This window comes from Pseudopodoces humilis, chromosome 4 (assembly GCF_049639895.1).
Source record: "Pseudopodoces humilis isolate 2021_Gansu_Grassland_sample_001 chromosome 4, ASM4963989v1, whole genome shotgun sequence".
NCBI lineage: Eukaryota > Metazoa > Chordata > Aves > Passeriformes > Paridae > Pseudopodoces > Pseudopodoces humilis.
This window is the reverse complement of record NC_142203.1, coordinates 59,984,571-60,056,659: the sequence shown is the minus strand read 5'-3', so window position 1 is coordinate 60,056,659 and position 72,089 is coordinate 59,984,571. Positions and strand designations below refer to the sequence as shown.

Genomic DNA, 72,089 nt, shown 5'->3' with positions numbered 1-72,089 from the left:
AAACTACTGACAAGTTCTTTTGGTATTTTTCCTTGCTACAGCTAGTGTTCTACACTATACCACTGAAATCAATACAGTGAGATACCACTTGACTTCCAGGAAGAGAGCTTTCAGCAGTAGTAGATAATTGTCTTGAAGTGACATGTTTTAAAACAGAGGCCTTGACAACATTGTGCTTCAAGTGTTCTGCTTGAACTGTTAGAAAACACAAAAGGCTGGAGCGTGTTGCTACAAGTAAAGACTGTGGAATTCACAGGGAAGTACCTTCTCATCACTAACACTGAAGCTAAGTTAGTGTTATATAACCCCTCACTGACTGCTGCCTTATAGTTAAATTGCTATTCAGAGCAAGTAAAGATATACATGGTAAAATATATTCAGTCCTAAGTACTTCACTGATAGTATCATCAAAATGAATGCTTTTGTGAGAAAGAGTAACAACTTTGTATTATGAAGGAATGAAGACCTCAGAATAAAAGCAATTGGAAAAGCAGAAAAAAAATTTAACATGCCTGGTATATTTTTGTGTAAATTCGGAACTAAGAGATGCAGAAACAAAGGCAGGATTTTTTACATGAAATTCTGTAGAACATAAAGTATACAGCAGAATGAAAGAGAACAAAGGAGAACATTGGCTTTTGGTAATAGTTTCTAATTGCTGAGACTATATATATATATAGTATAGCTTCCATCAGCTACAAGACTAATTTATGTCTGGAGTGAAGAAGTACCTAGGAAACTTATGGATTCACAAAAAAATTCAAAGAAACAGTAAGGATTTGTATTAGCCAATTCATGTGGCAACTTCACCTATGGAACAAAATACAGGTAAAGATCTTCGCCCCAAGTGTTTCACTGCCTTTGAGGATCTACTTTGTATTTTACATTTCTGGTCTCATTGATCTATCTTCTCTTCTTCAGCTACCCTACCATTTATTTACCATTCTTTACCATTTGTTAAGCGTTCTTTCTTGCTTTTATCTCCTTTTCTTCTTTTTGATCTTTGCCATTGCCAAACTCAAATTCATGTATTTTCCTGGTTTTTTCTGCCCTCTCTAGCATTACCCGTTGTATTTACAAGTTTTCCAGCATCAGTCTGTCAAAATAATTCCTTTTAAGAGTTATTTTAGGAGAGGGTAAATTGCCTAAAAATACTTTTGTGCTCAATTTATACTATCACTCAGCTATATAACAAGTCAAATTCTGCCAAAAATCTGAAGTGACAGAGTTCATTTTCCTCTTGTCTCACCAATATGGCATAACAAGTGCTTTGCACTCAGAATTTAGCAAACAAAAATGATGGTGGCCATGCATAATCAAGTCTAATTTGTTAGTATTTAAACTCCCCTCTAGTGCCAACAGCACTGAAAGCTTGCTTTAAGAGATAAGCCAGAGGCATATGAATCCTAGCCTGAGAACATCTCCTTCACTGATCTGTGAAGCATTCTTTTTAGAGCCAAGTCCGCAATGTAGAAATTGTCATTGTTCCTTGAAATTCTGTAAAACTTTAACTTTCAAGAACAGAGCTTGGTATGTTTTGTGATTTCTCTTTGGTTTTGTTATCTCACTAACATTTCTCAGACTGAAGTAGGAGCACATTGTCTTGCTGGTATATAAAAGTATGGAAAAAATGTAGATCTTCCCCAGAATCAGAGATCCTAAAAGATAAAGAAAAGATAAAAGAATATGGTAGAAAAACATTAGTAGTAAGAAATGTAACATACACACCAAACTGCATAAATGTAGACTAGTGCTCCCTCATTCTTTACTTTATGATTGTCTACTCATTTCTTTTTTACTTTCCTGTCTCTTTCCTTTTGCCCTTCCTTTCTACTGTAATTGGAGCCACTTACCATACATTCTGTAGGGGTTTACTTAAACGTGTTTTGTCTATAGTTAACTAAGCAGTGGGAGAATCCTCTTGGAGAGTTCTACATACTATACACACTCAAGATCAGGTTCAAGTCACAATCATCCTTATCAGTATATCCTGAGAGATATAAACTTTCCATATTTCAGTGCCTTTTCTGAAGAGATCCTTTATGAAACTACTTCCTAGTATTTCCTCCAAAGTTATAGTTCATTACATATTACTTGAATTTTATTATATGACTGACTGTGCAATCAATATCAACTTAAATAATAATTCATTCACCAATCAGGAGAGGCATTACAATTTTTACTATCCTGATAATTTGTATATGGTCCTTAACCACGTGAACAAACGTATTTCAGAAATGCGTATAAATTCATATATCATTCATTATTGCCTGATAAACTTGATTCAACAGGAGTTGTTAATAAATTACTTCTAATGCATTGGATATGTTGAAAATTTCTCAGAGTATGTTGATATTATTCTCCTAGCTTCTTCTTGTCAGCTTTATACTATAAATTGCATGCATGTCAACATGTAACATGTTGGTATAGAAAATATATGTAACTCCTTTTAAACTAAATTTTTGAAAAACAGTAGTGTGGAGTTGGATCATCTCATCTTTGGATGTGCTGAGTGTACATCCAGTTCCCTCGTAAACTGATAAGTGTGTAATACAAGCTTTGAGAGAATGGTAGAAGCTCATCACCTGCAGAGTTTGCTTTCTAAATTATTTACTAAATTATTTTACAATTCTATGCTAATCAATAACTTATCACTAAAGATCAGGCTATTAGCCCATATGCTGTCCAATGCATTTACTACCTACAGAATTACTGGAATTTATTCAACATGTCTTCTTTTTTTTTTTTTTAGTGGTACATTTATGCATACCTTATTACAAGTTTAAATGTGCATCACTGATAATATACCTATTTTATACAGGCTTAGGTGACCATTAATGCCTGGAAATACAGTAATACATTCACAATAACTGATCATCTCCTCTGGAGTGATTCCATGTTTAATGTAAAGATGAATTCCATATGTCATTTTGAAAAAAGCTGCCCTATAATGTCTTAATGTTACCCTTCCTAGTTCTGGGAAAGCTTTTCAAATGTTGTCTAAGCTATGGTCTAAAGCTGCTTTGCAAATTTTTGACAGGTCATGGTTTTGTAAAACACTTGGTGCTCTCGGGAATGACCTGGTAGTTGCTGTCTCTCTGACCTCCTGCAGTGTTTTAAGTGTCAGGCTGTTCTTTTCCTACCTTGTCTCCTTTAAGTCTTGTCCCACTACATTTCTTTTCCCTGACTTTTGCATTTTATTTTGAATTTATTTTGTGTTGTCCAGAGCATGTCTCACCATCCAGAGGCAAATTTGGTTAGGTAGATTGGTATGGTACAATTCATACAGCCTGTGATTGGTGGGGGAACCTTGCTACTGATAGAAGTACTAGGAGCAGGTACAGACAGGGGAGAAAAGGAATCTCTGAACAACAAGGTGCTATTCTCAGTGCCTGAGTTAAAAATTTATGGTGGCTGTATTCAACACTGGTGAGGCCACACCTGGAGTGCTGTGTCCAGTTCTGGGCCCTGACTGCAGGAAAGACACTGAGGGGCTGGAGTGAGTCCAGAGAAGGGCAGGGGAGCTGGGGCAGGGTCTGGAGCACAAGTGCTGTGAGGAGCAGCTGAGGGAGCTGGGGGTGTTTAGTGTGGAGAAAAGGAGGCTCAGGGGTGACCTTATCACTCTCCACAACTGCCTGAAAGGAAGCTGTGGCCAGGTGGGGGTCAGCCTCTTCTCCCAAGCAACTAGTGACAGGATGAGAAGACATGTCATCAAGCCGTGCCAAGGTTCAGACTGGACATCAGGAGGAAGATTTTCACGGAAAGGGTTATTAAATACTGGTATGTCTGCCCAGGAAGATGGTGGACTCACCATTCCCAGGAGCATTCAAGAAATGACTGGAAATGGCACCTAGTGCTTGTGACACTTAGTGATGGTTGGTTAAAGATTGGACTTGATGATCTTAGAGGTATTTTCCAACCTAAATGATTCGGTTATTCTGTGAAACTAGTATCTCGCATACAGATGAGCTATTGACGGTATAGTGGTAGGATCTTGTCCCCTGGGAAGCAGCAGTTCCTGGCTTCTGTCAAGTTCCTTCCAGCAAGTTCAACCACTGAGTTAGAAAAGAAAAACACGATCTGACATATAATCCTTGACAAATTGCTGACCCTTGTATCTGAGGGATGAGAGGAGACTATTATCTGTGTTCACACAATTCTTTTCTCTGTAAGCAGCAATTCTTTGTCCTCAGCCTTAAGGAAAAAAGTCTGAATTGAAGACAGAAAGTTCAGTCTTATTTCTGTGTCTAAGAAGTCCCTTTTACAGATGATTGAACTCAGCCATGTCTGGAGTGAATGTAACAATTGTTTAAAAATGTGAAGTCTTAAATTATATCCAGCTGATTCTGTAGGGGAATTTTGCAGGCAGGAAGAAGTTAATTATTCAAAGCTGGCTCCAGATCAGGATTAGGTTTATTGGCTCACACACTGTAAACTTGATAGTTCTAATATGGTAATTGACATATTTTTCTTTTATCATTTGTGAGCATGTGCAATGCGGTAAGAAAGTGTTTTCCCAGACAGCTCAAGAAACAACTTTTAACCTGTTTGATATTCAATTACACTTTTCTTGAGAAAAGGAATGTAAGCTAAAATCATATTCCAATATTTACTGAAAAAAAAATCCAAGTAGAAGCTTTTCACGTCATAGTTTAGAATTCCTTGGTTTTGCTTTTTTCCCCTCAAAATGGTCAGGGTCAAAATAACCAGTATGCTTTCAGTGTTCTCATTTGTAGTAATGTGATGTTATCTTGGTGGTATGATTATCCTGAAGAATCACAGCTAGATTTTTGTCATATTAAGGGCTGGAAGATTTGGTTCCTGAACCATGAAGTGAAACTTACTGATGAAAATCTAGACCAGCATGGATGACAATACTTGTGTCAATTTCTTTATGAAATGAAGCTACAGCGTAATGGTGTAATGCTTGACTGACCTACAGCTTGAAAGGAAGGGAAGTACAGTGAATCCACTTCCTATTTGAGTCAAACCCTAGTTCTGAAAAAAGAATCACTGATAATAACAACAAAGAAAAGAGCCAAAATCTGTCAAGGTGAAAAGGGGGAAAACAGTAACAAGATTATTGAAGAGATACAGAGGACATTGTGCCTCTGTCAATGATATTGGGGTACTGCATAAATTTTAGCTACTGTAAGAAAAAGGAAATTTATCTTTTATTGTTTACCTTACACAAATAATCTTTCAAATTAACTGCTTTAAGTAATAGATTTCTTTAAGCTCCACCAAGTTTCAACCTCTAACCTTCTCTATTTCTTATGCCAGGACCTCTGAACCAGGGGCTTCTGTTGTTTTTTCACTACATTGGTACAATAGGCATATAACTCACTCTTCTGTGAAACCAAACAAATTTCTCTAATTATCATGAATATGTTATATTACCTAGCTCTCTTCTTTGGATTCTTACTGTTAGTATTTGCTGACTTTTCAAAGGTATATTATGTGACCATTTTAGGTATAGTGAGCATTGTGTTGTCTAATGTAGGTATAGGAAATATGGGCTTCTTAGCCCATCTAATAACACCAGGAGGAGTTTGCATAATCTTATCGTCTTAGTCTAATGTTGGTTGTGAGTACTAGAGTCAAACCCAGCACCATTACCCTCAAGCACATGTTTGTTAAACCTTTTCCTAGCAGCCTGTATTTCCTTGACAATAGTCAAGGAAGCAAGACCTTGCATTTAAATAAAGTGTTTGAATTTGTGAGCCAGTCTGTATAAATTTACCGACTCCAGACCTTTCAGAATCTGTAAAATTTTAATTTTTTTGGGACATCTATTATTTTGCTAAGCCTGATCATCAAGCAAAGCCCTTTGTGTTTGCCATTAACCAATATTAGCCATCTGGCATCTATCTGTAGATTTAGTTTCCCAAACCGTAATTTCTTTCCAGTGCTAAGTCTAGGCAGATGACCAGGGGCCTCCATTGGCGTCTCCCTTTCTGTTATTTTTAAAAATTACTTCCAGTATTTCTGCCCAGTACTTAGCACCCTTGTTTACTTTAGAGTATTTCCAGCAGATGGGGAAGAGTTTTCCTCACATTCAGCACATTTCCAAATATTTTTTTTTTTTTTTTTTTTTTTTTTTTAGAGCTGTAATGGGACAATATACTATTGGAATAATATGTTTCAAGAGGGTTTTCTTTCATGGCTGCACTTCTTGATGACCATAGAGATCTCTTAGATGCCACTGTTCATCTTGCTTTGTGTTGCTTTGACTATGGCATAAAAGCAGAAGCATAGTCTGTGAAATGAATCTGCTCTAAAGAAGTACTCCAGATCTTCTCCCCTGCTTTTTACAGCTCATATTCTTGCTAACTGTGGCTGACAATTGCAACTGAGAAAACAAACAGCTGCTTCAGATTACAGGAAGAGCAAAATAATCCTCAATTCCAAGATAAGAATTGTTAAAAAAAGTGAAAAAAACCTCACTGCAATATTATCTGTAGTTTTTCTCCTGGTTTGGAAGAGTGCTATATTTGCATGCTAGGGAGGCTTATAGAAGCTTTGAGTTATAAAGACAAAGACGACACTTTTGGTAGTGCTTTTTGCCTGTGACATGGCTTCTCCAGCCTCTGTTCAATATACAGGGTTTATATTCTAAATACTTGGTCAATACAGCTACAAGACTGGAAAGCACACACTCTATAAACACTTAGCAGTATTGGGAAACCAGTGAATCTTAGGTGAAGTTATGCTGGTGTTGTTTATTTTTAAGGGTAATGAGGATGTTGCTTTGTTCCACCTTTGTAACGTATTGTCAGAAAGAAGAAAAGCTCATGCTTTCCACTTGTATGTTTTGTGGCTCACTCAAGTTTTACCTAGGTAGTATTCTCAGCAGACAGACTACTACATTTCCACTGAAACAATTCAATTCCAAGCCCAGGAAATACAGATAAGAAATGAAATAGAAACATTGATCTAAACTTTGTGGTTACATAATTATTGGTAACAAGAAGTCTGCCTTCCCATTTTATTCATCTATGGGTTCATCAAAATCAGGCCTTAAATCAGTTTTGAATGGACTGAAATCAGTGTAGCTTAGAAAGCTGTCATAGAGGTTTCTGAAACTTTACAATCTTCTCTTAAGAAAGGCTGTGGGCCTCCTTGTGATAGGAGTCTCTGTATGAATAAAAAAATTATTATGTAGGACACAGAAGAGACTCAAAAAACATTGGTGTGAAAATTCCAGGGAAGGTTTATGGGAGTAGGTTACAGTTTCTAAACTATCCAGGCTGGAACACAAGCAGGAGTTGTTGCACAGTGTATTCTGGAAGAGTGGGCGTAGAAAGTCATGTAGTGCTCAACAAGCTCATGATTTCACAGGTGAATTCCCCCTTCAAGACATGCTCATAGCCTGTAGCTCCTGGTATCTTGTCTGCTTTTCTGGTTTGAAATGGGAGGAGTGAATTTCCATGTATAAAAGTACTTTTGTCTACAATTCACCTCAAATAGTTGTTGATCAGCTGCTACACTTTCTAGCTGGCCTTAAGCCTCAAACCCTATGACAGAGAAACTTTTTTGTCTAAAGCACTAATATATGTATTTGTGATTTAAAAAAATATAAACATATTAACTACATTGGAAATATTGTTCAAACAAATTGGACTTCCTTTTAAAGAACCCAAGAAATATTTGGGGAGAAAGATTTTTTTTAAAAATTTTTTTTTCTGTTTTCACTTTCTGTATTAAATCATTCAAAGCAAGCTGATTACAGCACATCCTCTTTACTTCTTGTAATGTTCTTCTCTAAGAGAAACACTCATATAAACATTGCAGCAAATGGGTCTAACATATATTTCATTTTTCTCTTCACCTCAGGACTGTAAATGAGCCTAAAAAAAGATTGTAAAATTCTAAAAAATGTTTTAAATTACTAACAAAACATGAAGAATTTATACACAATATATCTGAGGCTCTTCTGACATGAGACATAAAGGGTTCTGAAAGTCCTGCTGCACTTATCTACTAGAATATTTTACAGTGCAATTGCATCTCAGAGCTCTATAAACATTATTTTAGAATTGACTGGAACATCTGAACCTAAGTCACTGCTTGATTCTGACTGGACCCATGTTCCTCTACAATCATTTTACACTAGCGTATGCAAGAATTCCAACAGCTGTACTTTTCAACTGGCCTTGCAATCTCCCATTTTAGACAATATGTTTACATGTCTGGCTTCTAAAAACAGTAACAGGAATGAGGTGAAGGGTGAGAGATGCCTTGCAGGAAGACTAAAGAGCACTCTCTAAAAGATTCTTCAAAAAAATGAAGCTAAAAGAGCATGTATTTCTTAGTTTACATAGATTGCTGATATGTTTGAAGGAGCATGGGCTGTTACTATTAATTTAGAAATAATTAATAGTTAGAGAAAGCCTAAGGAATCATGCATATATAATCATTATGCTTTATCCACTGCTAAAATGCAACCCCTCTTAGGGTGAAACAGTGACTGCTCAATATGGCTTGTCAGCACTACAAGGATTCTATCTGTCAGATAACGAAAGTGACTGGTATTAATGGATGACTTGAGAATACCAGTTTTCAAGTTTTCAATAATTAACTGCAAATGGGCATCATGCATGGCTGAATCAAGAAACCAACTAAGATGCTTTTGCTATATCACCTTGACCAAAATAGTTTCATTTTCCCCTTCTGTGTAGCCTGCTTATTGCAGTTATAAATTTGGGGATTACAGATGTCTATTTCTTGTAACATATTTGCAAAATAAGAAGCACAATGATGTTTATATTTTCACTGGAATGTCTAGGTGCTACTTCGATATGAGGGAATAAATTACAAACAGTTAAATAAGTAGTCACATCTTATGTACAGAAGATGCACTTTAGTGTAATTGGAGTCTAATGGAACCAAAATGAATGGCAAAAGATTTGCCTGCAGCTTGGGAGAGGATGGATGCAGTCTGAGACAATGCTGGCTTCTGCCACAAGCTGTATTTCCAGTTATGCTGACTGCAAAGTGAAAGAATATTTTGCAAAATGGAATTGGCCTTTTTTGTTCTGTATACACCAACCACATGAGCCACACCCTAAATGGTTGCTCTTTTATAAATCACGGTACAGATTACTATCATGTGCCCTGCTGCTCTGTGACATTGGGCTCTTTCATGAACATATTTATTGCTTACTTTCCTATACTCCTGTTAGACACTATTAAAGTGCTCACTGGTGAGATCTTAATTTAAACTGGATAAGTATTTCCAGAAAGTCAAAACTGTTAGCATAGTCCTGGCATTTTATGGCATAGGTATATGATGCTAAACAGGTTGAGTGTATATAGAAAACACTCCTGAGGTGGTGTGTGAGCCAGCTATGTTGCTGCTGGCCAGTATGAACAGGTGGTATGAAAGCCAGTGTATGATCACAGCAGAAAGTGGCCAGGAATCCGCCAGGAAGTCTCTGTAAGAGAGTTAGGATGACCGTGGGAAGAGAAACAATAAGCTCCTCTGGCTCTGCCTGGAAAGAAGGTTCCCATTTTTGAATACAGAAACAGAAACTTGATTCTAGTGCTTGTTTCTTTGTATGTAGGAAGCATAACCCTGCTATTGAAAAATAATCAGACCAAGTTAGAGACCATGCTTCTTACCTCTCATGTATCTTATTCAGATTTATTTGCTAGTCAATAGGATCCATGCAATAGTTGCTCTCACAACTATTGTGAATACTTCCCTGAAAATTCTTATTTTAACTCAAATCACATTTGGAAACAGGGCATCATGTGGTTGTTCCTCAGTTCCTTCCTTCCCCATTGAAAGAGCTTTCCAGCGTGCTTTGGTATGGACACCTGGGACTTAGAGCTCAACACACTGAGTTCCATTTCATTGCTCTGCTGCTCTATTCTGTTGAATTAAGCCTTACAATTTCCTCTTTGCAGAGGTTGGGGTAGGAAGTGTTCGGGTTTTAAATCTTACCAATCCATTGAGAACACCACTAAAATAAGTGAATGTGATATACCATTTTTATAAAGAAACTTTTTTTTTTCAGAGTACACAGCAGAAATTAACTGGTGATCTGAGACAGCCATTTGTGTTTTCCAAGAACTTCAACAGTCAGCTGACACTCTTTTACCATTTGTCCTTTACAGACAAAACTACACACTCTGGGAGACCTGCCCTGAAAGGAAGATTGGGTAATCATTTTAAAAATGACAAATTGAAAGTTTTAGTCCAAAAAATATAATGCCTGAACAAATGCATGTATTATAGTGAGGTGATACACGATACTGCAACTAATTGCAGGAGCTTGATGTTGTGACAGGGTTGTTTTACTGAGTTCATGTTATAATTTTCAATAGTACATCACTATTACTCTGTGGTGTTGGCATTGAGGGCTTACTACTCCTTCATCCTAAAATGTAAATAACAGCTGGAGGATCAGTGTTGCAGATTTCAAATGTTGCCCATAAACAGAAGAAAATAATAATCCCCTGAAAAATTCATACTCTTGTAGAAATCCACATGGTTGTCTAATCAAAAATGACATAGAATCACAGAATTGTTTAGGTTGTAAAGGACCCCTAAGATCATTGAGTCCAGTTGTTAACCCAGAGCTGCCAAGTCCACCACTAAACCATGTAATGAAGTATAACATCAAGGTTTTCTTTTAAACATCCTCAGGGATGGTGACCAGCCACTTCCCTGGGCAGTCTTGACAGCTCTTCCCATGAAGAAAAGCATGCAACATTAATCTCCCCTGGTGCAACTTGAAGTTCTTTGCTCTTGTCCAATTGCTTGTTACTTTGGAGAAAAGGCTGACCCCCACCTGCCACACTCTCAAGCAGTTGTGGAGAGTGATAAGGTGACCCCTGAGCCTCCTTTTCTCCACACTAAACACCCCCAGCTCCCTCAGCTGCTCCTCACAGCACTTGTGCTCCAGACCCTGCCCCAGCTCCCCTGCCCTTCTCTGGACTCACTCCAGCCCCTCAGTGTCTTTCCTGCAGTCAGGGCCCAGAACTGGACACAGCACTCCAGGTGTGGCCTCACCAGTGCCCAGGACAGGGGGACAATCCCTGCCCTGCTCCTGCTGGCCACACTATTGCTGAGCCAGGCCAGGATGCCATTGGCCTTCTTGGCCACCTGGGCACAGCCTGGCTCATGTTCAGCTGTGTCACCAGTACCCCCAGGTCCTTTTCCACTGGGCAGCTTTCTTCCCCCAGCCATTTTTCCCCCAGCCTGGGACTTTTGTGACCCAAGGGCACTTGGCCTTGTTGAACCTCACACTGTTTGCATTGGCCTCTTGATCCATCCTGTCCAGAACCCTCTGCAAGCCTTCCTGCCCTCCAGCATTCACACTCGGTGAATCAACTTGGCTACCAATGTAATATTGCTATTTAGTTAAATAATACAATGAGGCTATCCATAGCAACCAACAGGACCTCCCCACACCCCCAAACTGTTGTGTGGAATGCAGAATTTATCACACTTTTCCAGATTATAATGTTGCAGAAATGCATGCGAATTGATGCTTTGACAGAGTTTAGAAGATGGGCCAGGAGGCAACTAAAGTTTCTACTGGTATGAGAGCGTACTGGAAGAAAATAATAAACAAGTGATATCTAGTGCAGAGACAAAAGTTCATGTTTTAAATTAGGATCGTTTAAGTCATCACTTGAAGCAATTCATACTTGTTAGTTTGAACTGTCCCAATAGTTTAGATTAGCCCAACATTTGCATTAGTAAACTTGTATTATGGAGTTATGCATTTGAATGTTATATATGAATGTTAAACAAGGGACTCAGCTAATGTAGGTTTTATTTTCATATCATTTAGTTGGCACAGTAACACAAGAAAATTTTCAGACCAGTCTGTTGCCTAAAGCAGAGAGTGCCAATAAGAACTGAAATCCTATAGCTTTCCAATGGCCTCTGTGGTTTGAATTGATGATTTTGCTTCAACTCAAAGAAGCCAGCTGTAAGCACTGGCCTTTTTAATCTTAAAGACGAGTTAAAGAACAAATCAACTTGTGATTTAGATTTCACTGTGAGAGTTTTTATTTTGGTACAAATGGAGAGCATGACAGCCTCATCATGCTCTTATCACCTTTGCTATAGTGAACCTGTAAATAAAGCTGTGCATTCTCAAGTGCTGTTCACCCAGCATCTTTTTTGGGTGACAATGATGGGCTGAGATATTTACCAAAGGGTGCTGCCCAAGAGAGGTTGGGCTAACCATAAGTACCATGTCTGGTGTCCCTTCATGGGCGGTACTACAAGGCAGCAGCATTTTAATTTGGATTAGCTAGGAAATGTGAAACAAAACCATCTATTGTGATGAGTGTTATGTGATGGGTTCAGTTAGAGTTCACAAAACCTGTTAAGAGAGCAGCTGGAGTGCGCTTTTAGTGGATTAGTTTGTTGAATGTCTTTTCTGTAGTTTGGGAGGGCAGAGTGGTACTGTGACTCCAAAACCTCTGCCTATTCTCTTCCATCATCTAAGAAGGTTATGGAGAAGAGAGGACAAGGAGGATCAAGGGGACAAAGAACTTGTCTTGCTGTACCTTTCCTCATCCAGTGAGTGATCACACAGAGCAATTGCCAAGAGAAGGTTCCACTTAATTTTTCTGAGGATACAGTCTGTTTCCCGTCTGTTCCTACTGCTCTTAAGTTGTGATTCTGGGCTAAGATTCCCGGTGTCCTGAGTGAACTGTCCATAGCTATGGGTAATGTCGCTTTCCTGTCTGCTAGTGACAGCACTGTGACTACTACATATTACTCAGTGGAACCCTTGCAGCTGAGCTGGCCAAGGTGGCTTTTGGTCAAGAATAAGTGTAGGCCAGTGGCCAGGCTCTGCTGTCAGATTCTGACTCTCTGCACTGTACCCTGAGAAGAATAATTTATTGTCTTTATTTCAGCCCTTAAATTGTCTCTTGCATTCCTCCACTTGATTGCTATAAATGCAGAACACTCAAAGCAAGTTAAGGAGGGAATACATAAGCCACGTTTTGGAAGTTTAACACCTGAGCACTGAAGTTAGTTCCCACTAGCCACAGTTCTAGGAAGCCATTATTGGAAATTTCATGTCTAATCTTTCTACCTTAGTTTCTTCAAATGTGACACTGGGCTAATACTATTTAATAAAGTACTGGGAAGTTTGCAGTCATGGAATGATAATGTTTTTGTTAAGTGATAAATTTCATTAGAACATATAAATATATCCTGCAGTTGGCTACAAGATATCTATGGATTTTAGTAAACTGTTGCTATCCTCACATAAAATCTGTGAGGAAAATAAATCCTCTGTGAAAGCAGACTATCTGCCTGTCTGCCACCTTACCAGAAAACACCAGAAGCATGCAAAAACTGGTACTTGTTTTTTTTTTATTTGCATAAAGAACTTACCCTGATTCCTGCCAGTTTGAGTGTTCTTTTTACCTTTGTCTGAGATGTGCTGATCTAACATTTACAAAAATAACATAGAAAACTAGTGTCAATAGATCTGACAGTAAAATGAAATCTTTGTGAAAAAGAATTTGGAAAAGTATTTATTTCTGTTGTGTGTGACAATTGCCTCAGTTAAGAGGGCAGTGTCTGAATTAAGAAGTGCTACTCCAGTAAAGGAGTAATATTGCTGACAGTCCGGACATATTGATTTTTGCATTTCTGAAATTAAGTACTATGAGGTCTGCATTGGGAACAGTATAGGAGAGGCTTTAGCTGTGCTTTTAAAGTGCCTATAAATGCAGCATTTGTTTAACTGTACAGTAGGGTATGCATGCAGTAGTGAAAACAATAAAATCCTGATGAAAATTTATCTGGCATAAAAACCCCCAACAGAACAGAAGGCAAAAGAAAGACAGTAAGGACACAAATTGCTCTTCTTGGCCTATGTCATTAAGAAGTCATTATGTGGAAATTACCTTGTGTATTAATTATAATTAACCCCTTAGTGGACATAATTTTATGTTTCATGATGAAACCTAAGCAGTGACAAATCAGAGGCAGTTTTCCCAAGACATGTCTTGGAATCTACCAAAAAAATAAGGTGACAAATTAATTTACAGTCAAAACAATATTTTCAAAATATTCAGCTGAGGGAGAAAAACTACAGAGACAACAACAAACTTCAGTGGTTTCTGTCTGTAGTTTCTAGGACATAATGGAAAAATGTCTCAAATCAACAATGTGAGGAAAATCTTTATAACATCACAACATAGTGAACTGTGGAAAAAACACTAGACACTCTAACAGCAGAGGTCATAGCATAAAAATATTTTTAGAGTTTCAAGTGTTAGAATTTTCAAAAGCATCCTACTCCTTTCTGATAAACTCCCTACACAGGACGTCCCTTTGGATCAATGGCTGGAGAGTGAATGAACCTTTTAGAAGCTCCAAACCTCTAGTTTTAAAAAACTTACATCTCTAGGGTGCTAGGATTGGACAGATGAGGTGGCAGCGCCTCTCATTGGTTTCACAGAATTAATTAACGATTTGGTTTATCTGTTCTTGCTAATAAATCACTGCTTGCTTCTAAGAGTCTACTGCAAGAATCACTTCAGAAATACTACAAGTTTGGTGAATTTTAGAAACCAAAAATGCAGTCTTTACAAATGTATTGTATAACCAGAGTTTCTGGTCAGACCTTATATTTTTTTCCTTCCTCAGATTATATTTACTCTCAACTTCTTATATGAAAGATACAACTGTTGTTATTTTCACATAAGATACAATTATTTAAGTGCAGCCAACAATTCATGCACTGTAGGAAGGTCTTCCTGCACAGCCTTCAGTGTGTATGCAAAGCTACTTTCAGCTCATCAGGCAAGCTGAAAGTACAGCTGAAGTTTGTGGCACTGTGTGTGAGAAAAGCATCTGCTTCCTGATGTAATCATGATAGGAAAGGCTGTGACTGTGGATCTTTTGTAGTGGTGATGATGGCTACAGGGACACATTTGAGAGCTGGACCAAGCCTTTTCTTAGTGCATTAGAGTGTTCAGACAGTTTCAGTCTGCTCCTGTGTGACACAAGGAATTCTGCCACATTCTTCTTCCAAAGGATGGAATTCCACACGCTTAGCATAGAAACTTGTGCAAAGGTGCAGGAAGGCACACGTGTGTAGAGTCAAATAATACTCTTAGACAAGTATGAACATACCCTGACTCTGCAGGTTCTTTTAGTGTTTGCAGAACTACAGAAAGTCACACCACTATGCCAAGTACCCTAAAGAATCACAGTGACACGGGAATGGAGACTTCATTACAGAAGGCTGTGCAATGTAAGTGAGCAGAGATGCTGAACCAGATGACCCACTGTGGCCCCTTCTACCTTGACCATTCAGTGATTCTGTGATCGTGTGACCTTACTAAGCTCAGTAACAGCTGCATCAGGCAGGCCCCTGTCAGTGTTGGCTATCTGTGAGGAAAAGTTGGACTTCAGGATCCTGACAGGCATGGGGTTAATTTTTTATTTCTGTGTTAACTGCTTTACATCAAGTACTCCTCTGTGCCCTTGGTCTCAGGTGGCTCTGAGGCTGGGCACTGGACAAGCTGGTCTAAACTGTCTCTGTTATAATGGTGAGTTTTTACACAAATAAGGCCAGCACAGAAAAAAATCTCCGAATCTAAGGAATTTCCTATGATTCTCTGAATCCTCAGAAAACCCTGTGAAAAAAATGAGAAAAAAAATACACCTTTAAAATACATAGGTAAACAATGTGTACTTGTAATATTTCTCCTAAATCATTATGAAGGTGCCAATGCAGAGGAAGAGGTGTGATGAGCCATGATGACATTAAGATTATGTGAGCTCTTAAAGCTGTCTTACGATTGTTTGAAAAGTTTATATGCTTTTATATCCCAAAGTGATAGCTATGGTGCTTCTGGTGTTTTGCAGTGGAAAAATATATGGATTGTGCAGACAATCCTTTGGTGATGGTAGTAGAATGCAGTCTATTGAGTGGTGAGGGGACAGAGATCTCCACCTTTCACAGTGGTAGAAGTGCTTTATTAGGACTGAATTTCAGAAGCAATAACTTGCTCTGTAGGTATTTAAACAAGAAAATTAGCCTGCTCCTCAGATATTCTGCTCAGCAGTAGAAAAGCCTTTGAAAGACTGTCATAATAGTAGGTGATCCTTTGTTTTACATGTGCATGTTTTTCCCTGTTTTCAGTAATGGACTAAGGCTAATCACCTGCAGTTTACTGGAAGAGTGGACCAGTCCATTCAGTATCAATGTATGAGCAAATGGTCCACTGGAATAAAGACTGCTTTTAAAATAATTTTGAAATTATATTCATAGGAATGGTATAAGGGATGTGGAGCTTATGCTGGTGAGGAGACACACTGTGTTTTGTTCAGAAAATATATCCTTTGTTTATATATGTTTTCTCAGCTCCCTGTGCCAAGCTGAACTCCCCAGACACCTGAATACTTCACACTCTATGAATAAATTCTCAACTAGTGTCAGAGAAGAATGTGCCAGGATTATTCAATCACTAGGCAGAGGGGAAAAAAAAATCTCTGTCATGACCTACCAACCAGACATTTCTTGGCAATTGCTAATCAACAGTGTTAGCCTTTTATTGTCTCCTGCCATTATCTTCCAGGAAAGGTCTGAGCAAGAGGTCAGAGTAGCTTAAGTAGGTATTTGTTCATTTGTTATCTTTCATGCAGTGTGCTGGAGTCAACAGTCTGCTCTCCATTGAAGGTGAAATACTTCACCTTAATTTGTTATGTTCCTTTACTGTAGAATTTGGCAACCACACTCAAAAGATAAGAATACTTTATGGTAGGAATGTTTCTGAGAATAATTTTTAAAGCTTTCTATGAGCATTAATTTTTGAAAGATCTATATTTGGTAAATCACAAACTGCTTTCTTATTGGCAGTCTACAGAAGAAACACATTAGAAAAATGACCTGGATCTTAACTCAAATTACCAACTCCTGCAGTTCAGGTAACAACTGTATTCTATGCTTACCTTTGAACAGGCAATTGGATTTGCATTCCTTTCCTGAAAAAGACTTTCTTGGGTTGCAGGCCCCCAGAAAAAAAAAAATTAATTCCTAGAAGATGATAAGGAAAAAGGGGGTAAATTATATGAAAAATTAACCTAGCACCTGCCTTCTGTCACATAAATAAATTGCCTAGATAGACAGTGGTAACGTGTGTGGTAACAAGTGACTGCACTTGAAATTCTGCATTTTTTTAAGGACTTTAATTTGAAGACCAGTGCTTTCTTTGATCAGAAATTGTTCATTATTCAGCTTTGTCCACCCATGCTGCCTTAAAAAAGCATTGCTGAACAGGAAAACCAGAAATCTGATTGCTTCCTTTCTAGGAATGGAAGTACCCATTCCCAGAAATGGGATATTTCTCTCCCTTTCTTTTTTGCTGTAATACTGGAAACATTTGAAATTTGTTCAAGTCTCTATGGGAAACCAAGACAGACAGCTCTATCTTCCTCTCCAGCATAGAACAGTGGTTGGCAAACAAATGGCAACTGCCACATGGTTGCCTTTAGGCAGCCCAGGACTCCTGGACCCTGGACATGCAAGGAAATGCAAGAAAAGAGAGAAATTCACCTCCTCTCTCAAATCCAGCAGTAGCAATGAGGCTCCCCTTCTATTTAGGGAAAAATGGAATTGCATCACATGACCAGCCTCTTTTGAGGCATCCCAGTAGATAGCTGAAGGTATGGTTTCCTTACCCATTGAAAAGGGCTAATGTGGCAAAGGAGTTACAAATGCTTGACCTCACTAGGATTTTCTTGTTATGCCATTTGGTCTTCACTCTCTTCCACATGCTGTACCCATTCCCAAGCTGTTTGTTGAACTAAAGATAATTAATCTCTGCCAGAATGGTTACTTTGGGCTTACATTTTGTGAAGACAAACCACATTCTTGTGACGGCCAGAGCTGTAGGAATTAGATTTCCCTTCTCTTCTGTGCAGTCTGCACCAAAACCATTTTCTTTGTACCAACTGGTAATGGCAAAAAGTCTGCACTGAAGCTTTAATGTTTCTAGGAAATAACTTATGAACTGTTTCTCTATTGTATGAGGGCACACAGACAGGTACAAAGTGGCATAAGTTGGGACAGAGATTTTGGGACTTGCAATAGGTAGTTTTATGCAGAGAAGCTCAGTGGCTCTGTAGAGCAGAGAGAACAGCTTAGCCAGTGACCTTGTGGAGCAAATACCAGTCTGCTATACTGCAGGAGAGATTCTGGACTTTTCAGTGAGGCTGGCCTGAGCAGGACTGGTCAGGTGCAAACACAGAGTATGCCAGAATTGATTTTTCCTTTACATGTGCATACATCTGTCATGCAGTGTTTTTTCTGCCTCAGGGAGTAGTTGTCTGTGATGTCCAAGCACATGAGCTTTTTAGTCTTACGTTTTTCATCAAGAAGCTAGATGTTTACATTACTTGATGAATTTGAGCTTTATAATCAGACATTTGGGTGAAATGTTTAAAAATAAAACATTGTTTTATTTGTGTGCAAAAGTTCCACTTCCCTGTGTTGCATCAGGGCAGCTGTTGTTGTGCTCTGCTTTTTTCTTTCTGGGACTGTCTATGACAGCCACCAGCCATCCTATTTACAGTCATTAGCACAAGGAAATTGGAAACTGCAGCTTCTGGAACATGATTATCTTCTTCTTCCTCTCAGGTTTGTCTTTTACTGTGACACAGGAAAGGAAATGTTTGTACAGCTAAAAGACACAGAGATAAACAGAAGTGCCAGGTCTTTTTTGAATGAGCTGCTGATATTGAGCTAATTTTGGACCAGCTTACTAGAAGTGGTGATACAGAAGGGTGACAAAAGGGGACAACCTCCCCCAGCTCATAGCCCCTCTATAATCAGAAGTGTAGAAGCCTCTAAAGCAATTGCAGCAAGATTTAGATAAGAACCCTGAAAGAAAGCAGAGACTGGCATCTTTGTTAGCCTCTAGGAAAGGACAGTCTTGTGCAATGTTTAGTCAAAGGCTTATACCACTCGTAAAGGTTCTTGACTGTACAGCAGTCTAATTAAATTGCCTCCAGTTCAATGATCAAAGTGAAACAAAGCCTAAAAACTCACGACTGTGCAATCATTGTTTTATGAAGATAACAGTAGACAATTGCATTTTTGTCAGGAGTATGAAGAATTAAATAAGACATAAACCTGTCTGTGAAATGAACAGTTTTGAACAGTGCATGCTAAATGTCTGTCTGTTCCACAGGAATTAGTGTTTTGTTGTACTTTTTTAACTTGTTGAATTCACAAAACCCCAAAATTTACAAATTAGAGAATGTGTGAAAAACAAGACCACAGTTGCTAAAACTGACTTTTATATTGAGTTTATTTTCTTAATCTTAACACGATTTTTTATGGCACACAGCATCAGAATCAGCACCTCTGCATTTACAACGACTGAGAAGCCCTGCCAATTTGTTTCTCTAGTTCCAAATTTTAAATCATGAAGAAAACCTTACTCTTTGTTCTTTTTTTCTATGAAAGGCATTACAGCACATTGCTGCAACAAAATCATGTTATGAGGGGTCCATTCACAAAATAAATTTACTGCACATTAAATGCTGATTTAGTAATTTCATCATAACTAAAAACTATAATGCAAATGCATATATATATATAGTGCAGCTTTTGTGAAGTACTAACTTATCTTGGTTTTTATTATGCTCCAGTTCACAAGAGAATCATTAGTGCAAATTAATGAGATTTAACTGTAAAGTTGTATTTTAACAACCACTTAGATATATTTAAGCTCATTTAGGCCAGTGTAATGAGTTAATATCCAGCATCTGATTTGGTGAGCGCTTTCTCAAGCTCCTCTTCAGGATTAGGTTTCTTCTGGTTTTGGATAGCAGGTAGGACACAGCTTGGTTTTAGATGCTCTCCTGAGAGACCAGGCAAGAGAGAACAGAGCGTATGACTCTGAGAATGTCCTGTTTTCACTGATCTGGAGATTGGAGCTGGTGGGAGGATAACTGCACTGGTTCGTAGGGACTTAAACTTCTTAGCATCCTGAGATGGTAGCTGAACTAGAGGAAATAGGAAATAGAAAATAGGGAAAAAAAAAGAGAAAGTGCACAGAAAGTGAAAAGCATGGCATTTTTACAAATGATTTTGCATCTTTCTTTGAGCTGTTGTCTCTTACTGTGTGTACTCAAGCCTGTACTTGAAAAATGTGATCATAATATTAATATATTTTCTCGCATACGGTAGAATGCTTTGAGTTCACTCAAAAAATTTTGGTGTGCAAACCAAATTTTGAGAGGCTCACTAGTATTTCTCTTTGGAACAGTCATTGTTAATATATTCAAAGTTCATGTCTGTGTGAAAAATATCCATAAAGCTTTATGTATTTTATGTACATCATTAAAAGCTTTAAATGATGGATTTAAGTAGGCCAAAAGCTTAACTTCAACCCATGACAGAGCAGCCATCACAAACTCATGCTCGTTCAAAGAATCCAAACACCATTGCTTCCCCACATAGTCCCACATGCTGTGCTCAGTTTATTGGATTTAGGATTTCAGGATTGGTACATGCATAGCTCTGAAACAATGCATATAATGACTAGTGTTAGTACATGTGCTGAAACACATGAGCCCGAACCCAGAGCTGGGATGTGTGGGAGGCAGAGCCCTTAAGGACCCAGGAGCTTTGTAAAGCAAAAACACCATTAATGACTGACATGGGGAGAGCAGAATTGGCCACCGAAAACCTAGTGGTACAAAGGAGCTACTGGTTCAGGAAGCCTTTTCCACTCAGTAGATTCTGGAGTAGTTGTTATTACAAAATGTAGAGGCAAAAATAAGGCTGTCAGAAAGGCATTGCCTGAGGAGTATGGAGTCCAGCAGAAGAATAGGTCTTAGACTCCCCTCCTTTGCAAGCAGTGGACCGCAGCACCTTTCTGCAGAGATGTGGGTGCTTTGTGGAGTGCTTTGCTGTTAACTTGGGAAAGAAGAAACTTCAAATCATGACAAATAATGTCAAAACAACCACAGATCTCCATAAACACTGTTAAATGACCCGTAGAAATAGATTTTAAGTTTGTTTTTTAAATTTGTTGTTGGCTTTTTTCCCAGCAAGTAATAATGTCACTTTTTTGTGAATCAGACACATGTCTCCTCTTATGTCTCCAGAAACATCAGACCTTCTTAACTACATGGAGAAATGACAGCAGCAGAGAGTTCTCTAGAAGTCCCATATTTGTTTGAAAAATTATTCTGACATCTTTTAAGGAGTGTGTGACAGCCTGTTTTCCAGGGGGTGTTGGAAGCATTCCATGTGGAGATAGAAAGAGTGTGTGGAGGATAAAGTAGTAGCATGCAGAACAGGGGATGCAGTCTGTGTTGTGGAGACTCAAGAAGCCATGTGAGGGGTCTTTCACCCTGGGAATATCTGAAGGCTGAGAATTTATGGTATAAAGTCACTCAAATACTCTTAGGCTACTGTTTAATTCCTATTTTCCTCTTTCTAATGTGTATTTTAAAATGTTTTTACTGAGAGATTTAATAATTTCTTCCTTCTTTTTTTTTTGCCCTTCCTTTTTGGGGGGAGATAGTTCTTCTTTCTGTTAATCTCTGAGTAGTTTCAGTTCTCATTCTCGTTTTTGCTTATTTTATTGTTACAGCTTCTTGTTTTTGTTTTTTTTTTCTTTTTCCTTAGCATATTTTTAACACACATCTAGTTATATACTAGAGAATAAAAATAATAGAGAAACACAGGTATTTATACTCAGTCTGTTGCTGGAGCATTTTGCCTGGATAAAGGCCATGTCCAAAAGAGTAATATTTTTAGGGCTGGATGGAGGACGAGTGAAATCTCATATTGAGATGAGACTGTGTTATTTAGAAAGCTTCAGAGGCAAATATGTAATTTGTGTTAACAAGAAATACAGTCTATTTTGAAATTAATTTTCGTTTTCTGTTACTGGCTTGAACTAACATTCAAGCAGTAATGGTACCTGGATAAATGTGCTGTGTTAGTTCATTAAACCATGATTCTTAATTGTGACAATTGTACCTTATTTGTAAAACAGTTTTCGGCATGAGACTAGAACTAAATTCTTGACCATTTATATGAATGCAAGAACGACAATTACTTTGAATGAATTTTTCAGGGATTTTGCTTACAACTATGATTTAACTAGAAGAGACAGAAAACATGAGTAGAAAAGCTTAAAAAATAGAACACCTGGACATGGGATTTTAAAAACAATTAAATTATTTTCTTCCTTCTGGGCTGACAGAGAATACCACCTCAGTAATTCAAACACCTTTTCTTCTTCCTGTCTGATGTAGAAAGCAGTAGCAGTGCAGGGATCTGTGTATCCTCACCCAACCTGATGGTCCCTATAAGGCTGCCTCTGCCTCCTTTCTAGTAATACTGTCATCACTGCTGAATTGCTTCTGACATTCAGATTATAGGCAGCAGGAAATCTTACATTTTGGTCTGAATGCTTTAGGACCTGGATCTACAGGATGACAATTAGTAACCTGTAAATCTTCATCCAGTATACAATGGAGATTTGTGCTTTGTGGAGCACAAGAATGAGAGGTTAGGACACTGCTGGGAGTAGGGCTAGTGTCTGTGTATGAAGAACACCCCAGTTGTTGGCTTGATCCAGCCTGGAACAATCACAGTCTTGACACTCTGCTGAAACTCTGGGAGTGGGGTGATGCTCTTCTGCTCTTTGGGACCACTGCTTCCCCAAGCTGAACATAAGCCAGCAATGTGCCCAAGAAGAAATACACCCAACAGCATCCAGGGCTGCAGATTGTGACAGGTGATTCTTCCCCTCTACTTAGCTTGGGTGAAACACATCTGGAGTTCTGAGTCCAGTTCTGAGGCTCCTAGTACAAGAGTGGGGAGCCATACCATGTCCAGTCCATGCCTATGTCCAGTAGGTAACGGAGATGACTAAAGGAAAGGGCTGGGACTGTTCTGCCTCAAGAAGAAAAGGCAGTTCAAAGGATATTGTCAATATGCATAAATGTTTGATTGTGGGGAGTAATGGAGAAAGAGACAGACTCTTCTCAGTGGAGTCCTATGGAGGGAAAAGAATCAATGGCCACAAATAAGTAATAAGAAACTTTTTTCCTCTGAGGGTAGTCAAACACTTCCCACTCACTTCCACTGGGAAGAGATGGCCCACAAAAACTGTGTAGTCTCAATCTCCATTCATAGAGATATTTAAAACAAATCTGGGTCTGATCTTAGGCCATGTGCTGTAGGTGACTTCTCTGTGGACAGACAGGGGGATGGACAGACAGTCTCCAAACAAACACGAAACCTCTCTCAAGCCCTCAAATGCCAGCAATGGAGGCACACAATATGAGACTGTAACTGACACTTGTCTGTACTTACTTTTGTGGGCACTGTGGTTTGGTATTGGAGCTAGACTGTTCTGTACAGGAATAATATTTTTCATTTTCTGCTGGTCTATGGACATCCGTTGAAAACTTCTACCTGTGAAAGAAAAAGAAAATTATTATGGAAATAATTTTAACTAGTGTGGTGCACTGTGCATTTCTGGCCTCCAGAAAAGGAAAGAAAACTTACTTAGTATTTCTCAGAAATATGTAATAGCAAGAAACCACTGACCAAAAAAAAAAAAAAAAAGAAGCAGTTGCTCAGTTCACTTTACACTCATAAAAAGGACTGATTGATTTAGTATAACCTTCACATATACCTTTATCACTTCCTCTCATATAACATAGCAATAGGTCTTAAAATGGGTACAGTTTACTAGCTAGGTCTCTGTAAAAATATTTGGACTCTAAATCTGTAAAATTATTCAAATAGATGATTTGATTTCAGAATTGAAGCTTAAATTTGCAAAATATCCTGGTAGGGTCTCAGCCTTTTTAAGTATTAAAACACAGAGTTCAGCTGCTGGGTGGAAAAGGACATTGAAGGCTAGTTTTGAGAGGGTTTTGTTGCAGAAAAAAGCATATCACAACCAATAGAAGGCAATACTGATCCTTATTAAACTATGTTTATGGCAGTATCATTTTCACCAAGAAGAATATATACTGGAAAATGAAAGGTTAATTGGTTAATTCTGGCATTAAAAAATACAGTATGTTAGATGATGTAATGCATATCATCACATAAAGGACACGTCTAATACTGAAAGAAGTAGAAACTCAAGCACCAAGTCAACATTTTCACCAGATCTTTTTCCTGAGCTGATCTTATTTGTGATGCTCGAGTCCCTCAAATTGTTTTTCTTGTTATCACCAAATCTGTGGTGAGCTGTGTAATGAGTTGTCTTGGCAAGCAGCTGCTCATCCAGTATTGCTTTGCAACATAGCTCAGTGAGGAGCAGGCATATGCTCTGTTAGCACACAGAGACAAGGGGAGACACGGGGTGCATGTAGCAGGACATCCTAAGCAGGATGAAGAGATGGAATTATATTAATTATGCCTGTGGCTTTGCAGCTGATACTTAAAATTACCTATGTGTTGTTGGGCTGTAAAACATAAAGCTATAGAAAAATAGTTGTTGAGCACTTTTCTAAAGTCATGAATGCTGTAACTATGTTCTGTGTTGCTGACTAAACAGATTCTGTGTGAAAGGAGTTGCAGTGGTGTTTGTCAGGCAAACCACCATGTTACAGTGCAGCCTTCAGCTCAGCATGGAGCAAGGTTCTGGTCCAAAAGCCACAACAGTTGATAGACATTGGGTCAGTCTGCTGGATCCTGTGGTTAGGCTGATGTCTTTGAGCTAAAGCATGAAGAATCTTGTACGGGTAAGCTCTGCTTAATAGAAACAGACTTCAGTTTGCTTTTCCCGTGTTTTACTCTTTAACATCGCTAGTGTCTAGTTGGTAAATTTCTTCTATAGACCTTGCATCCACAAAAAACTAAATATATCAATTTCAATATAGCAGAGAATCGTTTGTTGCTCTTATTAGAGCAATTCAAGTTATATTGGTTTCTATGATGCTTATGCTGAGAACTAATGGCTTATTGTGTATGTACCTTCATGGCTTTGATAATGGGAGGTTGTTGTTGCTATCAAGAGACACATTCATTTCATAAATGGGGCTATCTGTCAGCAAAACAACAGTAGAAAACATAATCATGTTTGCAAGGGTGCAATAAATGCTTGGAAAAGAATCCTTGTTAAAAGTTTTGGCATCAAGGGGAAATATTCTACTTTTCCTTTCTATCTGTTTCATATAACATCTGGAAAAATAGTTTTTCTCTCTTTGAGACATCTCTTCTGTCCCCGAGAGCACATTTATGATTGCAGTTAGTTTTGAATAAATGTAAAGGAGACAATTTCATTTTTATAAAATGCAGGACTGCATTTGGGTTTTTCTACAGGTTGTTTTTTAAAAAAATTATCTTTGCATTTAGGAAGGTGAACCACATAGTGGTATGTTTTGTGTAAAAGTTATTAATATTATGATGAATGTCTCTGAGTAAATTGGTTCTTAAATTTGAGAATGTGACAGCCACACTGATCATCTTTGCTCTGCTTTCCTACTAAAAAAATGTTTCCTGTTGAACTACACCATACTGCTTATATCATCATAAACTTAGTAACAGCCCATTTTTCACATTACCTATCCAGCTAATAGGTCAAAAGGTACTGAGCTGCTATAAAAAAACCTGTAATAAAGTACCATCTTACATCTGGAAATTTAGTAACCCAAAAGAGCAGTGGGTGATAGGCATCTCAGAGCTGCCTTATACTGGAGCCAGGCTTGCTGTTACCCATATCACTTGGAATTTTTCTACTACCACTAGATTTCCTTGTAAATGTAGATGGCAGTACATTTTGCAAAAAGAGATGATTGCAAAGGTCATAAGTACAAAATGTTTCAGATTTTCTATGTCAGTACTGAGGCCGGCAAGAAGTCTTGAAATTTTGACAATTTTTAGTATAGACTGTCTTTGCTCTTCTCAGTGGAGTGCAATAGCTCTGACAGAAACCAGTGGCATAGTAGTAAGGTAATTCTCATTGCTACATACAGCAACCTCTCCCCTTTTTGTAAGTGCTAATGCTAAGCTAGTAAATTGACTCATCTTTCATTCCCGGGAGCACAGAAAATAGAACAAAAACCTCCAAAGGCTTTGGCACATATATGGGCCAGCTGCCTTTGTGGCAAGTGAGCATAAAAATTAGCTTTCACTTTGACAATAGACATGGTCATGCAAGACAATCAACACTACGTATCAACAGAGAAAAGAATTTTCAAATTGAGTTTCTTTAGGTTATTGATACACACAATCCTGGGCTAGATATTCAGTGATTAGGAAATTATATGTAGTCCCCCCCAGTCATGAATTGAGAAATGAAGTATTAACACTTCAGTGTCTTCAAAAACCAGATGTTTTTCCCCCTCAGCTAAGTTTCCTGCAGAAAGAAAGAAAAATCAATTAAAAACAAACAAACCCAAAACCAAACCAAACAAAAAACCCCAACAAAAACCAACAAAAGATATTTTTTCTCAGAGAGAGAGCTGCCTGCACAGCATTGCTGGCTGGGCTGGAACCAGACTTTGCTTCTGATCCCTGTAAGTGCTGCAGGAACAGCACACTGGAGACCTGGAAGCCCTGGAGCTCATACAGTAAATGCAGTTCTAATTCACAGAAAGTCAGGTGGCTTTAATTACAGGGGCAGACAGATTTAAACCACACACAAAGGCATGAAGAGAGACAAGCAGATCTTTTTATCACGAAGAAATGTGAGACAGTATCTCTGTTGTGCAATGCATTCCTGTCTGACACTCTTTTCCTCCACAGAGGATTTTAATTCACATGTTTCAGAGGAAGGTCCTTTTGCCAGCTACAGGAATAATTTTATTGTTGGAAAATGTTGTTAAAGGGAGTTGGTACAAAGAAAACTGGGCTTAAAGAAGACTCAGGCTTTTTATTTTCTGAGAGATAATAAATCGTCAGAAATAAGATTACTACTTTCTCTTTGGGCATGCAAAGATGGCTCCATTTATAAGAACTAGATTTTTGTCATAGGATATTCACAGAAATATTTTTTTCTAGGAAAACCACCTATCCTTCTGTCCAGAGCAGACAAGGATTTAACCAATATAACCATTTTCTTAGGACTGTAGTATACTTCAATATTAAGAAAAATCTAGAATCCCATTTTAAATAACATGGTAGTTACTTCCACATCAAATGTATTAATAATCTAGTGAATTCCAATAGGAAACTTTACCCAGAAATAGTTGTCCTCCAGTTTTAGTTTATCCAGTTTGAGATCATTCCTGCTATTGCTGTCAAGTTCAATGCTCCCAAATATCTTAGCCTCACTGTATCCTATTATAGTGAGGTTATAAAGTAGCCCTGCAGGTATTCTTGTGTTCCACATGTGAGCTGAACCTTGCAGAATTTAGTGTAGAAGGAGTCGTGCAGAAGCAATCATTGCTGGGCATGTGGAGTCTGGGGCTCGTATGGTTGAGTGAGTAGCTGAAGAGTGCATTGTAAAAAAGTGGTGACACCTACGGAGCAGTTCTATTAAGCATTCAGGAATGTGGCCTCATATTCAGGAAGTGGCACTTTTTAAATAGTTCCTTTTTACACGAAAAAGCTATTTCCAGGTTTTATTTGCACAATGTATGTATAATGACCTGTCATTCTGAAATTGCTGTCTCTGCTCTAGGTGTCAGACATGTGTGCAAAGATTTGCTTTTTTATAGTTCACTTCTCTTAGATTTCTGTACAGTTTGCAGTATCATGTGGCTAACTGGGGGCTCTTCTTAGGGTTTCTGTTCACTCCTCTTTACACTGAAGGGTAATGTCACTCATGTCTCTTGAGGTAAATGTAGATTAACTTCTTGTAAAATTTTTACTCCTTTTAAATGTATTCTGGAAAGTTTTAGGTTTGCTTTTGCTTGCTTCATTTTCGGTTAGATATTGCAGTGATTAAAAGGCATGCTAGATGTATTTAATTTTTGTGTGGGACTAACCCCAAAGGAGATTAATGTGGAGACATTGATACGTTAAAGTAAACTCCAGAATACAGGCCAGCCAGGCAGATTCATTTAAAAATGGACGTGAGTCAACCAAAATACTAGATCCCAAATCCAGCCAAACTCTGGTATCAATTTCACCTTAGAATTCTAATGCTCTGCTTCATTACTGTTGCATTACAATTTCCAGATGTTGGGGGTTAGGTTTCTTTTTTTTTGGTTCCTTCTTACCTATGGAATTTTTCCCATAAGTTGCTAAGAAACACTGACTACTGGGCACTTATGGGTACTTAAGAAAACAAAGGAGTGGCCGAGCTCAGGGGGAAGGAGGGCATCTAGTTGCATATCTCTCCTCTGGGGAGTTTCTCTCCGCGGGACGGCGATACCGCGGGAATTGGGCAGGTAAAGGAGGGCTGGGGCAGCTCCTGGCTCTCTCTCGGGGGCTTCAAATGAGGATGGTGCGAGCTGCTGTGCTCGGGGAAAGGAAATCGCTGCCACGGGTATAACCCAGCCCGGAGCTGCTTCTACTGTGAAGTGAGCCTCTGCTCGTGAGAGCAGCCACTGACCCGGGACCTCATAAACACCTGCCTCACTAAAAGAGGGACCTATCCGCATCTCCTCGGTGCCCGGGATCCTGAGCTGGCCTCTCCCTGCCCTGCTGGGAACTGGGCCGCCGCTCCTCCGGCGCTGCTCTGGGTTTCTGTGCGCTGCAGCCCCGCCCTGCTGGGACGTCCCGCGGATCCAGCCACCGCTTCGGACACATCTCATCCACCAGCAGGGAATTTCTGCTCATTCCTGCCGTTCCAGCTTGGTGCTTCCGAGAGTCCTGCTGGGGCACCGGTATCGAGTGCCCCAGGGGCGTTTGTGAAGCAAATCCTCTCCTCCATCCTTTCCCGTCTCGGCTGAGAAGGCTGTCACGGGGTCCCTTGTTCTGTTTGTCCTTAATGACATAGTTGTTGTTGTTTGGTTGCCTTGTTACACATACTAGTAAAGAACTGTTATTCCCATCCCAAATCTTTGCCTGAGAGCCCCTTAATTGCAAAATTATAATAATTCAGAGGTAGGGGGTATACATTCTCCATTCCAAGAGAGGCTCCTGCCTTCCCTAGCAGACACCTGTCTTTCAAACCAAGACACCAGACCTCAGCATAAAAGTATTTGTTCCATCTCTGTAAATTTAGCAACCTGAATTCAGCTTTGGAGAAACCGTAAAAACCATCATACCAAAGAGCTGGCACTCAGGGTTGCATTCAGGGTGGGAAGGGGTGCCACTGCAGCCTGGAGTCAGAATAAATCCATAAGGGTAAAGTGAAATGGCATAAAGCTGTCCAGCATAGCTCTGGATCTGGTTGGTTCCAGAAGCAGCTCTCAGCACAGTCAAAGATTTGAGGGCAAGACTGTTCCCTTACACATCTGCATCCAGGATGAGGTGTGGACACAAGGCAGCAGGTCGAGTAGTGGGTGTTAATGTACAATTCACAAAGCACATAAATGACCTGGAGGCACTAATTGCTAAATTGCCTTTTATGCTTTCTTGATATCTGCATTTTTGCTTGCTCATCAGACCTACTTAAATCTCCTATTTCCCACATCTAAGCACCTTGCTTCAGCTTTCAACTGATGTCCCACCCACATGCTATCTATGATGGCCAGATAAAGGAGAAACTGAAAAAAAAATTAAAAATAGAAATGTTATTGGTCCTTACTTTTTTCTGACTCAACTTGCCACATCAGTAGATATTATAGGATTTAGGATATAGAGAAGGAAAAAATTACCTGATGGAGAACTGGGAAGTGAGGGAAGGCAGGGAGGGCACAAAAGCACATGGTGGGATCTATCAGAGTTTAAGCCATTCATAAATTTGTCTGAAGAAGTTCTAGTACAGACTTCGTAAGAGAGTCTTTGGTTAGAGTCTGTGTTCCAGGGATCATCCAGCAAAACGTGGCAGCTATCTGTGTTGTCCAGCAAGTTGTGCTCACTCCTACTCTTTTGAGATTTGTGTGGAAAATGGTGGGTACTGGAGCTGGAGCAGAAGCTTGATATTTTGCTCTGGGAAGCAGTTAGGAAGGAATTCCCTGCAGTGATTGGGGGGAAGGTCTGGGTGGTGATGGGTGGGAGTCTCTGACATACTGATGGCTTCTTTTCTGGTATGAGGTACTTAGTGTCTGTGCTCTTTCTTTTAAATTCAGGCGTGCTCTTACACTCATCTGGAATGTCTTTGCAATTTTTGTTCATAATGCAATCAAAATGGGTGATGATATCATCTACTTCTGAGGTCTCTTCTTCAGGAAATTGACCCCTGTTTCTCTCCTTCTGACTGGTTTTCTGATCATTTTTCTTCCTCTTGCAAGAGAAGATCTGGTTCAGCATACTGAATCGTCCTTCTTTCTTTAAAAGTCTGTTGTTCTGGGAGGGAAACTTATGAACTGACTCAGATCTACTGGAAATACAAAACAAAATGTGATGTCAATATTACCAAACAATGAGAAAATATCAACTGTATTACTCCATGAAAGAAGCAGCATTCTATCCATATAAATTTGCATGGGTGGTTCAAGAAAATTAGGATCCCAAATTTGTAATTAACAAAGACTGAAAGTGCTGCTGTGTTACTTCACTCTTTCTTATAATGAATTGCCTTACAATCATCTTAATGTAACTTAGCACAGCTATCTGGGAAAAAACAAACAAAATTTTCTGGCTTCGGCATTGTGGTGGTTTTAAAGCACTAGCTAAAAATCACCAGAAAACTTACTCATCTCTTCCTGTGAGATATGGATTAGGAGAAAGGCAAAACAGGCTCAACACTTAAAAGGAATAAAGAAAGTTTATTAACAGAACTACAAGAATAAGAAACCAGTATAAAACCTCCAGAAACCTTTCCTCCCTGCCACCCAACCTTTCCCTTGTCCAGCTGACAACATAGAGACAAAACCTGGTGGTTAAAGCAGTCCAAACTTTACAATAATCTTTTCATCTGTCTTCGTAGAGAAAGGAGCTCTCTCTTGTCATTCCATGGGGAGTTCTCCACAAGAAAACAGTTTTCTCATGGCTTTTCAGTCCTATGATTGTCATCCGCCCAGAAAAAAACTCTGGCTCTCCTCCCATTTTCACACCACCCTGAGGTGTGTTCACAGGCCATGAACTCAAGGGGTATTATTTTAAGGATGAGTTATTCAAAGGCAAAGGTTCTCTTCATCTGTCTCTGTGATCATCTCTGGGAACAGAGGTTTTCTCTTTTTCTCTCTGGGGGCCAAGGGTCTTTATCAACTCTCATTTCTCTCTCTCTGTTCAAGCATCTCATGGGATCACAGTTACTCCACCATTTGCTTAGCTTATCAATGGATACCTTTGCTCAGATCTACACATTGAAATACTTCATTTCCCCCAAATACTCTTTCATGAATTAAAGGAGTTTTTCAGAATATTATTGTCCATGGCCTTACCAAAAGAATATTTCAGCTTATTAAAGCATCTCCTCATTCTCCTTCCATCTGAGGCTTGATTCTTTCTTTCACTGACTTTGATGGTTTATGTTGTCTCTTTACATGTTGATCGCTCTCACTTTCCTCTCTCTGGAAAGGGATTAAATCTGCAGATCTCATCTGGGTAGTGAAAGGGTTAAAATCTGGCTCAAACTGCAGCAGGTAGTCACGGTGTCGGATTTCACGGTGTCGGCAGCGCTGGAAAAGCAGCTGAGAGTTTTCGGCTGCTTTTTGGTCTGGAGCCGTCTGTGCGGCCCCCCCGGGCCATGGTGGGGCGAGAGGATACTGGCGAGATGTCAGCAGCCATGGCCCGGCCCAGCCTAGGGCCAGGGCCCCCCTGGGAAAGGCTTCAGACACCCCACTGGAACGGGACCCAGAAGGCTTCCTGGGAGGGCCACAGCAGAGCCTGGCCCCAGCCCGGGACAGGGGAAAGTCCCACAGGCTCCATCCCCCGTCCGGGAGCCATGGCAGGCCAAGCCCAGCCCCTGCCGGGCCGCACAGGCCTGCGGGGGGAACGGGAGCCAGCTGGAGTTCTGTTACCTTTCAAAGATGGAAACAAAAAAGAGCCAGAAGCTCCTGGGCTTAGGTTTAAAAGCTGGTATTCACAGAGCTGATCTCACTTTTCAGTGGTGAACAATACTGTCAATTCTCAGAAATGGCCAGCTATTGGCCAGGTCTCAAGCAGAGAATAAAGTCCCTACAGCTTCTCTCAAAGCCCTCACTTCCATGTTTTCTATTTTTTTTTTTTTTTTTTTTTTTTTTCCTAAATGCCAAACCATCATAAGCATCTACCAGATGTGAAGATTAATGATAATGAGAAGATCATGCTGTGGTCTTTTAAATCAGGTGGTCTTTGTATTATGTCACTTTTGGAAAGGTATCTCCAGTCATTGCATACACTGTAAAAAAAGGTTCTAGTTCACCATTCGTACTGCCCCCTTCCTTTTTCATCTTTCTCATTCACCCTTTCACTTCTAGCCCCTCCTCTTGCCTTGCTTGTGCTAAAGAAGTCCAGCACAGTTTCAGATTAGTCAAGATAATTACTTACACTGGTATTGTTGCCTTTTCCAAACTAGAAATGAAACTCAAGGTATTTTTAGTGTGGGAGGTAATATAAAAGCGAACAATTATTGAAGACCTTCAGGGGCAGTTATAGAAAGATGTCCATAAAAGCCCACCCCCACAAGGTTGAGTACATTTTTATAGGTTTTAGGAAGTTAGCATAATTGATACAAGAACATCAATTCTCAAATCAGGAGAACAAGTGGTGACGGAAATCCCCTGAGGTCAAGCCCCTTCTCTGGAGCCCCTCTCTTGGTACTAGTTATACTTTGTCCATGAGAGTGTATCTAGAACAGTTGTTCTCAGCCTTGGTAGCCAGGAAGAACCAAGACAGCATAAGGGCCTTGTACCCCTTGGGGCTTGGAGCTCTGGAATTTGTTTTTGTCTTTCTGCCTAGAGAAAGGCCATGGAAAATTACTGGGGAAACTAGCCACTAGTACAACAGGCTACAAAGGTACAAATATGTATGTGTGAAGAATACAGAGAACATACAAAAAAGAAAAAGGCAAAACCGAAAATGGTGTCAGTATTGCTGTCTTTGTTTTGCGACGAGATTTTGGATAATCTCCTACCTTCTCTAGTAGACAGAGTGCAGGAGACTGGGGAGAGGTAATATCACCCGTGTCTCACATTTGAGGCATAGGACATAATACTAACTTCTGATTGGAAAGGTGGTGAAAGCACAAAGAAATGGGGAGAAAAATGTAAGTGCATACTTGAAGCAGAAGAATGCAAACTAATTAAAAAACAGCTACTGAAAAAGGACCAATACAAAGAAAGGAAGATTGTAACCAATAAGTATTTTTTATACTTTTGAACAGACAAGAACTCAGAAAAAAAAACCACATCAAAGTAGAGAACTAAAGAAGGCTAGGATAATACTACCAAACCCTTACTCTGAGGATGAAAACTGGAGATTTATTTTATTGTCTGTGAAAGATGCTTTTGTGCTCAGCCTATCTGTCTGACATGAGCACACAGATAGGGCACAGAGATTTCAAAGAAGTGAAAAGTACATATATCTGAGGGCTGGAATTTTGTTACACAAATTTTCTATATGAAGGTGACTGAGCAAGAGCTATATGCTCATCCTATTCAGAACCCTCTGCTGCTTGGGAGAGTGGTAAAACAACCTCAGTGAAGAGTCTTTAGTAGAGAACTGATTGTGATGTTGTAACATTGGTGGAAAATGAAATGAGTATTGCCAATGAATCAAGAAAGCACCACCAAGGGCTCAAACCCTTCAGTAGTATTCAATAAGCAATAAATTTGTCTTCTAGTCAGTGGCAATACGTGAGCAAGATGTGAAATTTACTTTTACCTGCTCTCCTGAGACAGCAGCTTGATGCATGCAGTGTGCCCACAGTATATTGCATATGTCAGAGGAGTGTTCTCATTGATGTCTCGAGGGCTGCTGTCTATCCCCAGTTCTAGCAGTGTCTGCACACAGTCAGCTTTCCCTGCTGCTGCAGCCCAGTGCAAAGGAGTCCTACAGGAAAGGGAAAAAAATACATGAAGGTAATAAGAGAAGCCTCTCCCAGATGAATGACAAGGACTGAACACATCTACCAGACTGCCAGTTTGCCAGTTCATGAGTTCTGCAATAGGCAGAAACCAGAACACATATAGTTTTGAACCTCTGCAGGAGAATCAAACTGATTTTGTGCTTGGCAGAAAATTTGCATCTTGTATTTGGAAACTTTTGTCCAGTTTCCAAATTGTAGTATTTTGCTCTTGTGGAAAATGCGAAATCACAGACAACCCTACATAAAAAGTGTTTAAGAAAAAAAAAAATGAAATTGTATTCCTTTTCAGTCCCAGTGATTTTGGATTGGGTGCAATCAGAAACACAATAGAATGAAAATCTTATGTAAGTGTTTGCAGTGAAAAGCTTGTATTTTCCCTCTCCAAGGATAATGTATTCTGTGGAAATGTCTGAGCACAGATATTGGAATAGGTGGAATGGTCTTAATGACTGGAATAGGTGAAATGTCTTAATGAATTCTGAAGTGTAGGCAATCTCCTCCCTTTGCTCTTCTTTCCATAGAAACATAGCATTCTCAACTACTTTTTAATGATGTTTATAAACTGCTCAAGAACCCTGTTCATTTTATTTCTGTTCCATTTTATTGCACTTTTCCATTAAGAATGATATTATTTTAAGTACCTGAAGGCCTAAGCCAAGAAAACCTTGGCTTTTGCTTCACTGCAGAATGATCAACATGAACAGCCAGCTAGCTCTCTTTGCATTAAATAAGCTTATGAGCAAAGTTCCAAGGAAGGTAGGTGTGGAGTGAAAAAAAGGAAAGATGACTTTTCTGTACTTATGAAATAGAGATTTAATCACAGAAGGAATCACAGGTCTTTTCAGAATGGAAGGTGAGGCTCCTCTGGTCCTCTAGGAGTATGGTAATTTCAACTTAAATACAACAGAAGAACACTGCCATTTCTTAAATAAAAACAACAACAGGATCATGGCTTCAAGTTGCAGGATTCTATTGTTTTGAAAAGAATGTTCACTTTTTATTGAAAGAAACAGGTGAGTGGTAGCAAAGTCCTTACACAAATAATCTCTTTCTAGCACAAACAGAAAGCTAAATATAATTCCTTCTAGTCAATTATCATCCTAAGTATGATACATGTGAGCTGGACTGGTTTGCAGTGTTTCTGAACAAGCACAGCTCTCTGTGGAGTGCAGGGCATTACTAGGCCATGACCAGTGAAACAGGAAACATGATTATATAGTAAACAGAGCTGGTCTCAGGCTATTAGAAAGAAAGCAGCAATTTCAGAGTTTCCATGGTTACCTGTCATCCACATCAAGGGCCTGCAGGTTGCACTTTGGGACTTTAGCCAGCTCACTGATGATATCACTGTAGCCTGCAGCAGCAGCAATGTGCATGCATGTTTTGCCATTCTCATCATCACAATTTATTATTGATGGTCCCTGCCAGTGGTCCAGAATGATGGAACACAGAATCCTGTTGCCACTCTGGAACGAAGTTCAGAGGAGAAAAGTTTTACAATGGATCTCACACAAGGCTACATCTTCTCTGGTATAGAATGTAAAATACAGTAATGGTATTCTTCTGTGTATATACCAGAATCTCCAGGTATGAAAGCCAAAGTCTTCCAGTCTCCAGCTGGGAATTGTGCTTACTTTATGAATTTTCTAAAACACTCCAAACACTGGAAAAATAATAAATAAGGAACCACTGCAAACATCTCCAGAAATTGTAGAGTGTAAATGACTTAATAGAAATTGTGGTTTTTGATGTTTTGCTAAGCCAGAGTCCAGAAATACAAGCTTATATTTTCCAATAGAAATTAAGGGCTGAAAAGAACCTCCAAAAACCAGCCCATATCTGTAAGTCTGTCTCAGTACACTTAGAAAAGCCGTGTCAAATAATTGTTCAAGTGCTTCTTGAAAACTTTCTTAGCTAGTTTGCTTCAGTGTCTGGTGTCTTAATAGAATGTCAACATCATTCTCTAACCTGCAAATGAAATGAAACATTTTATATCCTACTTTAGTGGAAACAAAGCAAAAGAATTCATTACTTTTTTATAACAACAAAAACACAAGATTGAAAAGGTCTTTCTGTATCATCAAATTCAATCCCTGCAATCATTTGAAGCTATGTCACATCATCCCTCTTATAAACTTATCTTGTCCATTAAAGGCAATTAGGTTTTTTTTTTGCCCCCATTACTCTCAAAGGAACACAGTTCAATAACTTCTTTGTTTTAATGATTTGTATCTCTAATTTCTATTCATACTCAGGGCTGATTATAGCCTTTTGTTTCTGTTCCAGCATTATTATTTATATTAAATACTTCTTTCCTTTTACTGGTACTTGTTCTTCAGATGTATTTATAGGCAATCATCACATCTCTTTTGAATTGTTCTCTCGCTGCTCTAACCAATCATGGTCTTTTAAGTTTCTTTTTGAAAAACATGCTTTCTGTTTCTCTCATTAACCTAGTAACCCTTTTCCTTTTGTGTTTCAGTTGTGTTTCCTTGAAGAGGGGTGATTAAAATTGTACTATTCATACAAAGATGTTTTTGCCAGATCTTATACAGTGACACTGCTATTCCTTACTTGTGTCAGAAATACCTCTTTTGGTATGTCATAAAATAGCATTTGCCTCATTCACAGCTGTGTCACATTAGACTCTCCTAGTCATTCTGGAATGACTCTTTACACCTCAGTACTTTTCTTCCTTAGTTGTTTTCAAGCATAGAGTATCTAGTTTTGGGGAGGACCCTCTGTTACTAGCACCCAAGTGCATGACTTAAACATTTTATCCTATTCAGTTTTGTCCTGTTTGTGTTACTCAAGATTTAAAGGTGATCCATATCCCTGTATGATATCCCCATTCCTTCCTGTTATTGTCTTTTCTTTTTTTATTGGCAGATTTTATCAGAAAGCTCCCATATTATGTGCCAAGTTATTATAGAGATATTAAACAAGAGTAATATCAAGTCTTGTTCCTGAAAGTAATTTCCTTCCAGCCTCTATTTAACATTTAATCATACTCATCTTCTGGATTTTAAGACACAATTTCTTTTGCTTCTCTGTACTTTTGTATATTATTTTGTAAGATGGCTATTTATTCTAAATATATCTTTTAAAGATGGGTAAATATCCATTATCTCAAGCCTCCTCTATACACTTTTCTTCTCTGCTCTTGGGATTCAGCTTCCTGACATATTTTGCACCATTGACAGGATACATTCCAGGTCCCTGGAACATTCTGATCTCAAAACTACTCAGTCCAGCTGAGAATTCCCTTAATTTATCAAAACATGTCTCCCTGAAAACAGAAATTTTGTTTTACATGTACTTGGTTTACTCAGATGTTTAATTTAGAGTCATCTTAATTGGATTAAGCATGTAATCCAAGCTCATTTTCCATGACCAGCATTTTGTAACATTTTAATTAACCATGTTCAAATTGTTATTAAGTTACAGTTGTCTCAATAGCTAATGAAAATAAGGGTGTTTATCCTCGTGTTCGGGATTACTGGTGTCCTTTGAATAATTGTTGTTTTCCTTGTCCAGTCCATATGCCAGATACCAATATCCTCCATACTAGTGTAATTTCCAGTTACATATTTTCATCATTAGCATCACTGAAATCTCTAGTCACATTCAGGGCTAGCTAAATTTAGAAGTCTATTATATACTTCTAGTACTACCACATCTGTTACCATCCTTTAATAAGAAATTTTTGATACAAAATAATTAACATTAGCACCTTACTACTTCTGTATTCATGTTCTAGTGACTACTATTCCTCAGGTTTTACATTGTCTTGCTAAGTCCAGATTTTGCACCCTGCAGCTACAATTTCAGTCCCTCAATGTTCTTGCACAACTCTTGCCATTCACATAAGAAATTTCCCACTGTTCTTACTGACATTTTATACGTTTACAGACTGTTCTGTCTCCCACCAATCTTCTGTTTTCTAGACTAAACAAACCATTTCAATCTCCCAGTGTAGGTCAAGTTTTCCAACCCACTTATCATACTTGGTGCTTGCTTTTGGCCTGTTTTCAGCTTGTCCACAGTTTGTCTCAACCATGGCACTTCAAACAACATAATTATCCAGCAAAGGCTTCTCTCCTTACATTGAAAATAACTTCCTGTAGCCCACATATACTATACTTCTGTTAATATGTCCTAGAATGATGTGTTTGATTTATATCAACAGCATAATTTAAACTCCTACTCACTTTTTAAATCTGCTAGTCTATTACTCTTAGTTTTGCACAAAAATATTTATTTTTTTCATAATTCTATATACAGTGTTGTTTAATTAATTTCAGTTAATTCCTACAATTTATCAAAATAATTTTGAATTCCATCCTGACCCATGAAGTATTTGGTCCCTGTAATTTGATTTTAGCTGTGGGTTATATATATGTTCTGTATATAGACACCTCATTATGGAACAAATAAAAACATTCTTATGATACATCCCTGGTTGGACTGTCTATCAGATATTCACCTTCAAAGATTATTTGAACTGTCCTGAATGTGGCTGATAGAGAATTTATTATGTGTGATAGAAGTCCCTGGTTGATTTTGATGGCATCACTCCTTATTCTTCCCCTGTGGAACATCTTGGACTGAATTCTGGGTTTATTAGCAGGTTGTACATATAAAAATTGTGTTGTTGATGTCCTTCAATGTGATTAAATTTGCATGTACTGCTCAGATCAGAAAGAAACAAAGAATAAGACTTTTAATTATAACTGTATTTACCACATGCTTAGTAAGGCTTCTGTACCATGTGATGAACTTTATCTTGTCACTTTTCCAGAATTTTTATGTTTTACTACATGGGATTAAACTGATTAATTGACACTAAACATACTATAATCTAGTAGCTTCTTATCTGAGGAAGCAATAATTGCTTTGAAGATGGTTATGAAAATTCTGCCAGTTTTAAAAATTCAATGAAATTGTTACTTCCATTTTCTAAGTAATCAAAAAAATATTTCCTAATATTTGAACCTTCTGCTGAACAAGATTTCTGGGCAACTGCTTAGTGGCTTTCCAGTGCTCTCCTCTTAGAAATGCCTTCTTTAAATTCAAATTGGCTCTTTTAAATTGCACTCAAAATTCTCCTAAAATGCTTACAGTGCCCTTATTCTTAGATTGATAGCTTTGAGCTGTGGTCATCAAAAATGTAGTGTTCCTGTGGTAAAGTTACCACAGTACTATTGCTAGACCAGGATATTCTCTGTTAAATTTACCATAGGAAAATTAAGAGGTTTTGTAACCTTACTGTATGCATCGCTAAATTTCATCTTCCCTTTTTTTATTAAAATTCTTTTCAGCAGAGATTCAAACGTTCTCAGAGATTATCAGTAATTTTTGCTATGTTTCTAAATAGCTTCTCAGACCTTCTGCCCCTCCCCCCTACCCCTGCACAGGTTTTGTTACATTTTTGTCCCGTCTCACACTTTTATCTGCTTACATCCATTATTGATTCTCCTCAGTGAAATTTTCTTCCTTAGATCCCTCATCTCACTTAAACATACTTTATTGTCCTAGGGTGACTTTACTTGTCCCAAACCAGGACTTTTATGAAGAAGAAATGTCCTAAAGCCTGGATCCATGAGCCCCTGTAAGAAAATCTCTCTTTGTGCTTTATGCAAATTTTTGTCTGAGATTTGTGTTATCTCCAGACAGTGGCAACCAGCCAATTCATTAACAGGATATTTAGCTTTGACACTTGATAACAACTCTGGTTTCTGTAAGTTGGTTGTCAGACTTCTGGGGCTGCGTCTCTCAGTGCTTTCCAAATAAGAAGACAATTATTCAGGAAGTACCTATCAAGTCAAGTACCATGAGGAGAATCCCAAACCTGTGTGTCACTTTACTAGTTTTGGCACTTCTTTCAGATATGTCTACTCCATTAACACTCATTGTTACTACAGCCATGATTCTCATACTTAACCCCATTTTATGTCCAACTGATAAGCAGAATAATAATTTTACGTAAAAAGTTTCTTGTCCCTTACATAATAGTATACTATAATATTGCATTTTATTCTGCCAGGTCTTCAGTGAGAAACATTGAGATGTTTTATTCTGTTCACTGCACTGTATAGAGGTTTATTTCTTCCCCTCTCCAAAGTATTTTAGTAAACTACATTATGGGGTGGCAAAGAGGAGTCACATGTAAGGAATCTGCCGAGCCTGCTATCAGTAGTGGAGAGCTGGGAGGGTAGAGCAACAAGCTATGGACTACTTAACTGTTCCCACAAAACCCGGATAAAATATTTTTCTTCCAAGTAAATGCCTCTGGAGATTACATGCTTAGGTTGTATTAGTTCTCCTATATTTTCTGTCTGTATTAGCATGCAGTGTAAAGCCTTCCTCTATCTTTGCTGGGTGAAAATTCCCTATCAGAAGCTCTTAATGTTGCTTCTTATCATTAGCATTGCACTTTAAGTCTGCCTGTGTTTTCCTCCTCTTTTACATTCTCTCATCTTTCAATTCCACAACTATGAACCCAAAGCTTTGACCTTTCCTTTGGTAAGTTCTTCTCCACCCCTGTGTGGCTTGAGATTTTAAGCATTATTTCACTCCTTTATGGAGCAACAAAGAAATACTATCACCACTGCACTACTCTGGGAGGTTACTCACTTTTATAAAAAAGCAAAATTAATTATATTTATGTAAGTACTTCCAGCTTCCTTCTGGAAACCAGCAATGTGCATCATTGGTTGCTGTTTGAGTTTTACATTGAGAATCCAAGCCCTTTTTGTCTTTCCTCTTATTCTTCACAAACAGACACCCATAGAATAATCTGAAATCAATTGAAACACCAGCAGGACCATTGGAAAATAAACCAGCCAAATGAAAGAAAAATCTCCTCTTTGCTAAAATAAAGAAACACCATTTAAAGTATTTTCTGAGCAACCCATAGCAAAATTCAAACAATAACTTGTCTGTGGACTTTCTGCTTTATCACTTACTATGTTGGTAAATACATCTTCCCCTTCAAAGAAACTTTCAAACCTTTTTCTTTATTCTGATAATCAGTATTTACCAAAAGGCATTCCACAGTATTTTCTTTCTGGATCTCTTGACTGGATATTGAAAAGCCTTGATCTTTAACTCAAGGCTATTCTGGCAGAAATTGTATGTTTAGTTACAACTATACTGGCAAACCCCAACTATTCTACCAATACATTTTTTCTTTTATGTGATTAATTTCACTAATGTGCCATTTCCCTCATATTCGTACAAGAGAACTGTAGCAGTATATCACATAATTACTTTTACTGTAATACAATTTAGAATTTCATCCTAGAATCAGAGCAAGATAAATGTTGCATCATTTGTGTGTGGGGATAAGTCAGGTTGGAATCAGATATTAAGGCAGTATCAGAAAAACATATGCCTATCGTTGTAGGTGCAGTGTCTGCTGTTTTAAGGATGGAGAATGCCAGACTCAAAACCAGAGGCATTGCTTCTAGTCTGCAGCCAACAGTGCAGTGAGAAATGTCCTGATACTGGCAGTTTGTCTTGCTGAAGAGTTTTGCACGCATCAGTTCTTTTTCGCATGTATCAAGGACTTCCAGCACCTCCCCCTCTGCACCCAAGACTAGAGAAAGCTATAGAATGGAAACACACTCACTCTGCCTTGACTGATGTTATTTCCTGGCTGCTAGATGACTGAAATTGGCAGTAGAGAAGTGAGCAAAAATTCAGAGCACTCTCTGGTTTCTCTGCCCTGAGAGGACATGGAAAACTGGTGTCTGTGATGGGGAAAGAAACAAGTCATAATATCATCTTCATCTTTCGTCTTGCCAGGGAAACTGTGCCAGAGATTCCTTGAATGCAGCCCAGGCACTTCACAGGGTATGTTTCTGATTGCAAACCAATACAAATGAATAAAAACTCTACTCACACCACTATAGTTATATTGGTGAGACTCAGTCAGCTCAGAGAGAAGCTCATTTTTCTTTTCCTAACCCAAGTGCTGCAGCTTTACACACCCACTGAGACAGTATCTCTGCAGAGTGAGAGTGACCCAGCTTAGCTTGATTTTGTGGTACTCTTGGAAAGAGAATGTGTACAGAAAGTTTGTCCTGTGCTCCTCAGAGCATTGCTGCATCTGCTACAGCTAGGGGGACATGATATTTAAAAAATATTTATCCTTTTAGCACCCTTAATGTGTATTGGAAAAAGATAACAAATGAAAAAAGCAATCATGGAGACATTATTCTGGCTATTGTTTATTCCTTCCTCTCCTACCCTCTCTTTGCTCAAACAAAACACTGCATGAAACACTGGCCAAGTCACTCTGAGAATTTATTTTCACTTGGAGTCTAAGTGCATATGATTTACTGTGTTAATGACTATGACTATGACTAAAATCACTTGGCAACTTTTCCCTTCTGTTGCATTGTTGTAAGGACTGATTTCTCCAAATAAGCTGTTTGCGTGCTTTGGAAAAGAGGTAATTTTAAAAATCTGCAGAAGAATAAGGATTTATTCTGTCACAGAAATGGAAGTGTTTGTCTTTAAGTGCCTTTTGTCAGGCATAGGAGATCAGGACATGTATGGATATGCAAGAAGTGTGTTGCATGTACATTACTCATATTCTGGCATCCACTGTGGAGTTACACACTCCACACTGTGTTGCACTGTGTGCTGGGAAGAGGTCTGGCAATTATCCTGTACTTACCTACAGGCTTTGTCCAATTCCTGCTAAGCTCAGTAGGAGTTCTCCAATTGATTACCTCAGACATTTGATTGGCATGAACAACTACACTGTCTATGGCATGTTCATACTTTAAGAGCTTACTTTTTAACAGGCTATTATTTCAGTAAAAGTTTTTCTGATGATCTGGCTGTACTGGTGAGTTTTTATATCAATACTGCAAGTCTGCAGATGGTACAAAACTGGGAGGAGCTGTTGACACCCTCCAAGGCAAGGCAGAAAGACCTGGACAGATTAGAGAGATGGGCAATCACCAACCTATGAAGTTGAACAAAGGGAAGTGCTGAATTCTGCACCTGGGATGGGGCAGCCCTGGCTCTACAGACAGACTGGGGAATGAGAGGCTGGAGAGCAGTGCCATGGAAAGGGCCCTGGGGTTCTGGGGTTCAAGTTGAACATGAGCCAGCAGTGCCCTGGCAGCCAGGAGGGCCAAGCGTGTCCTGGGGGCATCAGGGACAGCATCACCAGCTGGGCAAGGGAGGGGATTGTCCTGCTCTGCTCTGCTCTGCTCTGCTCTTGGGCAGCCTCACCTCGAGTGCTGGGGGCAGTTCTAGGTGCCACAATATAATGAAGTTATTTATGGGGAATAGAACAGAGAGTACAATGGAACTGATAAAGAAGCCTGGTATCTTAGGCCTGATCGAGTAGAATCTGTGGGAGAGACAGACACAGGTAAGTGCTCCCTGGGCAATAAGTGACCAAGAAACTGATTGTGAAGCTTTGTGATAAGATAATGTTACCAGGTGAAGTGATGTCATGAAGAATGTGTAACCAATAGGAATTGTTACCAAAAATAGAACCCTATGTAAGTGCCATACAAGTAAAACCCTATATAAATGCCTTTTATACTCAATAAAATTGGCTTCTGATCTCAACTTGGATGTCCCTATCTCTCAATTGCTAATATTATTAAACTATAAGAGACCATCCAAAGGAGGGCAATGAAGATGGTGAATGGACTTCAAGGAAGCCATATGAGGAGCAGCTGAGTTCACCTGGTCTGTTCATCCTGGAAGAGACCGAGGAGATCGCGCTGCAGTTACAACATCCTTGGGAGGGGAAGTGGAGGGCCAGACAGGCCTCTCTTCTCTGTGGTGACCAGTGACATGACCCAAGGAAATGGTCTGGAGTTGTGTCAGGGGTGGTTTGGGATGGATATCAGGAAAAGTTTCTTCCCCCAGAAGGTGGTCAGGCACTGGAACAGGCTCCCCAGGGAAGTGGTCACAGCACCAGCTTGACAGAGCTCAAGAAGCATTTGGACAATGCTCTCAGGCACACAGTGTGACCTTGGGGATGGTGCTGTGCAGAGGCAGGAGTTAGACTCAACGACCTTTGTGAATCTCTTCCAACTCTGCTTATTCTGGGATTATGTTATAACTTAAAGTGAAGAAATAGGTTGCAGCTATATAAAAGAAATAAAGTATCACTCAGGAACATCCTTCAGTACTGGAATTTATTTTCTGTACCAAATAATTCTTAAAATCCTCCCTGCCATGGTTTAGGCCTAGATCAATTAATACTTTGCCTACCAATTCCTGGAGCTAATATGGGTGCCAGATCATTCCCAGTGGGTGGTCTGTGTATGACCATTCTGTTTGGGAGAATAAGAGAGTATAGCAGTAGGGACACAGGCTGTCCCATGATAGTTTGCCTCAGTGCCAGAGCCAAGACTCAAGCACATTTATTTCACTGTTGCAGACAGTGTCACAAATATTTAGGGCACTTTATGTAAAAAAGCTCCTGTTGGTATTAAAGAAAGTTTATTTCTTACTCAAAACTATTTGCAGACTCTCTTCCATCTTGTTTTGCAACCTGACAGCTCATTCTGTAGATCCCCGCTGCTATGCAATGTTCCAGGCTCAAAAAGCAAGAGTTGTACTGTTTCTGGAATGACAGTATTTACACAAGGAAGTAATTTTTAAAGTGTATATTTAAAAAATGAAAATTGATTATCTTTTTGACTTGTTAACAGTCAAAATTGTCTTTAAAGCTTAGTGACAGAAAAAAGGTAATCACTACTCTTCCTTTCAAGTAATCTTTAGAAAACTACATGAAAAAAGGAGAAACAAAGTACAATTTTGCAGGGAAAGAAATCTGCCTGAAACCAACTAGACAATGAACCATGCCCAGCAAATGCAACTTTTCTGCCCAGTCCAATAACAGACATATCCGCAGTAGAGAAACATTTACTGGGTTTTAAGATGTCTTTGGAAGTCTCTCTGAATTCTTCCCCTAGATGTAGCCCACATGAGAAAACGGGGTGCTGGGCAGAGAGAAGGAGACAAGTGATCCCTTGGGAGAGATTCTGAGCCACCACTGATTTCCCTGGCCCCTTCCTCTGCTCTGGCTGGATAGCCAGCTGTGTCCTTGAGATGTCCTGCAGCAACAGAGACATTCTTCCCCAGAGATCCTGACATTTAAGTTTGCTTTCACCTTCCAAGTAGTTACAGAGAGACTGCAATCTTTGGTCAGCCAAACATAAATTAATACTTACGTATGCATTTCTTTTACAGTGTGTTTTATATATACATTTATATATATATTTCACTCTTTTTACTGGAAACAGAGGAATGAAATAACTGTGTTGTTGCTAAGGAACAAATATGCTGGCTTCTAATTTTTTAAAACTTTGCACGCCAAATCAGCCTATTAAAAAATCATAAGCACATCTCCCCATTGCAGAATATTATTTTCAATAGTTTCTCTCTAGTTGCTTTCTTTTTATTCTTACAGGTTTGTATTTCTTCACTTAAAAAAAAAAAAATCTGTTTTTTTGTTTATCTGTTAATGGAAAGCTGATATTCTCACATAATCATATGACCTGGGGAGCCAGAGTCTTTGAGAAAGAGACAAACAAAATTCTGGTAAAAATGATGACAACTGACAAGGCAATGTAGCAAGATTCCAAATCTTCCCAGGCAGTTTCCAAGATACTACTAATACTGTAATAGTATAGTAATATGTGCTGTATGGTATATATTATATTTTACTAGGATTTCAATAATATCATTACATAGATTTGTTAAAATGGCTTTACCCTTTGCCTCAGTATCAGTTAACAGTTTTGTATTTCAAAGGTGTGTTTCCTTTTCACTATAGTAACTAATGCTGGCTGAAGTGAAAGGAGAGAAATACCCCAAGACACTTCTAATAGGCCTGTCTGCACCAGCACAAAGAAATACTGCATGTGTAAAAAATGTGACATGAGATAGTCTCACACCAGACAGTAATGATCAGCGTTTTTGACACTGATACATTTGCACTTAAGATGTGAACTTGAATGGCAGGAGATTTGAGCTTTTCAAAAGAGCAGATCTTGGTCTGATCATCCAATGATGCCTGATGGAAGACAAAACCACAAACATGCAGTCTTTGAGTTAGCAGGGAACAATGATTTCATATGAAATATCCCTCATGCCCAAGAATTTGGGTTTGAATGGTGGGCAATGGTTTTCGTATGGTCCTACTGTGTGTTTCAGCCCAGTGTGCACAGACTGCCTCTTTCCTGCAACTTCTGAAACAAGTTTCTGTGCAGTGTCTGGTCTTCCCCTTACTGCACTTTAAAAAAAAAGAAATTAAACACAGGGCCCTATTCAGCCAAAAATAACCCTTGCAGCTGTACTGCCTGAGCTCTGTGAGACTCTTGTTCTCTGAGGATATTTATACAATTCTTAAAGGGAAACTATCCCCTTTCAAGCAGTCACAGAGGAGGCTATAACACATAATGATGATCCCATCCAGCAGAGCTGTTGCTCTGTTCTATGTCACAGCAGAGAAAGTTGTGCCTGTCCACAGTATCCAAATCTCCTGGGCCTAAAAGGGAAGCAGAGAGAACTGGCTGGAAGTGGTTGTTACTTGGCCAAGAACTTTCTTTCTTGAGTAAGATAAATGTGAAGAGATTTATTTCATGCTCTGGTATTTCAACTGACACTTCTGGACCTAGAATGTGGAGAAGTATGTGGATGGAAGAATCAATTTATAAGGTTTCATGGCAAAAATCTCACAATAAGGGTAAAAGGGGTGTGTGGGTGTGTCACCCTGCACACTTCCTCTTGATTTCCGGGAGCAGCTTAAAGGAAGAGAAAAGAGGGTATTTGTGACTTCCTTCCACCTGAGGCCAAGTGGGTTTTGTGCAGTTTCCATTTCCTTGTTTCTCAAGAGTTATTCTGCACATTTGTGAGAGAAGGGTTGAGGTGAGCGTTAGCAGTGGAATTAAATAATAAAATGTACAAAATACAGAATCAGGGAAAGCTTAAACGAGAGGAACTCTAAAGGTTATAAAGAGGATTCACTTTTCTCTTTCTGTTTGTTGGACAGTTTGTCCCCAGAGCTATGATATAGCCCACTGGCTATCATGCAGGAGTTTGCATGACATTCAGAGGTTTCCCACTGGAAGCACCTGGAACTGGAATAAGCCTGGTAAAAATGCACAACAGGTAACAGTAGATACCTTTAATCTCCTAAGGGAAATAACAAGTCCAATTTAAGATTTATTAGAAATAAAGAAGAACAAAACTTTTGAAATAATACCAGTTGCAGAGGTCAAAATATACCTCTACTTCAGAAAAAAAATATGTTAAGCCTATTATATGTTAATCATCTTTGTGAGGCTGTGGTTGAAGGAAACAGACTATTTGTTCAGTAACAAATTGTAAAAAATTTGTTCAGTAAAAAACTGTTCAGTAACCCCATAACAAATATCAGTGTCAGTTCAGAATTTTTGAATTTCCTTGTTGACACTTCTTTTAAGAATTAACTTAGACCAAAAGATGAGGATGCAAATATTTGATAATAAACAAAAATGTTGCTGGATTTTTGTGTTTTATTTTGGCTTATCTGTTGTGCATGTGTTTTCAACATTGATACTGGAGCTTGCTATGTCAAGAGAGCAAGTACAAACATACAATTTCATCTGACCAGTCTTCTGCAGTAAACTAGGAAAACCAGTAAATTATGCTGTATTTTATATCACTTACTAACAATTACATAATACAGTTTTTAATGTCATATTAAACCTGTATGGTTTGTTCCTCTAATGATGCCCTGAGTATTTGACAATGTTCTTTCGCATATGAGATAGGAACATACTGCTCAACAGGAAATGTGTTTAGCTCCATGCCTTCTCCAGTCTCCAGAGAAGTAGGGTCTCAACCCTTCAGCTAATTACTTCATAGATATAGCTCTTTAAATGTGTTTTAAGTTGTTTTTACATTACTTTATTCCCAAGGGCCTTTGGCAAGTAAGCTGCTGGTTTCTGCAACCCTGATTTAGTGAAAAAAAAATTAGGCATGAGTTCAATGTGAAGCATACACGTAGTCTCACTGAGATAAATAAAAACTTTAGGGCAACAGGGGCCCTAACAGGGCCTCTATTAGTTATGCCTTGGTCTTCAAAGAAGATGCTAGATCCTTGATCTATACCAATTGGCAAAATGCTGGGGCTTAGTGGGCATTCTTAGCATCAACTTCCTTATTCCACAGTCCCAACTATTTCCTTAGGAGTATCTTGGACACCACAATAGCCAACTCAGTTCAATAAACATCCCACTGCGACTGTATAGTGGCTCACCTGTACTGCCCAGTGCAGAGCTGTTTTGAAGTCCTTGTCCACCAGAGTTGGGTCTGCTCCCTTGTGCAGCAGAGTCTGGGTGTGCTGGGGTCTGTTGTGGAATGCAGCCCAGTGGAGTGAAGTCATTCCCTGTAAGCCACAAACCCAGAGGGCAAATTATTGTCACTCACAAGAGCACCCTTCAACTCTCTGTAGATAAGCCAGGCAGCCCTGAAACTATCCAGGGTGGACAAATTCTTCCCTCCTCACCTTGATTTGAAACAGTAGCAGCTTCTGAATTAGTGGAGTCACAAGAGGAGGACAAAGCAATTAGCTTTTTGGAATTACTACAAAACATGGATACAAATACAGATGCTTACTCCATATACGTGCCTATAGCCTGTTATAAATAACGTGGTCATGGCCACAATGGCTGGGGGGACAGTTCTTCACTGCTCAGCTTGAATCCTGCAATAAAAGCCTGGTTTAGAATGCTGCTTTGGCATTACACAGCGTAATGTTTGTATTTGTTCTTGTCTTTGATCCAAAATAAGTATTATAAGCTATTACTGCAGCTGGCACTAGTCAGCAAGCTAAAGAACTTACAGAGTGATGTCCACAAAAAAGTCACAATATAAACATTTTATATGTACCCTTCAGGGAGAAACCAAAGAAAATGGTAAGGTATTCAGTTGCCTTTTCATTCCATCTTAGCTGCATCCAGTCAGTCTTAACAGATCAGAGAATTCATGGCCTATATTTGCACCTTCAGCATTGCTACTCTCACCTGCATTTTACCCCATATCCATAATAATTAAGATTTTCTGTATAAATTGATTAATTTATTATGTTTCTAACAAATTGCTAGTGTTTTTCAGGTGTGGTGACATTTTCCTTTTGGCCCATGTTGTTTTCTTTTACCAGAAAAAATGCATTTCAAGGGTCTTGCCTTATTTCTACAAGGATAAAAAGCATTTAACATAAAAACCAACCAACCAGCCAACCAACCAACCAACAAAAAAAAAGTTGAGTGGAAAAGCAATTAAAACTTGAAATAGAACCCCAAAAAAGCCAATTGTTAATAACCTAGATAAAGTATGAGCAACATTGATGCAGACAGCTTATCAGTGCATTAAAGTGGAAGCTGTTTGCAGTGATTTTCTGACTAAAAGCCTGAACACCTTAGCATTCATTTCTCTCACTCATCATGTATCTTTTAAGTCTTTTAAGCTCCCATGTGGCTTAAGTATGAGTGATAACAAAACAGAGCAGTTGAATGAGAGCAGTTTTGGTTTTAGTTAAGGTTTGCAAGGATTAATCATGGGGGTTTGGGTTTTGTAAAAGCAAAATTGAGGGTAAACTCCTGCACCAACTGAAATTAATGGGAGCTCTGCCACTGATGTCAGTAGACATGAGGGACTTAGTACTGTTAATGGACACACATTATCTGTGGGGCTTCAGTAAAGTGATTTCCAGCTGGGAAATGAGTACTGTCACTAGTCCTGGAAAACATGAAAATCACTGAAAGAGAAACTACAGTGTACCAGGCCGTCTTCCTGTCGTCCTCTGCCAGTGTGTTGATATGGCCAAAAAAAAAAAAACATTGAAAAATCAACTTTCTCTCTGTTTCTGCTGTGGTAGCCAGCAGAATCAGCGGTAACATAAGAGTGTAAAACTGTGGATAGTTTTAAAAATCTCTATAGTACAGTGACAAAACTCAGAGAGATCAGTAGCAGATGCTTAGTGCAAAAATATAAGAAACAAGGCTTGACATTATACTGCCACCTAATACATGGTAATCAGACTAAAGACTTCATATGATATCCAGCCCTCTAAAGAGTGATGATGCATTTTCAGAAAAAGTATTTATTTTCCTTTTATTTGAAATTATTGCCTGATAATTTTTGTAGAAGTCCCCATATTTTTATATGCAAAACCCCAGACCAGTAAATAGTAATTTTCTTTTCATTTCTATGCCATTTATGATACCATTTATGTCATTCTTCTGATGTAGTTGCCAAGTTGAAAGTCCTGTTATAGTTAGTTTGCTCTAGTTAGCCTGCCCGTGTAAGGAAGCTGCTCTATAACTATTATCATCTTTGTAGTCCTTCTTCTGTTCCTTTTCTCATGTATTTTTTCAGTTTACTCTTCTAGCCATATGGCTGTACAAAGGATTCAAACAGAGCTTCATGTTTTATTCTCGATTTCTTTTCTAATACTTTGTACATTGCATGTGTCCTTTCAGAGAGCCCAACAAAGCAAAGAGCATTGAGCTGTTTGCAGCAGCAGCTCAATCGTGTGGGCTTTCTGCACACACGGCTGCCTAGACCACACGGTCTGTGCTTTGTGCTACCACCCTTGAGTGGCATCTGTAGGTAGACAGACTACTGTTTGTTAGTGGAAGCATGAGAGTGGTACCAGAACTGACAAAGCTGAGGGTCCAGCAGAATACAATCTTAGAGGTGAGACAGCCAAACAATTGCACATTCATAAAAAATAAGGAGCAGTATGGGACATAAAAGGACAAGAAATACAGTGTGACACTTGTTTTGCTCAGATTCAAGGCTTTTACAGGGAATGTTTCTTCACATTGTCATCTCACAGGCTTCACTAATAAACCCACAGAAAGACAGTTGTGGAAGCTATGAAACCTCCAGATGCATTTCTTACTGTTTACGTGTTCATGCATTTGTCAGGGTGTTTTTCTCAAGTGTCAAATGGGAAAACTGAAGTGTTTTACTTATGCCAAGAGAACAGCTCTGTTAGTTGTAATCATTTATGAGGATCCACATTTTTCAGATAATGTGAGTATTCAGGGCTTAGTACTGACATTTGAACAAATATATTGTCAGTGCCAAATGACAATGAGATGGACTAAGAGTTCCAAATTGCATGTAGCAGTGCTTTACAGCAAAATACTATGGCTTGAAATAATGATCCACCGTTCCATGCAATTCATTAGCAACATAGTTCTACATTAAGGCAATGGACATGTCTGGTTTAGGATGTTGTGAGCAGGGTCTGAAAACCTTTCAGTAAGTAAGGAAGAGGAAAAATTAACAGCCCTCTGGCCATTTTGGCACTGTGGAAAAGAGACACATCCTTGAGCAATGAAACATATGAAAAGACACTCAGAATCTCTCTTGTGTCTTGGCTTCTCTATTTGGGGAAAAATGCATGGGAAGTTAACTCTTTCCTATGTACAATATATATACATGAAGGACACAATTCCATATGGAAGACAACAGCATGAATTTTTGTGCTTCCATGACTGTTCTGTGTAATGCCAGCTCTCTGATACTTTTCTTGAGAACAGTACTTGAATGATGGGATCAAGGAAACATTAAATCATAGAATGGCTTGGCTTGGAAGGGATCTTAAAGATCACCTGCCTGCCATAGATAGAAGACACCTTCCATTAGATCAGGTTGCTCAGAGCTCCATCCAGCCTGGCCTTGAACACTTGTTATTGGTAAAGGTGAAGATTTTGTCCAGTGTCTAACTTCAGAAGAATTGAGGGCAATTATTGTCTTGACAAATGATTTAAGAGAAGGACTCAAGGTAACTCATAGTTGGCTGAATAGAGAAAAGCTTTATTAGCCTACAGGTGCATAGTATATAGAAGGAAGAATGAGATAATACTTTGCAGAGTTCAGCAAAAGCAATATAGAAATTTTTGACTAGTGCACAGCCTTGTTTTGAAATAGAATGGTTTCTATGCCTCCAGTGCCAAGGACTGTGACTTGTAGCACAAGCTCACTCACCTCATTGTCCTGGTGATTAATTTCACTAAGATTTGATTGCTGCAGAAGCAAGCTCAGAAGCCTGTGGAAGCAATGATATAATCAGTGTGCTGTATTCCTGACTAAACTTGAAAAACTGACAGTTTTTTAAAAAACAAAACGCACAATTTCATGAAAAATCAGCATTAGTGATGGACACAGGTCAGAATTTTAGGTATGAGCTTTGTCATATGAGCAAAACAAAACAGGATTTTATGGCTTATGGTAACAACAGAAGTTTAGAGCTTAGAATTAAAGGATCTACTCAGAATAACTGTTGTGCTGACTGCTAGACTAGATTCAGAATGTATAGTACTGTACATGTATGCATTTTGGTAGCTTAGCAATTTGCTGCCAATGTATTTTATGTCTTAAACAGAGATGCCAGCTTCTGTAAGGATTTTTCACTCTAACTCTCAGAGTAAAAGGATGTAGTGTACACATTTGTGTGCATATGTGTGTATATGCATACTTGCCATATGTTTACAGACACAAACCCCAATATTTTACAAGGCCTTACAGAATGTCTGATGGAAGAGGGCCATTATTATGGCATAAAACATAGCAATGTTTAGGTTCACATTTTATAGAATATTGGACTACAAAAACTCCCCTCTGGTGGAGGGAAAAATAAAATAGTTACATGAAATACTATTCAAGCACAATAATATTTTTAACACTTCATTTTCCTTTTGCGATGTTGTGAAGATGTTCTGAAGTCACTACTGGTTTAGCAAAGATGGTTGTTTTTTATAGCAGGATGCTAAGTGTTTGGGTCATGTACGTGGCTGGGCCATGGAATTGAAAAACACCATCCAATCACATGCTGTAACAAAGCCAATCCTAATATGAATGTACAGTTCTTAGGATTCTAGCAAAAGGAAGGATGTATCCTCAGTGGATCACTGTGCAAACCTGTGGCTCATCTGATGATGTGAATTTGCTAGAAACCTTCAGAACATGAAGAAGACATACTGTTTAGCAAGGAAAGTAAAAGATAATGAAGTATAAAGGAAAAAAAGCTGATAAATGTAAAGATGACACAGAAACAAATGTATAAAAACCTGTATCCATGCCCATGTAGAGGAGACTGAATGAAAATCTTTTGCTGCTTTCTATCTTCAACCACTTCTAGTGTTTTTTCTGGATTGAACTGTGCTCAGGTGTGTGCATTAGATTAAGCTGAGACTGTTTAATGTCAAATTTGTTCTTCCCTACCGGTAATAAAGAGCTAGCTATGTAAATTATTCAAAAGAAGATATTTACAGCTGCTTAGGGATGATTTTGACAATTCTGCAGTGAAAATCTTATAAATAAGTAACATCTTCCTCAGGTGTTTAAAGTCCAAATTTAGGAGCTCTTTTAAAGCAGAGTCCCTAAAAGGTGATGATTGGGAAGATCCCAGCACATGGATTGTGTTTAGACTTCAAATGCATTTGCACATGGATACAAATTCTTGTAGAAAAGAGGTGTCACACCTCTTTTTCTAAATAGAACCACATTGTAGGAACTCTGAAAAGGATGACACTAGGACTTGAGATTGGTTTGGTAGAAGTTTGTAAAAGTGAAGAAAGAGTCTGTTGTCATTTAGCAAAACTACTCAATCTCAGAAATTCAGTGTCTGAAAACAGGTGTTGGTAAATATCAACTAGCGAGGAAAAATAAAGTGAGATAACCATATTGTGCTTGCAAAACTCATTTATCATGTAGTTTTGTAGTCTGATAAAGGGCTCTGTGATTCCACTCCAGATATGATCAATGACACCACTGTATGTGAAAGCAATCTAATTATTTGACCTGAAGCTTTAGCATCAACAAAATTTGACTCAGTTACACCATTAGACCATTATGGCGACTTAAGTGATACCATTTAAATATGCAGATACCCAGCAAAACAGCTGAGGTTTCTCTGTTATCTACTCTTGAAGGCATAGAACAGGAACAGATTCCCTTTTCCACCTTGCCCGTTAGGCTCTGTGGAGGCACTGGAGCACATAAATCAACTATCAAATCAATACATGAACTGTCTCTGTCTTTCCATGTTGCCTCCAGCACGTGAGTAGTGGACTGCCAGATCTCAAATTTAGCTGCAAAAGCATTTCACAACTGGCAATTGCATATTCTCTTTTGGCAGTAACATAGAATTCAAGGGACTGACAATGACCATGATGGGAAAACCAGGCTCTTGTGTGGGCTTGGGGCAAACCCAGTGGGAAGACAAGAAAAGAAAAACTGCGCACAGCCAAGAAAGGGCTGACTGTATCCTTGGAGAACATGAAAAACACTCAGGGGATCCAGTGTGCTCCTGGTTGAGAAGATTAGTGTTCCTTCTCAAGTAGCAATATGTGTGGTGTTGTACGAACATTGTCTTCTTTCTCATGTAGGCTTTGTTTAATGATAGTGACCTTTTTTGCAGAAATCTCAAATTATTCTCTCCAAGTGACACATGAAAAGCAAAGATAATGTGGAAAATGAGCAAAGCTGTTAAAAAAGGCTGGAGAACAAGATCAGCGGAAATGGCCAGATGTCTGGGCTGGTCTGATATGGTCACAGCAACAAAATCATAGACTCGGTGATTAAGTCACACAAACGTGTTGCATGTACTGAATGTTTTACCTGTTACCTTGTCTTCCTATACCTTCAGGCATGATTTACTTAGGGGAGTTTTTTGAGTGAATTTATTCAGATGTACAAATCAAAATTTATTAAACCTTCCTATTGTCACAGGCTGGAATCAGAAAAAGAGAATCTTTCTTAAGAGTTCTTGTGAAGACACTCTGTAGCTATTATTGTACCTTCAGTAAAAGTAGTTAAAAATGAGCCAGAACACAAATCCTTAACTTCCCCTTTATGGCTGGGGATTTTCAGAGAGGTTGTCTTGTGGAAAACTTTTCTCACATTTGCCACACTATTCAAGAGAAGTCCAGAGAAGGAGTCTTGTAATATTTCATGTGGGTAGGACAGAAAGTTAGTTGGGCAGGGGAAACGCAGGGTTTCAACCTCTAATTATTTTCTCTCCTCCAGCTATTTTGATATTAAAACAGGCTCCACACGTTACCCGGCCATCGACCTCTGGTACACAAGTGTTGCACAATGTTTTTCCTCCTCTCTACCCCCTTCACAGTAACCACTAAACACAGACTAAGGTTCCAAGTGTAGCTGTCACAGCTATTATTCCTGCTCTGGGCTCTCCTTGGGTTCCTGGATACCTGACTCAATCAGCGAAAGCTGGGCACATACCTCACGTCAGGCTCTGCGGTGGCAGCATGTAGCGGCAACCTCCCGTTTTTGTCAGGTATGTTCTGCTTAGCACCATTCCTGAGCAGGCTGACACAGCCCTCCAGCCAGCCCTAAAAAAAGAAATTGAAGCATATCAAAAAGGAAAGTCAAAAGTATAAGGCCAGATCTTTTCTTGTTGCTGCCGGCATTCACATGTGACTGTAATAATTTCTGTCAGCAGAGGAACTGCACTTTTTTGCCGCAGTAGAGGTTAATCAGCACTGAGAGTAGTTCCCCTTTGGAGTCTATGTCTCAAACTACCTCAGTTGTTCATTTCTCTGATGAGGTTTAATTTACACTGTACTATTATTGTTTGTTTGTTTGTTTGTTTGTTTGTTTTGCCTGCAGCTGTGGCAAGCACTAACAGTGATTAAAAACCTACTAATTCCTGTATCACTAGCAAATGCTACACATATTCTTGCATGTGAATTCAATCATACTAGATTAAACCAAGAACATGAGCACTCAATCTGATTTTGTTTGTGATATTTTAGCAAGGATGGTAAATCAATGGTAAAAAGCTTTAGAGTGTGGTCTTACAAATGTTGGTGCAGAAGTTTGTATTAGTGGCAGTGTTAGACTGAAAATAGTACCGAAACAGATGGGATGAATCAGTTCTTGGACTAAAACCTTCTATTGATCACCTCAGCATAAAAGCAAGTAAACAGCCTGGTTGTGACCGCATAAATCTTTCAGCATATACTTAAGTCTGAAGAAAATCAAGCATGAGTTTAAATGATTTTTTAAAACCTCAGCAGGTAATTGATAAAGACCATTGCCTCCCATATGAGCTATTTTGGATTGGCATTATGAGCATTTCTGGGGAAAATGTGTGGAATGGTGGAATCAGAACAGCCCTGTTGGAGCTGATGGTGGATGTACAACGCATTCAAATGCCACACGCAGTCTTGACTGTGCAACTCTCCTGAATTCATTTGTCTGGACAGACATCACAGATGAATTCTCTCTGGACCTCTTGTTATATCCCTCACAGAAACAGAAATGGAAACTTAGAAGCCTGGGTGGTTTAAATCTTTTCCAGTCATTTAGTTTTTTCCAAAGAATATTTTTTCCCCTCTGGGAAAAGAGGAAGGAAAAAATAAGTGTGACATTTATTATGGGATATTTAAAAAAATATCTTGCAGAGGAAATGTTTGTTTTCAAGTAAGTGGGGCATGCTCCTTGCACTGGATGAGACTGCCTGTTTTGTTATTTTCTACACTTATTTTCTGGCTGAATATTGCATAGGTAAGCAGGAACATTATTTTTGTCCTGGAAGACAAATTTTCAGGAAGAAACTAGGTGCAAGGCATTTAATTAGGCTACCACAGTGTCTGTTTAAATGAGCTGGCAGTCATCCAGTGCAGTCATCCAGTGCAGCCATAGCTGCACACTCCTTCCTCCTTTCTGTCCAGTTAATAATGGAGGCCCAGTCTGCTCAGCTAACTTGGTCCCCACTTTCTCTCTGAAACCTGAATTACTTCCTGTAAGGAGTAGAAGACTAAGGAGAGGAGGACTGTCCTTGTTACTTCAGACAGATTCTGAAGTACAGTTCCTTTCCCAAATGTCTCAGTGGGATGTCTGCTTCTGGAGAAGCAGACTCTAACCAGAGTTTGGATGTCATTTGTGATGGATGCACTTGGCTCTAGGTGAACATGATCACTACTTCTTCCTCCAGCTTACCTTGTCAAGGAATGGAGAAGTATAGGCACAAAGCTAGTAAGACATTTATTTTTGAAGACAACTTCCTGGGCAGAAGAGGAATGGTTCAGAGAGTGGGCATTTTGTAGAAGGCAACAGTGAGTGCTTGTGTTCCTCCCTCTATGAGCTTACCCTGCTGGAGTTGCCCAGATCAGGGCACTGGATTATGATCTGGGCAAGTGCACCTGCACCTTCAGCACCTTGACCTTCAGTTCTCAACCTGGCCAAACAAAGTCAAGCACCACAGTGAAAAGAAGCCCTGGTTTGTGTGGTATGCAGGAACACATGCCTGCTGACCACCAGAATGTGAGATAGGAAAGCCCTCACCTGAGCATAAATATCTAATGCTGGCTAAGGGAGAAGTCAATCTGCATATTAAGAACAAGACAGGACTTTCAATGAACAAAAAAAAAAAAGTTTTTTTCTTGTGAGATCCTCATATCATGCACTTTTTTTATAAGCCAAAAGAGAAAGGACACTCTGACAGGAGTCTCTGAAAGGAGTCCTGATTCTCTTGTAATAATTATTGCTCCAGCTTTGCATTGTAGTAAAGTTTCAAAACCAATTCCACTGTTGTCTAAAACCAAATGTTTTGTGCTTTTTTTTTTTTTTTTTTTTTTCCCCTGTAGTATAAGGAAAAGTCTTATTTGGTCTGCACATTTACTCCCTTCACTCCATCCTGGTGCCCCAAGTCTTGGTACCAAATAAGTTGCCAGAGATAAACTGGTACGTCCACAAGCATCTTGAGTATTAATATTGGCTCCCATCTTCAACAAAAGCTTCACTGTGTCAACCTGGCGTCCTGACACAGCATGCATCAAAGGTGTGCAACCTGGGGGAAGAAAGCCAGATTTATTTTACAATTTCATTGTGCCATGCCCATAAGATATAGTTTCTTACTTTCTAATGTTAACACTGGCAACTTAACAAATCCTTTCTCTGATGACTGTCCAATAGTTTTACTGAGCTTTTTTTAGTCAGGAAGTAACTTCTGTTGCAGTCACTGACCACTGATTTTAAAAAGAGCATGACTATATTAGCAAAAGCTTTGCCTCATTAACACTGCTTCTGGAGGGAAAAAGTGCTCTTCTGTTGATAAGTTCCCAAAATGAACTTTTGACTTTGTACACCATTTTGGAGGCTGATATTCTTCAGAATGACTAGTAGCCAGATGGTGCTTGTCTAATTTTTTCAAACCCCAGCTTCATTCTGTGTTTCTATTCAAATCACTTATCAAGTGTGATTGAAACACTAACCAAGCTATGTCCCTTGCAAAGGTATAAAAACGTGATTTGGCCCTATACGCAGAGAACGACTTAAGTGGAAGTCTGGATTTGCTCTAGGATATTTTATTTCCTGTTTTCATATAAACTTTTTTAATATCCTGAAAAAAATTTCTGTTTTGTAAAACCCCTGAAATTTACATTTAAACCTAATACTCAAATTTCTTTGTGAAGTATTGTATAATTTAATTGCTTCCTCTTCCTTCCATTCTGCTAACTGTTGAAAAACAGCAAGAGCTTTTCCTGCAGAATCTGGCAAAGCAATTTAAAATTACTAGTCTGGGAATAAACATGAGTATTAGAAACTGTAAGACTATTAGCAACTTCACATATAGTTAAAGAATAATTATTCTTACTGGATCCACTGAGATTGCTGAAGAAATGTGCAACTCAAGCTAAGATCATGCCAAGCCTGACAAATGTGCAGGATATGAGCTGTATGTTTTGTGCTGGAAAACTAGTCTTCAGTTACATTTGCATGGACAACCTAGGACATAAGTTAGTGCCAGAGCTGAAGTACTCCTGGCCAGTCCATCTCCACTTACTCCACCCACCATTCATACCTAGTCTTTCTCCCATTAAGGGGGGAACAGGGACCATTTTGTCTTGAGTAAATTTTCTCTACTAACCAGATGTTTTAAAGACATCAATTAGAATGCCTGGTTTAAAGTATAATTGGTAGCTTGGTAAAAGCTGTTAAACATTAGAAAAGACAGTGTTCATATGGAAGTTTTATAAGAAACTGACATTAAAAAAATACTTCTGACAAAACAAGTTGTCCTTGAGAACATCTTCCAGAGGTCTGTGGTCCTTACTCACTTAGGAAATAGATGCATATAAAACCCTGCCAATGTACAATGATTTGTAATAACATTAAATAGTAACTTGAACACAAAATGAGCACAGCCTGACAGATAAAACAGATCAGTTAGATAATTGCACATTTCAAACCAACCCTTTGGCAAAAAAATTACTTGACAAAACCATTCAAACCATGACTGTACACATACTATAAACTCTGTGTTAGAGATGTGCAGAGTGTATGTCATTTGGCATTGGTAAAAATATTCTTTTTCCTCCCCTGAAATGTCAACAGTTTCTCAGCATCTCCCTAAATAAGATAAACTAAATAAATGGTAAAGTACAGTCTAATCATAGCAAAGCAGCTTATTTGTAATCATATAAAAATATCTTACAATTACAGGGGGAAGGAATTATCCAAACTGTGCATTTCCAGTGGATGTTCCAAAGAGTAACTAAAATTTCCCATATTCTGCTACTAAATATACTTTGCTGAACACAAAAATGAGAATAAAAAAATGCAAAGTTTAATTTGCAAGCTGAAGCAACAGTTCTCCTGAGAACAAGCTCGGCCTTCATTTACCCTCTCTGTCACAAGACTCCAGGATGGAAGGATCCTCTCGGATCACTGCAGTCAGGGTGTTCACATCTCCATTAGCAGCTGCTTGGTAAACCACAGCCAAGTCGATCTCTTCTGCTGCATCAGCTGCAGAGAGGGAGCACATCCATGAGTAAACAGAGAGCAATTACAAAAGATAAACAGTGAAAATAATGACACTTGTCTGACTGAGTTTAAATGACTGTGTAACTTGGGGTGGAACAAAGTGTATCCAAACAGCACTGTGGTTTTCGTTAGTCATCTGAAACTTACTTTTCATCATAACTTCTTCCAAAAACTTTCAAACATAGACACTGAAAAGACTTAAGAAAAATTCTGTAAAGTTTCCACTTATTGCAAGAAATCATACTAACGTAACACAACTTGAGAAAAAAATGTAATAACTGAACTAGCTGATAATATTTCTGGCTGCACTTTTATGAGACAGGATGAAATCAGGACTCAGGTGTTTTCAATTTTACTATCTATGTACCAGTCTGAAGACTGAGGCTTTCCCTTCCCTGTAATGTCCAAGGGAATTCTCTCCTTGGGGAGTAAACTTATGGCAGCAATGGTTTGTGTTGATAATTCCTGCAAAAAGGAAAAGTGGACTATTGCTTTTAACTCAGAAGAGGTTTATTTTGTTTGGCAGCTAAAGTGTAAGTTATTATTTAAAGCAGATGCTTTGCAGGGCCTGTTCTGGAATATTCCTCAGACTTTTTCTAAAGAAATAATAGCAATGATTCTCTTCCCTTCTTCCATTTCCCTTCCTTTCAGACTGGTCATCCCATGCTCCACATGCATACATCTCCTTTAGCTTCAAGTAGACTATTAACTTCTTAATTCTAGGAGTCAGAAGAGTAGATTTTTTTGGTGCAGGGTCAAATCTGATGTAATGATAAAATGCTCTAGATATGTATTGTTGGTCAGAAACAGTCTCATGTTTCTGATTCTATCAACTCAAAAAGAAGTACAGCTGCAGTGAGCTGCAATGGCTGAGGCATTAACCCCATGCAATGTTGGGAATTAACCCCAGATGCCCCCAATGTTCAGTCACTGCCCTGACCCCTGTGGGGAGGGAAGGAGAATCAGAAAATAGTAAAGTTGGTTCGTTAAGATAACAGTTTAATAACTGAAATAACACATCATCATCATCATCATCACCACCACCATCAGAAGAGCAACATCATTAATAATTGTAAAAGGAGAGAGAGAGATGAATAAAACCCAAGAAAGGCAAGTGATGAACACAGTGCTTGCCACCCACTGACTGACGCCCAGCCTGTCATGCTGCAGCTCCCCCCAGTTCATACCCTGGCCATGCCAGTCTGTGTGTGGAATATCCCTCTGGCAGGTCAGGTCAGTTCTCCTGGCCATGCTCCCCCAGGCATGCCAAGCTCTTGGGCACCTGCTTGCTGCAGAGCACAGGACACTGAAATGTTCTGGATTTAGGGTGAACACTAAGTAGGAACAACTAAAACAGTACTGTGTTTTCAACATTAGTCTCATTCTAAATGCAGAATACAAGCACTGTATTGGCTGCTAAGAAGAAAATTAACTCTTCCAGGCTAAACCAGGACAGGGTGAGAGCTATACAACGTATCACTTGTCCAGCCACTGCACTACCTTTTTAGCTGGAGAAAATGGCTATATCACACTAGAGAGCTGCTCAAAGGAAATACACATTAAGTGACTGGTGACTTATCTGTACTGTCAAACTTCTGGAGACAGCACGACTATGTAAGCTGTGCAGAAAAAAGGGAGATAGTTTAAAGAGCATTGAAAAGTTAAGAAGCTGTTATCATAATAAAATATTACATTATTTGTAACACATAGGTAGAAATATTTTAAACACTGCCATTATATTTTTTTGAGTGATAAAAGATCTTTAAATATTATTGTAAAATGTTAGCCACATTACTCATGTTGTGATCAGATGCTGTCTCAGATGAGCCTACACAAGCTCTATGTTGGGCTTCACAGCCTAGCCTAATTCTTCATGTGACCTTTCACTGGGTGCAATCAGTACTCTGGACTTCAAAATTTGGCTGCCATGGAAACACAATCTGCTCTTACCCTGGAATAGGTTAGTCTGTCAAAGCTGGAACTCTATGGGCTTGGGAAAATTAAAAAGCTGATGTTAATCTGCCTTTGCCACAGAGTCCCTCTCAATTTCTCCTCAACTAAAGAGAATCTGATTTATTTTCTTTCTTCTAAATGGCATTTTAAATTACACACTTAATAAAGTTTGTGAATAAAAATGTTGACTTGATTTTTATTCTGCTGAGGGGTCTGTTGCTGAGGCAACTGTTCATTTGGCTCAGAAGGTTTGTCCTGTGGGCCTGGGAGATACAGAGAGACAAGGAGTCGTTGCTGCCAAAGAGTCATCATCAGTGACTAGTACATGAAGAAAAAGAAGTGACCTTACCACTGGTACAGTTAGTAATACTTCCTTATTATGTCAGACCTGAAGATGCCCCTCACAATTGGTACACTTGGCAAAAACATGTTAATGACAAGCTCAGGCTGAGTGGTTGATAGCTTGTGTTGCTCCTCTTGTCCAGTCTCTGGAGAAACACAGGGGGTACCAGCCCTGGGCACTGACATGGCTTCTCTCACAGCTGCTGTTGTATACAGCTGTGCAAGTACTGTGTGGGAATGATACAGAGAAGATGCTTCTGGCACTGGAAAAGTGCTAGATGTACCAAGGCAGACAGTGAATCAAAGGTGCCCTCACCTCATTCAATGCATTACACATGTAAATTTTGTAGTCTTTTTTTTGCCTGGTAGGTACTGTTAAGTATTCCTGTTGTGAGTCAGGAGCAGAGAAATCTAGCCACAAAAGGGAAATCTCCATCTCCTGAGCAGAGCAGTTGCTTGCCTGGAGTGTGCTTTGGCAGGAAGATGAGGACAAGGGAGCAGTTCTTCATGTGGGTCTCTGAGTATCTCTGCCCTTTTTCGTCTAGGTTTTCTTTCCCTTTGCTTCTGCTGGGCTCAGTCTGCTTTACCCAGAGCAGTTATCCTTTTGTATAATGGGAAGTAAAACGATGGATGGATGGATGGTTAGATGGATGGATGGATGGATGGATTGACGGATGGAAAAGTGAATGAAGTTTTGCCCCTGCCTCTTCTTGCAGAACACAGGCTCCATTCCTGTTACAGGATGGTGGCATGAAGCCACAAGGATTCACACTTCCCCACCCATGAGTCCTAGCTGCCAGAGCAAGGACAGGCAGGTGGAGCAGGCTGTCACCCTGCCTGGGAGCCTGGGCCAGGAGGAATGGATGAGTGCTCATGCTGGGATTTGAATAAAGATGACCAACATGAATTCCATTTCTGTAGGGTGACAAAACTTCCCAGTGGGGTGTTTAGACCTGTATGATTGTGGATGGGGAGTGAGAAGGAAGACAATGACAGAGTTTGGATGTCATTTGTGATGGATGCACTTGGCTCTAGGTGAACATGATCACTACTTCTTCCTCCAGCTTACCTTGTCAAGGAATGGAGAAGTATAGGCACAAAGCTAGTAAGACATTTATTTTTGAAGACAACTTCCTGGGCAGAAGAGGAATGGTTCAGAGAGTGGGCATTTTGTAGAAGGCAACAGTGAGTGCTTGTGTTCCTCCCTCTATGAGCTTACCCTGCTGGAGGCTTGGCTGCGGCTGGGGCACAAACACCATATGGCAGAAAGGCATTGTGAACACCCAAATGCCTGACACTTCATCTTCTAATGTGTTAGAGTTACTCCATTATTATCTTGCAGCTCTATAAATGCCAGTAAGTACTCGTCCCATTTCAAATAAATTTTACATTTTAGAGAATTGCTGTGATACTGGTGAAAGGAAGCTGTCAGCCAGATTCAGAAAGACAGGAGATCCATTTAAGCACTTGAGTACAGAAAAAGGCAGAGAAGCTACAGGCTGACAGTAGTGGTGTAGAAAGGTTTGGAAGAAAATACTAAATGACACACAGGGTGGTGCTAAAATCCTCAGAAATAATCAAAGTTAAGCTGCAGTGTTTTAAGAATGTGTAATTTCTTCACAGCAAAGTAGTTTTCTTTTGGTCAGAAAAGGGGGTATATAAAAAGAGATAGAGAATGATCACAGGATTCAGAGCAATGAAATTGTGCTTCTCATTACATTAATTCTTCTGTGACTGTACTATGAAGAATATGTGTATTACATGATTTGTGATGTTGACTGATGTGTTGCTTTACAAAGTGCACATTATGTGTACATATGTGCATGCTTTTTAGTGCATTGGATTTTTAAGTTCTAAAGAAATATTCTTGAAGCTTAGAGTTTTAAGGTATTAAAAACTGAAGACAGAATAATAGGATAATTCATGTTCACTGTGAAGAAGAAATATTTATTTGTAAATATGTATTTTTTGTAAATATGTAATTTATTACCCTCTCTCTCATAACTTTCTCTTCTTGTCACCACTAGCCAAAGGCCATATATGATTTCCTACACCTTGTTGTCAGGACACAATACTGGGTAGCTTATTTGTTTTCAGCATGTCAGTGTCAATGGTCTGTGGGAGGTGGATGAGTGCAGTTTTTGAAAACTGTAACTTACTCTCTACTACTGCATTTTTATTGAACACTTAGCAAAGTAATAATCACTGTGTGTGCCTGGCAGTGCATGCACCAGTAAAGGCCTCTGTCTGGCTTCTCTGTTTATTTAATAAGCATCTGAAATCAGGAGCAGCACATATTTATTTAAATGGCACCAAGGAATATTAGGAGGGAAGGGGTTTCTGGTACTGCTTGCCTTCTGTAAGTCCCACATTCCTGTTACTATTTTAAGTATTATAAGATATTATTAAGCAGTACCATAAGATGTGTTGCAAAGAGACAGTATGATTTTCAAGCTTGGAATGCTGGGGATTTATTTTCTTTTATAGTTGGGAGAGTCTTCTGATGTGTGGGATGGAGGAGAAAGGGTTTGTTGGGAAAGCTGAATTATCTTTCAGACCAACAGAGAGAAATTTAGTGTGTTTGAAAGATAGTTTGTATTCTTCCACTGTTATAAATTTCTGCAATGAATGACATTCCCTTTCTACTTGCTAAAATAATTATACCTGCTCAAATCAATAATGTGCCAACACATTACGATGGCATTTAGACAAAATCCACTATACACTGTAAGTTTTGAATAGAGTGTTCTTTGCATGGTAACCAATGAGCTTGGTATCCCATTACTGTGTGTTTTGTGCTCCTGCTCCCCATCCACCTCCCACGCAGCTAGCACGGAGGGCATACAGTAAATCACAAATCACCTAATGAGTAAGCATTCCTGCAGCACCAGTGAAGCAGAGATGATGTATGTATAGTTAAGGGACCTTCTGGAAGGGGAGTTGATGTAGGTGGAGAGTGACACAGGCTGCAGGTGATGCTGGACAGAAATTGGGATGGGTCACTGTGGAGGGTGGCCTGGCAGCAGGAGGGGGTGCAGATTAGAAGCAAGGGCAGATGTTGCTTTCCAATTCTGTCCCTTCTATCTGGACAAACTGGTTTGGGTCCATGGTCTTCTGCATTGCTTTCTGCCACCTAAACTATCTGAGGATTTGGCTTTGTCTTCCCCAGCCCTGGTGATATTCCAGCCTCATTCCTGGCACCACTTCCATTGGCTCCCTGGCAGACATCCAGATGGCACTGAGCATGCACAGTTTTACCTCTTCATCCCCACTCTGAGCCCTGCTGGGTCGGCATGTGGCACAGAGGATACTCAGTGCTGCAGAAGCAGAGGCTGGAATGGCTGTCTGGAGCTGCAGAAGCTCCATGCCTCTGTCCTGTTGGGAAAAATGCTCCTTACATCATTCTCGCATGATTTAGGAATACTTGTCTCTTTTCCTGCAGTACAGATCCCCCTTCTACCGCTGCACTTCCCTTTATCCTTTACACTTGTTGGTGTTAGTTTTTTCCTCTTGTCACTCAGTTTTACTTCCCACTCATCCCCTGCTACATGGGGGTTCCAGCTGGGTTGATGCAGACCAGTACTTCAATACTTGCTCAGGTTTTAAGTGCTACTGTGGCTGAAAGGCAGCCACAAACCCAACACTTTATATGGGCTGTATTCACTCTGGGTTCACCAAAGAAGTGTAGACAAGCAGTAAAGTATAACCTGTAGCACTCAGCTACAAAGGGCAGTGCCTTGTCTTCCTCCTGCTTTCATTTCTGTTCCACAGTCAGCTCCTTTGTTGTGGGGCCTCTGTGGTCATGTGTCAGCTCAGATATTTTGCAGGTCTGCACTGGGACTGTGACCACTGCACACATATTGTTTGGTAAGCCAGCTTAAAAGAGAAATTGGTTGCAACAGGTGTAATGAAGCAATGACAGCATCCTGCTTTGGGAACATAAAAGGAATGCCACTACACTTATAGTGGATTAAACCGTAAGACATAGCAGCTTTTACTGACAAATAAAGACATGAAATTTAACATTTAACTTCAAAATAGACAAGAAAGAGACATTTGTATTTCCATAGCAACCTTACAATGTAGAAAATCTTCATGTTGGGAATTTTAGTGGTATCTTAAATTTGCAATTATGGCAATACTTACCTATACTGATAAATTTCCCAAAGCAAAGTATTTCCCTTGTCAGCTTCTAGTCCTTTTAGTGTAGACTTATGAAAACCAGCTGTTTTAAATTTTTTTACTCCATTTTGAACGGCTCTGTTTGCTAGTACTGCAACTGTTTTTAATATCTATAACAAGACCAATATACAAATTAAAAATAAATATATTTACATCTCTCAGTGCTAACCATAAGAGTAGCCAAACGCTGTTTCTGTTCTGCTGAAAATTAATTTTTAGAAATCGCTGTAGCAATAGACTGAAATATCCATCCAGTCTAAAACTGATGGAAGAAATTCCTTTACATGAAACTAAAACAAACCTAATCTTTCCCAAAAATTCATGTTATTGATTCTGTCAAGTAATCTCAGTACATTTGCATGGGACGTATTGGAATACCAGAGGATTTTGAAATTAGTAGCACCTGACTTACCTTTGTGCTGGTCAAACACGGATGAGGAACTGAAATCCATTGTGATCTATCTCATTATTTACAACCAGACCAGACAAATGCCACCTCCAGGGTTTTCAGGGCAGAATCTCATATATTACAGTACACAGTGAAACGACAACTGTCACCGACCGGTCTTCCTCTCAGAGAATTAAAGTCGCTTTACGGCTGCAGGTTGTTGCCACGACAAGACCCTGATGGAAACATTATATTCTATTATGGACTCCCTGCAAAGGAAATGCCATGTCCTCAGCCAGGGGAGAGCCGGCGAGCAGCAGCTCCCGCAGCGCGGGCAGCGTGAGGGGCCCGGGCCGGCACGGAGCATGTGCAGAGCCCCGGCGGGCACCCACCGCGGCCTGCGGCCCGCTGCGCGCCCCGCCTGCGCCTGGACAAAGGATGCCTCCGGGTTCCCCCTGAATGAGCACGGAGCCGAGAGCACAATCCGCAGGGGCCTCCCTGCCTTAGTTTGGTACCAACCAGCTACAGTTAGTTAAGGGACAGTGCAGGGACAGCAAACGACTGCGGCTAAATCGGACAGTGTTACCCTCGACAGCACAGTGCAGCGAACACACGGTGCACATCTGTGCTGGTTTTGGCTGTGGTAGGATTTATTTCCTTCAAAGCAGTGCTATGGGGCTGTGGTGTGGATTTGCTGGAAACAGTATTGGTAATACAGGGATGTTTTGGCTCTCCCTGCGCAGTGCTCACACAGTGTCCCACCAGCCAGGAGGCTGGGAGAGGTCACAAGGAGTTGGGAGGGGACACAGCCAGGGCAGCTGCCCACAAATGAATACAGGAGTATCCCATTCCATGTGGTGGCATGCTCAGTGTACCAAGCTGGAGGAAGAAGGAGGGAGGAGATGTTCGGAGTGATGGTGTTTGTCTTCCTAAATCACAGTTGTGTGTGTTGGAGCCTTCTTGTCCTGGGGATGGCTGAACACCTGCCTGCCCATGGAAAGTGGTGAATAAATCCCTTGTTTTGCTTTGCTGTGCATGCAGCTTTTGCTTTCCCTATTAAACTGTCTCTAACTCAACCAAGGAGTTAATTCACTTTTATTCCTCCCCCATCCCACTGTGGACTGCATGGGGCTGAGCTGCTGGCTTAGATTAAACCATGGCAACAGGGGATGTCAGACCCAGGGTCCATAACTTTAAATCCAGTATCTACCAAAGTGTCTTCACCCTTGGTTTTTGATCAGACCTCTGCCTTCCTAAGTTGAGAACTCAGACCTTGTACTTTAAGGGGAGGGGACCCTGGTGAGCTTTGCTTTTTGCTACGTTATTTCTATGAAAGAAATAATAATAAATGTACTGACTTGGTATTTACCTTGAAAACTAAATTACCAGCACTGACTTGTGAATGGGAGGCGTATAAGTTTATTCAGCTCTGATGTGCTGAAAGAGACACATCATTACTGCTAAGGAAGACAAAGTAGTATATGAAACTTAGGAAAGGCAAGATACTTTGGGTCCAAAAATGCAGACAGGACCTGCACTAAAGCTATGCCTATGTTTGTTCAGCCTAAGAAGCCCCTACACTTTATTTACTGTGTTTATTCTAGTCTGGTGTTTTGACCAATTCCTATGACTATAGCACATCATAGAGACATACCCTACGTGTGGATACACCATGAATTGTATCTGGAGCTCATTCACATCCAAGCACCTGCTTCTGAACATAAATTCAAACTGTGTGTTTGGGAAAGGATCGTACAGTCCAGGAAGCAACACAGACTCAACAGCTTGAAATGAAACACCAGAGCTGAAACTCTCCAGAATGTGGCATTGTGATCTGCTGATCTTATTAGCTGTGAAGAGGCATGTGGTAGGAGAGAGGATCCAGAGACAGGCTGTTTCTCTTTTCTGTACTGCTCATGCTCTTGTGGTTTGCCTTGTCTCATGCCCAACCTTGTTATACTGAGAAGGGACCCACCGTGTGGCAAGTGCTGTCTATGCATGGGGAGCAGAGTATTACTCATGCAGATGGTCAGCTGCTAACTGGCATCTCCTCGATGGGAGGGTGGCTCCAGGGGTGGCATCAGCAGGTGGAGTTTAGTCTAGTCTAGTCTAATAGACCGACTGTTCAAACAGCTACCACAGCTGCTGACTTCATGGAGGAGTCACTGGAGACATATCTCTGGTCAGGAATTTTGACCTGCAAATTGTCACCCCTAGTGATCTTTGAAAAATCACAAGAGTGACCTTTGCTTTCTGCATGTGACAAGAGTCCCTTTGTCCTCTGTGTACACAGGATTTCTGGCCCTGGGCACTGCTGCTGGATTCCCCACCCTCCTCTACCTAATTCAGTCAATTCATTACTCACAGTTTTACCAGCCCATTTGCTGTTACTGGGTCCTTGTCCTTTCATTCTGCTCCTGAGATGAAGGTGGTAGGCTTTGGGGATTACTGGTTCAGTCTCACTCTTGCAGTACATTAGCCTGGGAATGAGGCGCACAAACAGGGAATTTGGGGGAGAATCACATGGCAGCTGATTCCTTCTGGGTCCCACTTGTGGCATAATATTCCCTATAGCACTGTGTACATTTGCCTGAGGCTTAGTTTGCTTTCAGCTACATGAAAGCCAGGCACGTCCTCCGAGACAGATGTCCACACCTGCCATGGTGTCATGCACTGAAAACCATGGTGTCTTCTGTGTTTGAGATGTGGCATCTTCTCCCCTCCGCATCCATCAGAAGGGAAGTAAGGCCAATGCTTTAGCAAAACACCCTTCCCCATGTAGATCTGAGCACCAGGTGAACATGGTTCTGTGCCTCAGCTATGGTAGATATATCTCAGCTCAGATGCTGCCAAAAAAGCTGACATTTGGGAGGTGGGCTTGAGTCACTGACTTTCTGTATTGCTCCAGTAGAAGAAATAATTGTCTCAAAATTCCTTATGGCCTCCTGTGTGTGGTGCCCATGAAAGCAGCTCTGGCTAAGGACAACAAAGCCACAAGACTTAGAAGTTAGTACAGGCAGCAGATAAAGATTGTAGCTTTGATATTGTTAATTTACATTATTCTTTAATTTAAGCAAAGGATTCCTGACTTTTTATTCTGTCAGAGGTAGTTCAGTTTTTGGAAAGTTTTCTTGTGGTCCAGAGAAATGATAAAGAGAGAGGATTAGAAACACTGGCATTCTTTTTGCATGTTTGTTTGCCCATATTTGCATCAGTGTTTTGTTGTATGTGGGGTAGTTAACTCTCTTCCTTCTAATTGTTGTTCATTAGGTGAATGCAAAAGCTGTGGTGAAACCACAGAGAGTGGGTGAGACATATATTCAAGTGCTATGTGAATGTTATTTGCTGGGCGCAGTGCAGAGGCTGAGAGCTCATGGGTGCTTACAGCTGACAGCTCCTGCTCTGTGCCACACTGCCAACACAAGCAGAGACTCAGCTTGCGGATCTCTTCTCGGTGAGGACACTGGCAAGTGAGCAAGGGTTTTGTATCCATTTGACGCAATGACACAGCCAATGCTTTAGACGAAGGATGGAGCCTCTCCTCTTGCAAAGCGCCTGGAGCAGCAGTGCCCCTGTCTGGTACGGAGCTCTTCCAGCAGCCAGCACTGCAGACGCAGCGGCTCCAGCCGTAAATTGTGCTTCCCTGCTTTCTTCATGGGCGTGTCACAAGCCTGAATGTTCACACCCTCAGTATTGCTTGGTAAGCATGCAGTCGAGACAAGGGAAATCAAAATTAACAGAGGGGCGCCATCAACCTTCATTTCCAGTTTTTATTTGAAATCCACTAGTAATAATTTGGTTGATAAGCTTTTAAAATACAATTCTATGTACCTTTTAAAGAGCAATACTAACTCCTCATATGAGTTCGAGCTCCATCAGTTTCTGTCTGGAAGGTTAGCACCAAGCTCAGGCATGTGGAGAAGTCAGACCACTAACTCGGCAGAAGGAGTCAGCTGTGCTTGCTGGTGGGAACTGATCTAGGATGCTCTAAGCAAACAAGATCTCTCTTGAAATGTCACCAGATAAATAGTGACTAGAGAAAGGAGAATAAAGTCACAGCTATATCTTATAACATTTACCTGCATGGAATGTAAGACATTGCTACTTTGCTCCCTGTTTTTTATGGCCAAATACATCTTCTGCTCAGTTAATATGACTTTTTGCCCTTGACTTCGATGTGGTCAGGGCATCTCTTGTGGTGTGACTTAGTGTGATATCAATAGCACCCTGTGAAACAAATTTACTAACAAGCCAATATGCTTGAAAGTCCTCTCTATGGACTGCTAAACAATTACTGGGTTTAGAGGTATTGTTTTTCCAAAGGATAATCTAATTATAATTAACTAAACCAAATTATATCTTTTTTCTAAGAGTGATTGTTGTGCCCACTTCAGAAGGAGTAGGGAATCTCTTACTGAGCTTATCACCCTAACCATGCTCTAGCCTTCTCATTACACTCACTCCAAAAACTTCCTCATGATATTCCAGGTGTAAAACTGCATTCAGTGCCTCTGGCATGGTATAAGGCTGGTCTGATGAGTCTGTCAGAGTGCTTGAGCCAGACATGCCTGTGGAGGAGCAGATGGGATGGGGGTGGGTGTGGAGACCTGCTGAGTCAGGGGAGTCACAGTGCTGGTGTGTCTGTCCTGGGTACACACCCTGTCCGTGACACCAGCGAGCTGGAGATGGGGAATGACACTTTTGTGGTGTTACACTGGTAAAGAGAAATTTCTGTGCAAATCCTCTATTTTCTATTTATGTTAAAGAAATTCTGTTATAGTTTATTCTACAAGATAATATAAGGGAAAAAAAACCAAAAACAAACAAGTGTTTGTTCCAGGTCAGATCAAATGTTCTCCTAGCCAGGTAACCAGTGTTTGAATGGCACTCACCAGCAGCTGTCTGGTAACCTGCAGGACAAGTGTGTAGTGAATGACATTTCCTCGGGACACTCTCCTGGTCTCCAGTCGTTTTCAGACTCCTGCAGAGTGGAATCTCCAAGGCAGTGCTGTGATTCTGCGGAGTTCCAGAAGGTGGTGGTCTGGGATCAGCACTTGGCTCCACGAACCAGCAGCAGCAGCTCTTTGTAGAAACATTTATTTTACTTTCCATTAAATCCTTTTAAATGGAGGAAGAGTTCATTTGTGGGAAATCAGTAATCTCTGACCTTATGCAGTGCATTAAGAATGCCTGCAAATTAATGAAGTCCCATTCCAGATATCAAGTAACAGTATAGAGCATGACTAATCATCTATGAATGGTAAGCTTTGAGAGCCTTGCTGAAAACCTTTTTGATAGTAGATTTGCACTGGTAAAATACAGGAAAAGCTCAATGTGTTTTTACTTCCTTGTGTTTGGGATAATTAAAGGTAAGTGTCCATCAAAG

General features: G+C 39.6%; 1 protein-coding gene across 1 annotated transcript; it reads right to left on the bottom strand.

Moving 5' to 3' along the window:
- Window positions 1-19,757: 19,757 nt before the first annotated feature.
- ANKRD55 (ankyrin repeat domain 55) lies at window positions 19,758-66,767 on the bottom strand. The gene is made up of 11 exons (XM_005531162.3): window positions 66,728-66,767; window positions 59,698-59,820; window positions 57,732-57,862; window positions 55,291-55,400; window positions 52,033-52,093; window positions 48,290-48,418; window positions 35,281-35,465; window positions 33,795-33,962; window positions 29,702-30,366; window positions 23,346-23,447; window positions 19,758-20,011 (listed from the first exon to the last, which is right to left on the bottom strand). The coding sequence occupies exons 1-11, from the start codon at window positions 66,765-66,767 to the stop codon at window positions 19,758-19,760; spliced, it is 1,968 nt and encodes a 655-aa protein (XP_005531219.3).
- Window positions 66,768-72,089: the final 5,322 nt, after the last annotated feature.

What these genes read in the sequence shown, in the direction of transcription:
- ANKRD55 (XM_005531162.3), bottom strand. Translation starts at nt 66,767, where the DNA reads ATGGATTTCAGTTCCTCATCCGTGTTTGACCAGCACAAAG. An exon ending in TATCTCTGGCAACTTATTTG is followed by an intron (nt 55,401 to 57,731) that starts GTACCAAGACTT and finishes TTCTTTTTTTAG; the next exon opens with GGCTGGCTGGAGGGCTGTGT. An exon ending in CTCTGCACTGGGCAGTACAG is followed by an intron (nt 35,466 to 48,289) that starts GTGAGCCACTAT and finishes ACTTCGTTCCAG; the next exon opens with AGTGGCAACAGGATTCTGTG.